This window comes from Somniosus microcephalus, chromosome 4 (genome assembly GCF_052327205.1).
Source record: "Somniosus microcephalus isolate GS21.2 chromosome 4, FLI_Smic_1.0, whole genome shotgun sequence".
In the NCBI taxonomy this organism is placed as follows: Eukaryota; Metazoa; Chordata; class Chondrichthyes; order Squaliformes; family Somniosidae; genus Somniosus; species Somniosus microcephalus.
This window is the reverse complement of record NC_140990.1, coordinates 13,613,917-13,685,045: the sequence shown is the minus strand read 5'-3', so window position 1 is coordinate 13,685,045 and position 71,129 is coordinate 13,613,917. Positions and strand designations below refer to the sequence as shown.

Sequence of the window (71,129 nt, the reverse complement as noted above, 5' to 3'; positions counted from 1 at the left end):
AGTGATCGGACCCCCCCGTGATCAGTGATCGGCCCCCCCACCGTGATCAGTGATCGGCCCCCCCCCGTGATCAGTGATCGGGACCCCCCCGTGATCAGTGATCGGACCCCCTCCGTGATCAGTGATCGGACACCACCGTGATCAGTGATCGGGACCCCCCTGTGATCAGTGATCGGACCCCCCCGTGATCAGCGACCGAACCCCCCCGTGATCAGTGAACGGACCCCCCCCCCGTGATCAGCGATCGGACCCCCCCGTGATCAGTGATCGGACCCCCCCCGTGATCAGTGATCGGACCCCCCCGTGATCAGTGATCGGACCCCCCCGTGATCAGTGATCGGACCCCCCCCCCGTGATCAGTGATCGGACCCCCCCCGTGATCAGTGATCGGACCCGCCCGTGATCAGTGACCGGACACCCCCCGTGATCAGTGATCGGACCCCCCCGTGATCAGTGATCAGACCCCCCCCCGTGATCAGTGATCGACCCCCCCGTGATCAGTGATCGGACCCCGCCGTGAGCAGCGATCGGACCCCCCCGTGATCAGCGATCGGACCCCCCCGTGATCAGCGATCGGACCCCCCGTGATCAGTGATCGGACCCCCCGTGATCAGTGATCGGACCCCCCCGTGATCAGCGATCGGACCCCCCCGTGATCAGCGATCGGACCCCCCCGTGATCAGTGATCGGACCCCCCCGTGATCAGTGATCGGACACCCCCATGATCAGTGACCGGACCCCCCCCCCCCCCGCCGTGATCAGCGATCGGACCCCCCCGTGATCAGCGATCGGACCCCCCGTGATCAGTGATCAGCACCCCCCGGGATTAATGTTCAGACCGCCCCCGTGATCAGTGATCGGACCCCCCCGTGATCAGTGATCAGACTGCCCCCGTGATCAGTGATCGGACCCCCCCGTGATCAGTGATCGGACCCCCCCGTGATCAGTGATCGGATCCCACCATGATCAGTGATCGGACCCCCGCCCCGTGATCAGTGATCGGACCCCCCGTGATCAGTGATCGGACCCCCCCGTGATCAGTGATCGGACACCCCCGTGATCAGTGATCGGACCCCCCCGTGATCAGTGATCAGACCGCCCCCGTGATCAGTGATCGGACCCCCCGTGATCAGTGATCGGACCCCGCCGTGATCAGCGATCGGACCCCCCCGTGATCAGCGATCGGACCCCCCGTGATCAGTGATAGGACCCCCCCGTGATCAGTGATCAGACTGCCCCCGTGATCAGTGATCGGACCCCCCCGTGATCAGTGATCGGACCCCCCCCTGTGATCAGTGATCGGACCCCCCCGTGATCAGTGATCGGAACCCACCATGATCAGTGATCGGACCCCCCCCGTGATCAGTGATCAGACCGCCCCCCGTGATCAGTGATCGGACCCCCCCGTGATCAGTGATCGGACACCCCCGTGATCAGTGATCGGTCCCCCCCCGTGATCAGTGATCGGACCCCCCCCGTGATCAGTGATCGGACCCCCCCCCCCCATGATCAGTGATCGGACCCCCCCGTGATCAGTGATCGGACCCCCCCCGTGATCAGTGATCGGACCCCCCCCGTGATCAGTGATCGGACCCCCCCCCCATGATCAGTGATCGGACCCCCCCATGATCTGTGATCGGACCCCCCCCCTTCATCAGTGATCGGACCCCCCCCGTGATCAGTGATCGGAACCCACCATGATCATTGATCGGACCCCCCCGTGATCAGTGATCAGACCGCCCCCGTGATCAGTGATCGGACCCCCCCGTGATCAGTGACCGGACCCCCCCCGTGATCAGTGATCGGACCCCCCGTGATCAGTGATCGGACACCCCCGTGATCAGTGATCGGACCCCCCCCGTGATCAGTGATCGGACCCCCCCCGTGATCAGTGATCGGACCCCCCCCGTGATCAGTGATCGGAACCCACCATGATCATTGATCGGACCCCCCCGTGATCAGTGATCGGACCCCCCCATGATCAGTGATCGGACCCCCCCCCCCATGATCAGTGATCGGACCCCCCCGTGATCAGTGATCGGACCCCCCCGTGATCAGTGATCGGACCCCCCCGTGATCAGTGATCGGACCCCCCCGTGATCAGTGATCGGACCCCCCCCCCGTGATCAGTGATCGGACCCCCCCCCCCATGATCAGTGATCAGACCCCCCCCGTGATCAGTGATCGGACCCCCCCCGTGATCAGTGATCAGCCCCCCCCGGGATTAATGATCAGACCGCCCCCGTGATCAGTGATCGGACCTCCCCGTGATCAGTGATCAGACCGCCCCCGTGATCAGTGATCGGACCCCCCCGTGATCAGTGATCGGACCCCCCCGTGATCAGTGATCGGACCCCCCCGTGATCAGTGATCGGAACCCACCATGATCAGTGATCGGACCCCCCCGTGATCAGTGATCGGACCCCCCCGTGATCAGTGATCGGATCCCCCCCCATGGTCAGTGATCGGACCCCCCCATGATCTGTGATCGGACCCCCCCCTTCATCAGTGATCGGAACCCCCCGTGATCAGCAATCGGACCCCCCCCGTGATCAGTGATCGGACCCCCCCCCGTGATCAGCGATCGGATCCCCCCCCCCGTGATCAGTGATCGGACCCCCCCGTGATCAGTGATCGGACCCCACCATGATCAGTGATTGGACCCCCCCCCGTGATCAGTGATCGACCCCCCCGTGATCATTGATCGGACCCCCCCGTGATCAGCGATCGGACCCCCCCCCCGTGATCAGCGATCGACCCCCCCGTGATCAGTGATCGGACCCCCCCCGTGATCAGTGATCGGACCCCCCCGTGATCAGTGATCGGACCCCACTGTGATCAGTGATCGGACCCCACCGTGATCAGCGATCGGACCCCCCCCGTGATCAGTGATCGGACCTCCTCTGTGATCAGTGATCGGACCCCCCCGTGATCAGTGATCGGACCCTCCCCTGTGATCAGTGATCGGACCCTCCCCTGTGATCAGTGATCGGACCCTCCCCTGTGATCAGTGATCGGACCCCCCCGTGATCAGTGATCGGACCCTCCCCTGTGATCAGTGATCGGACCCTCCCCTGTGATCAGTGATCGGACCCTCCCCTGTGATCAGTGATCGGACCCCCCCGTGATCAGTGATCGGACCCCCCGGGGATCAGACCCGCCCCCTCCACCTGGGATCGGGGATCTCAATGAGATCACCTCTCATGCTTCTAAACTCCAGAGAGTATCGGCCCATTCTACACAATCTCTCATCATAGGACAGCCCTTTCATCCCAGGAATCAATCTAGTGAATCTTCGTTGCACCGCCTCCAAGGCAAGTATATCCTTCCTTAGATAAGGAGACCCAAACTGTGCACAGTACTCCAGGTGTGGTCTCACCAAGGCCCTGTACAATTGGAGCAAGACTTCCTTACTCTTATACTCCAAACCCCCTTACAATAAAGACCAACTGTGACGCCCACACCCCATGAATGAATATATTTAAAAAAACAGGTTGGACTGGCTGAATGGCCTCCTGCTGTTCCGATTATAATATTTTCCCTGGGACATTCTGTCACAATTTACACCTCCTCTAGACCCATCCTGTGTTCCTTTACTTCTCCCATTACCATCCATTTTGCCTCACCTCATCATCCCCTTTGTCATTGAATCATTCCCCTTTCCCTGCCTCCGTACTTGCTTAACAATTGTCAGATCTCTGGCTTCTCCCAGTTCTGACAAAAGCTCATCGTCCTGAAACTTGAACTGTTTCCCTACTCTAACAACAAGGCCTTGCATTGATATAGCGCCTTTAACGTAGTAAACCATCCCAAGGGGTTTCACGGGAGGGTTAACATAGAAACATAGAAACATAGAAGATAGGAGCAGGACTAGGCCATTCGGCCCTTCGAGCCTGCTCCGCCATTCAATGAGATCATGGCTGATCATCCAAATTCAGTTCCCTGTCCCTGCCTTCTCCCCATATCCCTTGATCCCTTTAGCCTTAAGAAATATATCTAACTCTTTTTTGAATATATTTAATGAACTGGCCTCCACTGCCTTCTGTGGTAGAGAATTCCACAGGTTCACCACTCTCTGGGTGAAGAAATCCCTCCTCATTTCAGTCCTAAATGGCTTACCCCTTATCCTTAGACTATGACCCCTGGTTCTGGACTCCCCGGCCATCATAAACATCCTTCCTGCATCTAGTCTGTCCAGGCCTGACAGCATTTTATAGGTTTCGATGAGATCCCCTCTCAATCTTCTAAACTCCAGTGAGTATAATCCCAATCGACCCAATCTCTCCTCATACGTCATTCCTGCCATTCCAGGTATCAGCCTGGTGAATCTTCGCTGCACTCCCTCCATGGCAAGAACATCCTTCCTCAACAAACAAAATCTGACACCGATCCACATAAGGGAGGCATTAGGACACAGTCATAGAGTTATACAGCACAGAAAGAGGCCCTTCGGCCCATCATGTCCGCGCCGGCCATCAAGCCCGGTCTATTCTAATCCCATTTTCCAGCATTTGGTCCGTAGCCTTGTATGCTATGGCGTTTCAAGTGCTCATCTAAATGCTTCTTGAATGTTGTGAGGGTTCCTGCCTCTACCACCCTTTCCGGCAGTGAGTTCCAGATTCCAACCACCCTCTGGGTGAAAAAGTTCTTCCTCAAATCCCCTCTAAACCTCCTGCCCCTTACCTTGAAACTATGCCCCCTTGTTATTGACCCCTCTACTAAGGGGAAAAGTTCCTCTTTATCTACCCTATCTATGCCCCTCATCATTTTGTACACCTCAATCAGGTCCCCCCTCAGCCTTCTCTGCTCCAAGGAAAACAACCCCAGCCTGTCCAGTCTTTCTTCATAGCTGAGGCGCTCCATCCCAGGTAACATCCTGGTGAATCTCCTCTGCACCCTCTCCAATGCAATCACTTCCCTCCTATAGTGTGGCGACCAGAACTGCACACAGTATTCCAGCTGTGGCCTAACTAGCATTTTGTACAGCTCCATCATAACCTCCCTGCTCTTATATTCTATGCCTCGGCTAATGAAGGCAAGTATTCCATATGCCTTTTTAACCACCTTATCTACCTGTCCTGCTGCCTTCAGGGATCTATGTACATGCACACCAAGGTCCCTGATCCTCTGTCCTTCCTAGGGTCCAACCATTCATTGTGTATTCCCTTGCCTTGTTAGTCCTCCCAAAATGCATCACCTCACACTTTTCAGGGTTAAATTCCATTTGCCACAGTTCTGCCCATCTGACCAACCCATCTATATCGTCCTGTAGCCTGAGGCTTCCCTCCTCGCTATTTACCACTCTTAAGGAGAGTCTTAAAGGAAGAGAGAGAGGCGGAGAGGTTTAGGGAGGGAATTCCAGAGTTTAGGGCCCAGGCAGCTGAAGGCACGGCCGCCAATGGTGGAGCGATTAAAATCGGGGATGCGCAAGAGGCCAGAGTTGTAGCAGCGCAGAGATCTGGGAGGGGTTGTGGGGCTGGAGGAGGTTACAGAGATAGGGAGGGGCGAGGACCATGGAGGGATTTGAACACAAGGATGAGAATTTTGAAATCGAGACGTTGCCGGACCGGAAGCCAATGTAGGTCAGCGAGCACCGGGGGTGATGGGTGAACGGGACTTGGTGCCAGTTAGGAAAAGGGGCAGCATTGTGTCACCCGTGGCTCAGTGGGTAGCACTCGCGCCTCTGAGGCAGAAGGTTGTGGGCTCAAGTCCTACTCCAGAGACTTGAGCACAAAAATCTAGGCTGACATTCCCAGTGTAGTGCTGAGGGAGCACCGCACTGTCGGAGGGGCAGTACTGAGGGAGCACCGCACTGTCGGAGGGGCAGTACTGAGGGAGCACCGCACTGTCGGAGGGGCAGTACTGAGGGAGCGCTGCACTGTCGGAGGGGCTGTACTGAGGGAGCGCTGCACTGTCGGAGGGGCAGTACTGAGGGAGCGCTGCACTGTCAGAGGGGCAGTACTGAGGGAGCGCTGCACTGTCGGAGGGGCTGTACTGAGGGAGCGCCGCACTGTCGGAGGGGCAGTACTGAGGGAGCGCTGCACTGTCAGAGGGGCAGTACTGAGGGAGCGCTGCACTGTCGGAGGGGCAGTACTGAGGGAGCGCTGCACTGTCAGAGGGTCAGTACTGAGGGAGCGCTGCACTGTCAGAGGGGCAGTACTGAGGGAGCGCTGCACTGTCGGAGGGGCTGTACTGAGGGAGCGCCGCACTGTCGCAGGGGCAGTACTGAGGGAGCGCTGCACTGTCGGAGGGGCTGTACTGAGGGAGCGCTGCACTGTCGGAGGGGCAGTGCTGAGGGAGCACCGCACTGTCGGAGGGGCAGTACTGAGGGAGCGCTGCACTGTCGGAGGGGCTGTACTGAGGGAGCGCTGCACTGTCGGAGGGGCAGTACTGAGGGAGCGCTGCACTGTCGGAGGGGCAGTACTGAGGGTGCGCTGCACTGTCGGAGGGGCAGTACTGAGGGTGCGCTGCACTGTCGGAGGGGCAGTACTGAGGGAGCGCTGCACTGTCGGAGGGTCAGTACTGAGGGAGCGCTGCACTGTCGGAGGGGCAGTACTGAGGGTGCGCTGCACTGTCGGAGGGTCAGTACTGAGGGAGCGCTGCACTGTCGGAGGGTCAGTACTGAGGGAGCGCTGCACTGTCGGAGGGTCAGTACTGAGGGAGCGCTGCACTGTCGGAGGGTCAGTACTGAGGGAGCGCTGCACTGTCGGAGGGTCAGTACTGAGGGAGCGCTGCACTGTCGGAGGGTCAGTACTGAGGGAGCGCTGCACTGTCGGAGGGGCTGTACTGAGGGAGCGCTGCACTGTCGGAGGGGCTGTACTGAGGGAGCGCTGCACTGTCGGAGGGGCAGTACTGAGGGAGCGCTGCACTGTCGGAGGGGCTGTACTGAGGGAGCGCTGCACTGTCGGAGGGGCTGTACTGACGGAGCGCTGCACTGTCGGAGGGGCTGTACTGAGGGAGCGCTGCACTGTCGGAGGGGCTGTACTGAGGGAGCGCTGCACTGTCGGAGGGGCAGTACTGAGGGAGCGCTGCACTGTCGGAGGGGCAGTACTGAGGGAGCGCTGCACTGTCGGAGGGGCTGTACTGAGGGAGCGCTGCACTGTCGGAGGGTCAGTACTGAGGGAGCGCTGCACTGTCGGAGGGGCTGTACTGAGGGAGCGCCGCACTGTCGGAGGTGCAGTGCTGAGGGAGCGCTGCACTGTCGGAGGGGCGGTACTGAGGGAGCGCCGCACTGTCGGAGGGGCAGTACTGAGGGAGCGCTGCACTGTCGGAGGGTCAGTACTGAGGGAGCGCTGCACTGTCGGAGGGGCGGTACTGAGGGAGCGCTGCACTGTCGGAGGTGCAGTGCTGAGGGAGCGCTGCACTGTCGGAGGGGCGGTACTGAGGGAGCGCTGCACTGTCGGAGGTGCTGTACTGAGGGAGCGCCGCACTGTCGGAGGTGCAGTGCTGAGGGAGCGCTGCACTGTCGGAGGGGCGGTACTGAGGGAGCGCCGCACTGTCGGAGGGGCAGTACTGAGGGAGCGCTGCACTGTCGGAGGGTCAGTACTGAGGGAGCGCCGCACTGTCGGAGGGGCGGTACTGAGGGAGCGCCGCACTGTCAGAGGGGCAGTACTGAGGGAGCGCTGCACTGTCGGAGGGGCAGTACTGAGGGAGCGCCGCACTGTCGGAGGGGCGGTACTGAGGGAGCACCGCACTGTTGGAGGTGCAGTGCTGAGGGAGCGCTGCACTGTCGGAGGGGCGGTACTGAGGGAGTGCCGCACTGTCGGAGGGGCAGTACTGAGGGAGCGCTGCACTGTCGGAGGGTCAGTACTGAGGGAGCGCCGCACTGTCGGAGGGGCAGTACTGAGGGAGCGCTGCACTGTTGGAGGGTCAGTACTGAGGGAGCGCTGCACTGTCAGAGGGGCAGTACTGAGGGAGCGCTGCACTGTCGGAGGGGCAGTACTGAGGGAGTGCTGCACTGTCGGAGGGTCAGTACTGAGGGAGCGCTGCACTGTCGGTGGGGCAGTACTGAGGGAGCACCGCACTGTTGGAGGGTCAGTACTGAGGGAGCGCCGCACTGTCGGAGGGGCAGTACTGAGGGAGCGCCGCACTGTCGGAGGGGCAGTACTGAGGAAGCGCCGCACTGTCGGAGGGGCAGTACTGCGGGAGCGCCGCACTGTTGGAGGGGCAGTACTGAGGGAGCGCCGCACTGTCGGAGGGGCAGTACTGAGGGAGCGCCGCACTGTCGGAGGGGGCAGTGTTGAGGGAGCGCTACACTGTCAGAGGGTCAGTACTGAGGGAGCGCTGCACTGTTGGAGGGGGCAGTGCTGAGGGAGCGCCGCACTGTCGGAGGGACAGTACTGAGGGAGTGCTGCACTGTCGGAGGGGCAGTACTGAGGGAGCGCTGCACTGTCGGAGGGGCAGTACTGAGGGAGCGCTGCACTGTCGGAGGTACAGTACTGAGGAAGCGTTGCACTGTCGGAGGGGCAGTACTGAGGGAGTGCTGCACTGTCGGAGGGTCAGTACTAAGGGAGCGCCGCACTGTCGGAGGGACAGTACTGAGGGAGTGCTGCACTGTCGTTGGGCAGTACTGAGGGAGCGCTGCACTGTCGGAGGGGCAGTACTGAGGGAGCGCTGCACTGTCGGAGGGGCGGTACTGAGGGAGCGCCGCACTGTCGGAGGGGCAGTACTGAGGGAGCGCTGCACTGTCGGAGGGTCAGTACTGAGGGAGCGCTGCACTGTCGGAGGGGCGGTACTGAGGGAGCGCCGCACTGTCGGAGGGGCAGTACTGAGGGAGCGCTGCACTGTCGGAGGGTCAGTACTGAGGGAGCGCTGCACTGTCGGAGGGGCGGTACTGAGGGAGCGCCGCACTGTCGGAGGGGCGGTACTGAGGGAGCGCCGCACTGTCGGAGTGGCAGTACCGAGGGAGCGCTGCACTGTCGGAGGGGGCAGTGCTGAGGGAGCGCTGCACTGTCAGAGGGGGCAGTGTTGAGGGAGCACTGCACTGTCAGAGGGTCAGTACTGAGCAGGAGCTGCACTGTCGGAGGGACAGTACTGAGGGAGCGCTGCACTGTCGGAGGGGCAGTACTGAGGGAGCGCTGCATTGTCGGAGGGACAGTACTGAGGGAGCGCTGCACTGTCGGAGGGTCAGTACTGAGGGAGTGCTGCACTGTCGTTGGGGCAGTACTGAGGGAGCGCTGCACTGTCGGAGGGGCGGTACTGAGGGAGCGCTGCACTGTCGGAGGGGCAGTACTGAGGGAGTGCTGCACTGTCGTTGGGGCAGTACTGAGGGAGCGCTGCACTGTCGGAGGGGCAGTACTGAGGGAGTGCTGCACTGTCGGAGGGACAGTACTGAGGGAGTGCTGCACTGTCGGAGGGGCAGTACTGAGGGAGTGCCGCATTGTCGGAGGGGCAGTACTGAGGGAGCGCCGCACTGTCGGAGGGGCAGTACTGAGGGAGTGCTGCACTGTCGGAGGTACCATCCTTCGGGGTGAGCCGATAAACCGAGACCCCATCTGCCCTCCCAAGTGGGACGTAAAAGATGCAATACTTTGGAGATGAGCAGGGGGGGAGTTTTCCCCCGGTGTCCTGGGGCCAATATTTATCTTTCAATCAAAATCATGGAAAAAACCAGATGATCCAGTCATTATCACATTGCTGTTTGTGGGAGCTTGCTGTGCGCAAATTGGCTGTCGTGTTTCCTACATTACAACAGTGACTACACTTCAAAAGGTACTTTATTGGCTGCAAAACCTTTTGGGACGTCCTGAGATGGTGAAAGGTGCTATATAAATGCAAGTCTTTCTTTCAAGGGTATCGGATGAGCTCCACACAGTCGTTGGCCGGATCTGCTGAGTGTTTCTGGAACGCCCTCCCTAACAACACTGCGGGAGCACCTTTAGCTCACAGACTGCAGCGGTTCAAGATGGGCGATAAATGCTGGCCTTGCCAGCGGTGCCCACATCCCATGAAAGAATATTTTAAAAAACAGGCTGGAGGGGCTGAATGGCCTCCTGCTGTTCCGACTGTCTTATTTGCTCTCTTGTTTTCCAGTATCCGGGCCTTTGTTTCCTGTAGACTTGACTATTCCAACACACTCCTGGCCGGCCTCCCACACTCTAATGGCGCCGGAATTACCGCTGCGCGCGGAGCCACTTGCGCCAGCGGGAAATTCACTTTCAGCGCCGCAAGTGGAAGCCGGCCGCTAAACAAGGGTTTCGGCGCCCCGCTTGGGGCGCTGAAACTGAATATCGGCGCGCAAAGTGCCGCAGCGCCACCCGCTGCAGCATGGCAGGCTGCGGTACTGCAGGCCTTCCTCTCAGTCTTAAGGGGGAGGTGCCTGCAACAGCGCGATCCCCGCTCGTGAGTGCCGGCAAATGAGCCCGGCACCAAGGAGAAGTGCCGGGCTCTCGGGAAACAGCCGGCAATGCCGCCGGGGGGGGCAGTTGTAGGAGGCCGGGGAAGGAGGTGCGGGCAGGCGGCCGCCGAAAAAGCGGCCGGCCGCACCTCCACCTTAACTCGCCCCAGTACCGGCACAGGTAGGCCCCGTGTACCGGTCGCTGTTTGCGGCCGGCGTGGGCGAGGCGGCTGCAACCAAATATGGCCAGCGGGGCGATAGCGGGGCGCTGCGCACACCGATGACGTCATCGGTGGCGGCGCAGCGCTAATGGCTAACGCCGCCATTAGCGCCCCGCTAAATATCGCGGTAGGTTTGCACAGTGGCGCAAAAGCCCTCTTTGGGCGCAAACTGGTGGCGCAGGCCACTGAATTTCTAGGCCTAAGTTTCTCGGTTAAGGAAACGCTTCAAGGACACCCTCAAAGCCTCCTTGAAAAAGTGTAACATCCCCACTGACACCTGGGAATCCCTGGCCCAAGACCGCACAAAGTGGAGAAGAAGCATCCGGGAAGGCGCCGAACACCTCGAGCCTTTTCCCCGTGAACAAGCGGAAGCCAAGCGCAAGCAGCACAAGGAGCGCACATCAACCCAAGCACCCCACCCCCCAGCCCCTTGTGGGCACTCTGTGTCTCTGTATCGCTGGGACATGCCTCAGAGACATGGACCATGTACAGCAGGCACCTCACAGCACTGGAGAGGTACCACCAACGCTGCCTCCACAAGATCCTGCAAATCCATTGGCAGGATAGGCGCACCAACGTCAATGTTCTTGCTCAGGCCAACATCCCCAGCATCGAAGCTCTGACCATGCTCAATCAGCTCCGATGGACGGGTCACAGTGTCCGCATGCCCGATACGAGACTCCCAAAACAAGCACTCTACTCGGAGCTCCGGCACGGCAAGAGATCCCCAGGTGGGCAGAGGAAACCCTTCAAGGACACCCTCAAAGCCTCCTTGAAAAAGTGTAACATCCCCATCGACACCTGGGAATCCCTGGCCCAAGACCGCACAAAGAGGAGGAGAAGCATCCGGGAAGGCGCCGAACACCTCGAGTCTCTTCGCCGGGACCAAGCGGAAGCCAAGCGCAGGCAGCGCAAGGAGCGCACGTCAACCCAAGCACCCCACCCACCCGCCCCTTCAACCACCGTCTGCCCCACCTGTGACAGAGACTGTAGGTCCCGCATTGGACTCATCAGTCACCTGAGAACTCATTTATAATGTGGAAACAAGTCATCCTCGGTTCCGAGGGACTGCCTAAGAAGAAGACCCTCCGTAAACTTGAGGTCATCCAAAACTCAGCTGCCCGTGTCCTAACTGGCACCAAGTCCCATTCGCCCATCACCCCGGTGCTCGCTGAGCTACACTGGCTCCCGGTTCAGCAGCGCCTCGATTTAAAAATTCTCATCCTTGTTTTTAAATCTTTCCATGGTCTCGCCCCTCTCCCTATCTCTGTAATCTCCTCCAGCCCTATAACCCCCCGAGATATCTGCACTCCTCCAATTCTGGGCACTCAGTCCCTGATTTTAATTGCTCCACCATTGGCGGCCGTGCCTTCAGCTGCCTGGGCCCTAAACATAGAAACATAGAAGATAGGAGCAGGAGTAGGCCATTTGGCCCCTCGAGCCTGCTCCGCCATTTAATGAGATCATGGCTGATCATCCAAATTCAGTACCCGGTCCCTGCTTTCTCCCCATACCCCTTGATCCCTTTAGCCTTAAGAAATATATCCAACTCCTTCTTGAATATATTTAATGAATTGGCCTCTACTGCCTTCTGTGGTAGAGAATTCCACAGGTTCACCACTCTCTGGGTGAAGAAATTCCTCCTCATCTCAGTCCTAAATGGCTTACCCCTTATCCTTAGACTGTGTCCCCTGGTTCCGGACACCCCGACCATCGGGAACATCCTTCCTGCATCTAGTCTGTCCAGGCCTGTTAGAATTTTATAAGTTTCAATGAGATCCCCTCTCATTCTTCTAAACTCCAGCGAGTACAAGCCCAATCGACCCAATCTCTCCTCATACGTCATTCCTGCCATCCCAGGTATCAGTCTGGTGAATCTTCGCTGCACTCCCTCCATGGCAAGAACATCCTTCCTCAGATAAGACGACCAAAACTGCACACAATACTCTGGAATTCCCTCCCTAAACCTCTCCGCCTCTCTTTCCTCCTTTAAGACACTCCTTAAAACCCTACCCCTTTGACCAAGCTTTTGGTCACCTGCCCTAATTTCTCCTGATGTGGCTCGGTGTCAAATTCTGTCTGATTTACTCTCCTGTGAAGTGCCTTGGGACAGTTTACTACGCTAAAGACACTGTATAAATTGAAGTTGCTTTTTTTGTTAATGCCTTAACATTAGCGCGTGATCTCGTCAGGTCGAGAATCTTCCCTTAACGACCCGCAAAAAAGGTCTTTCTCAAGGGAAGGAGTCTCCCTTATTGATCAACCTCCCCTCAGGGGCAAAATGAACTCATTTACACCTAGGGAGAAGGACAGGATGAGATTTGCATTTCTATAGCACCCGAGCATCACCTCAGGACATCCTGCAACACTTAGCAGCTAAGAAAGACCTTTCAGGGAGGGAATTCCAGAGCTCGGGGCCCAGGCAGCGGAAAGCACGTCCGCCAATGGCGGAGCGATTAAAATCGGGGATGGGCAAGAGGCCAGAATTACATAGAAACATAGAAGATAGGAGCAGGAGTAGGCCATTCGGCCCCTCGAGCCTGCTCCGCCATTCAATGAGATCATGGCTGATCATCCAAATTCAGTACCTTGTCCCTGCCTTCTCCCCATATCCCTTGATCCCTTTAGCCTTAAGAAATATATCCAACTCCTTCTTGAATATATTTAATGAATTGGCCTCAACTGCCTTCTGTGGTAGAGAATTCCACAGGTTCACCACTCTCTGGGTGAAGAAATTCCTCCTCATCTCTGTCCTAAATGGCTTACCCCTTATCCTTAGACTGTGACCCCTGGTTCTGGACTCCCCGGCTATCGGGAACATCCTTCCTGCATCTAGTCTGTCCAGTCCTGTTAGAATTTTATAAGTTTCAATGAGATCCCCTTTCATTCTTCTAAACTCCAGCGAGTACAAGCCCAATCGACCCAATCTCTCCTCATACGTCATTCCTGCCATCCCAGGTATCAGCCTGGTGAATCTTCGCTGCACTCCCTCCATGGCAAGAACATCCTTCCTCAGATAAGGTGACCAAAACTGCACACAATATTCAAGGTGTGGTCTCACCAAGGCCCTGTACAACTGCAGCAAGACATCCTTGTTCCTGTACTCGAACCCTCTCGCTATGAAGGCCAGCATACCATTATCACATTGTCACATTGCTGTTTGTGGGGGCTTGCTGAGCACAAGTTGGCTGCCGCGTTTCCCACATTACAACAGCGACCACACTTCAAAAAGTACTGCATTGGCTGTAAAGCGCTTTGAGACGTCCGGTGGTCGTGAAGGGTGCTATATAAATGCAAATCTTTCTTTCTTCTTTTAAAACCCACCTTTTTGACCAAGCTTTTGGTCAGCTGCCCTAATATCTCCTTATATGTGGCTCGGTGTCAAATTTTGTCTGATAATCGCTCCTGTGCAGCGCCTTGGGAGGTTTTACTACGCTAAAGGCGCTATATAAATACAAGTTGTTGTTGTTGTTGTTTGTCATCAATCTTCAATCTGAATGTCCTCTGGCAACCTCCCTTGCCAATGGAAAAAGAAAGACTTGCATTTATATAGCGCCTTTCACGACCACCAGACGTCTCAAAGCGCTTTACAGCCAATGAAGTACTTTTGAAGTGGGGTCGTTGTTGTAATGTGGGAAACGTGGCAGCCAACTTGCGCACAGCAAGCTCCCACAAACAGCAATGTGATAAATGACCAGATAAACTGTTTTAGTGATGTTGATTGAGGAATATAAATATCGGGGCCAGGACATTGGCCCGCTCTTCTGCAAAATAGTGGCCGCGGGATCTTTTACGTCCACCTGAGAGGGCGGACGGGGCCTTGGTTTAATGTCTTAACATAGAAGATAGGAGCAGGAGTCGGCTATTCGGCCCCTCGAGCCTGCTCTGCCATTTAATGAGATCATGGCTGATCATCCAAATTCAGTTCCCTGTCCCTGCCTTCTCCCCATATCCCTTGATCCCTTTAGCCTTAAGAACTATATCTAACTCCTTCTTGAATATATTTAATGAATTGGCCTCCACTGCCCTCTGTGGCAGAGAATTCCACAGGTTCACCACTCTCTGGGTGAAGAAATTCCTCCTCATTTCAATCCTAAATGGCTTACCCCTTATCCTTAGACTGTGACCCCTGGTTCTGGACTCCCCGGCCATCGGGAACTTGTCCGAAAGACAGCACCTCCAACAGTGCAGCACTCCCTTAGAGTGTCAGCCTGGATTTCTGTGCTCAACTCTCTGGAGCGGGATATGAACCCACGACCTTCTGACTCAGAGGCGAGTGTGCTGCCCACTGAGCCACAGCTGACATTTAAAAAAAAAATTGTTTATGGGATATGTGGGCATCGCTGGCGAGGCCAGCATTTATTGCCCATCCCTAGTTGCCCTTGAGAAGGTGGTGGTGAGACACCTTCTTCAACCGCTGCAGTCCATGTAGTGAAGGTCCTCCCACAGTTAGATGGTTAGATGGGCAGAACAGTGGCAAATGGAATTTAACCCTGAAAAGTGTGAGGTGACGCATTTTGGGAGGACTAACAAGGCAAGGGAATACACAATGAATGGTAGGATCCTAGGAAGGATCAGAGGGTCCTTGGTGTGCATGTACATAGATCCCTGAAGGCAGCAGGACAGGTGGATAAGGTGGTTAAAAAGGCATATGGGATACTTGGTTTCATTAGCCGAGGCATAGAATATAAAAGCAGGGAGGTTATGATGGAGCTGTACAAAACACCTGGTAAGGCCACAGCTGGAATACTGTGTGCAGTTCTGGTCGCCACACTATAGGAAGGATATGATTGCATTGGAGAGGGTGCAGAGGAGATTTACCAGGATGTTACCTGGGTTGGAGAGCTTCAGCTATGAAGAGAGACTGGACAGGCTGGGGTTGTTTTCCTTAGAGCAGGGAAGGCTGAGGGGGGACCTGATTGAGGTGTACAAATTTATGAGGGCCATAGATAGGGTAGATAGAAAGGAACTTTACCCCTTAGTAGAGGGGTCAATAACCAGGGGACATAGTTTCAAGGTAAGGGGCAGGAGGTTTAGAGGGGATTTGAGGAAAAACTTTTTCACCCAGAGGGTGGTTGGAATCTGGAACTCACTGCCTGAAAGGGTGGCAGAGGCAGGAACCCTCACAACATTCAAGAAGCATTTAGATGAGCACTTGAAATGCCATAGCATACAAGGCTACGGACCAAGTGCTGGAAAATGGGATTAGAATAGACAGGGCTTGATAGAAACATAGCAACATAGAAGATAGGAGCAGGAGTAGGCCATTCGGCCCCTCGAGCCTGCTCCGCCATTCAATGAGATCATGGCTGATCATCCAAATTCAGTACCCTGTCCCTGCCTTCTCCCCATATCCCTTGATCCCTTTAGCCTTAAGAAATATATCCAACTCCTTCTTGAATATATTTAATGAATTGGCCTCCACTGCCTTCTGTTGTCGAGAATTCCACAGGTTCACCACTCTCTGGGTGAAGAAATTCCTCCTCATCTCTGTCCTAAATGGCTTACCCCTTATCCGTAGACGGTGACCCCTGGTTCTGGAATCCCCGGCCATCGGGAACATCCTTCCTGCATCTAGTCTGTCTAGTCCTTAGAATTTTATAAGTTTCAATGAGATCTCCTCTCATTCTTCTAAACTCCAGAGAGTATAAGCCCAATCGACCCAATCTCTCCTCATACGTCATTCCTGCCATCCCAGGTATCAGTCTGGTGAATCTTCACTGCACTCCCTCCATGGCAAGAACATCCTTCCTCAGATAAGGCGACCAAAACTGCACACAATACTCAAGATGTGGTCTCACCAAGGCCCTGTACAACTGCAGCAAGACATCCTTGTTCCTGTACTCAAATCCTCTCGCTATGAAGGCCAGCATACCATTTGCCTTCTTAACCACCTGCTGCACCTGCATGCTTACCTTCAGCGACTGGTGCACAAGGACACCCAGGTCTCGTTGCACTTCCCCTTTTCCCAATCTATTGTCATTCAGATAATAATCTGCCTGCCTGTTTTTGCCACCAAAGTGGATAACCTCACATTTGTCCACATTATACTGCATCTGCCCAATCACCCAAACTGTCCAAATCATACTGATGGCCAGCGTGGACACGATGGGCCAAAGGGCCTCTTTCTGTGCTGTATAACTCTATGACTATGACAGTGCTGTCAGGGAGTTCCAGGATTTTGACCCAGCGACAATGAAGGAACAGCCAATATACTTCCAAGCCAGGATGGTGTGTGACTTGGAGGGGAATTTGGAGGTGGTGGTGTTCCCATGCACCTGCTGCCCTTGTCCTTCTAGGCGGAAGAGGTTGCAGGTTTGGGAGGTGCTTCCGAAGAAGCCTTGGCGAGTTGCTGCAGTGCATCTTGTAGATAGTACACACTGCAGCCACGGTACGCCGGTGGTGGAGGGAGTGAATGTTTAAGGTGGTGGATGGGGTGCCAATCAAGCGGGCTGCTTTGTCCTGGATGGTGTCGAGCTTCTTGAGTGTTGTTGGAGCTGCACTCATCCAGGCAAGTGGAGAGTATTCCATCACACTCCTGTCTTGTGCCTTGTAGATGGTGGAAAGGTTTTGGGGAGTCAGGAGGTGAGACACTCGCCGCAGAATACCCAGCCTCTGACCCGCTCTTGTTGCCACAATTTAGACCAAACGCAGATTGGGTGACCGCTTTGCGGAACACCTCCGTTCAGTCCGTAAGGGGGACCCCGAGCTTCCGGTCGCCTGTCATTTTAATTCACCGCTCCATTCCCATTCGGACCTCACCGTCCGCGGCCTCGTGCATTGTTCCAATGAAGCTCAACGTAAACTCAAGGAACAGCAAATCATCTTTCGAGTAGGCACTTTGCAGCCTTCCGGACTCAACATCGAGTTCAACAATTTCAGATCATAACCTCGGCTCCTATTACATTTTTACTTATATTTTTTTCCACCCCTTTGTTTTGGGTTTTCCCCCCACCCTTTCCTTTTTTTTCTCTCTCCCACATGGCAGCTGTCTCCCATTCTGCCAGTACACTTCACACCTAATCCGAGCTGTCTTTTGTCTCCACTTGTCCTATCACCATCTCGTCTGGTTTTGAATACCTCTTAATGTCCCTTCACTTCTTTTGTTCTATCGCAGCCCTGCCTTCGATCTATTTTATCTCCTTAGCAAAATACTGCAGATGTTGGAAATCCGAAATAACAACAGAAAATGCTGGAAAAACTCAGCAGGTCAGGCAACATCCGTGGAGAGAAATTTGAGTTGACGTTTCGGGTTGGACCCTTCTTCAAAACTGGAAAGGAAAGAAACTAGATCGAAGGCAGGGCTGCGATCGGACAAAAGTGGCATAGCGGTTAGCACTGTTGCCTCACAGCGCCAGGGACCCGGGTTCAAATCCGGCCTCGGGCGACTGTCTGTGTGGAGTTTGCACATTCTCCCCGTGTTTGCGTGGGTTTCCTCCGGGTGCTCTGGTTTCCTCCCACAGTCCAAAGATGTGCGGGTTAGGTTGATTGGCTATGATAAATTGACCCTTAGTGTTAGGGGGATTAAATACGTGGGGTTACAGGGATCGGGTGGGATATGTGTCGGTGCAGGCTCGATGGGCCGAAATGACCTCTATCTGCACTGTGGGGTTTCTGTGATTCTGTGATTCTGTGAATAAAAGAAACAAAAGAAGTAAAAGAGATTAGAAGCTAGACGAGATGGTAATAGGCTTTTTGAATAGCCAGTTTGAAAAAGGGTTTTGACCCGAACGTGGACTCTTAATTTCTCTCCACGGATGTTGCCTGACCTGCTGAGTTTTTCCAGCATTTTCTGTTGTTATTTCTGACCTGCTCTTGTAGCCACAGTATTTATGTGGCTGGTCCAGTTAAGCTTCTGGTCAATGGTGACCCCCCAGGATGTTGATGGTGGGGGATAAGCAGTATCTCCCTGTCTGTCTCGTCTCACCGGAAATCCTTCCTGGGAATATTTGCGACGGCAGGGTGAGCGTTAGGACCCAGCAGAACATTAGCCTCCAGGCTCTTGTGTAAATAGCACTTTGTACGTGTAATTCAACACCATCAGCCAGCCTCGGAGAGAGACAGAAACAGAGAGAGAGAGAGAGAGAAAGAGAAAGAGAGACACGCGCAAGGAGCTTGAGGGGAAACAGAGAGAAGGAAGGTGAGAGAGAGGAGAGAAGACAAAACAACCTCCCTTTCTGAAGTAGAGAGGGGGGTGGGTGGGGGAGAACATCGAGTAAAATCCTGCAGCCCTTCCCCACAAACAACAAAAAAAAACTTTTCCAGGATCTTTGTGTGGATCAGAGAGGCGAACTAGCCCAGATGGACAGAAAGCGACTCGACTCAGCCTGGATCGAGCTGCTGGTTGCCTGAAAGGATGAATCCTGACAGCTGGGAGTGAAACCATCTCCAGGACATCAAGACTGGGACAAATTCTCCCCCCTCCCCACCCTCCCCTCCATCCTCTCATTATTCCACCCCCCAGCCTCCTTTTTATTGCTCCTCTGAGAGAGAGAGAGAGAGAGAGAGAGATCTCCACCCCAGGGGGGGAAACACAAGGACATTGAAATTCACATCGACGATTTCAAATCGTCAATTTCAACCCCAGGATCAGGGGGGGGGGGGGGGGGGGGCAGATCTCTGCCGGAATAGGGAGCGGCGATTGGACCTATTGAAAGGCCTGGGGGGGGGAAAACCAACAACAGGGGTAAAAAAGCCCCTTTTTGGAAAGATTTCTATTCATCAGCCCATTCCTGCTATTTCCACTCTCTTCCTCTTTGCTTATCAAAGCTCACCTGTCTCTTGCTGTTTCGAGGCAATTCCCCATCCACATCTCCTTTCTCATTCAAAGAAGAGGTTTTGTTTTAAGAAGGAAAGGTGGGCTGTTTGTTTGGTTATTTTTTTTTGGAAATGTATTAATTGTTTTCTATTATTTCCTGGATTTCTCTCTCTGGCACCTCCGTACACCAGTGGTGGGTGAGAGGCCGGGGGTGATTGGAGGGGAAAGTCTGACAAGGAACACATCCCATTCAACAGACAGGACTGCTAGTGATCCCCAAGGATCTCTCTCGCTCGCTCGCTCGCTCACTCTCATCCTCATTCTTTCTCTCACTCTCTCTGTCTCTCCAACTCTTGGTCTGTGTCTCTCTCTCTCATCCTCATTCTCTCTCATCCTCATTCGTTCTCTCGCTCTCTCTGTCTCTCTCTCTCGGTCTGTCTCTCTCTAACTCTCTGTATCTCTCTCTTTCGCTCATCCCCTTTCTCTTGATCCCTCTAACTCTCTGTGCATCTGTCTCTCTTTCTCTCAATCTCTTTCCCTGTGTTTCTGTCTCTCTAAATCTCTTGCTTTATCTTTCACTGTCTGTCTGAGTTTAACTTGCCTTGACCCTCTCTGTCTCTCCCTCATTGTCTCTCTTTCTCTGTCTCACTCTCTCTCTCGCCGTCTCTTTCTCTCTCTCTTTCTCTGGCTCAGTCTCTCTTTCTATCTATTCCTCCCTTTCACCCTTCGAGATTATTTCTCCCAAGCTCCCGCCCCAGACTACGACGGTGACCTGGGGCTGGACTCCAATCGCTGAGAGGAGATGGAGGCGGCTTAGGCCATCGTCTCTCGCACACCTCTCCCCGCCGTCCCTCCCCAGCCCTCGGCGTGACCTGGAAACTGCGGCAGCCATGAGCGTCTCGGTGAGTAACCAGTGATGGCGGTTGACAGCGGCGACAGCGAGGCAGAGTACGATCCCACGGGTGAGAGAGGGTCAGTACTGAGGGAGCGCTGCATTGTCGGAGGGTCAATACTGAGGAAGCGCCGCACTGTCAGAGGGGCAGTACTGAGGAAGCGCCGCACAGTCGGAGGGGCAGTACTGAGGGAGCGCTGTACTGTCAGAGGGGGCGGTACTGAGGGAGCACTGCACTGTCGGAGGGGGTGGTGCTGAGGGAGCGCTGCACCGTCGGTGGGGCAGTACTGAGGGAGCGCTTCACTGTTGGAGAGTCCGTACTGAGGGAGCGCTGCAATGTCGGAGGGGGCAGTACTGAGGGAGCACTGCACTGTCGGAGGGGCTGTACTGAGGGAGCGCTGCACTATCGCAGGGGCTGTACTGAGGGAGCGCTGCATTGTCGGAGGGGCACTACTGAGGGAGCGCCGCACTGTCGGAGGGGCAGTACTGAGGGAGCGCCGCACTGTCGGAGGGACAACACTGAGGGAGTGCCGCACTGTCGGAGGGTCAGTACTGAGGGAGCGCCACACTGCCGGAGAGGCAGTACTTAGGGAGGGCAGCACTGTCGGAGGGTCAGTACTGAGGGAGCGCTGCACTGTCGGAGGGTCAGTACTGAGGGAGCGCTGCACTGTCGGAGGGGCGGTACTGAGGGAGCACTGCACTGTCGGAGGTTCAGTACTGAAGGAGCGCTGCACTGTCGGAGGGGCGGGACTGAGGGAGCGCTGCACTGTCGGAGGGGCAGTACTGAGGAAGCGCTGCACTGTCGGAGGGGCAGTACTGAGGAAGTGCTGCACTGTCGGAGGGGCAGTACTGGTGGAGCACTGCACAGTCGGAGGGGCAGTACTGAGGGAACGCTGAACTGTCAGAGGGGGCGGTACTGAGGGAGAGCTGCACTGTCGGAAGGGGCGGTGCTGAGGGAGCGCTGCATTGTCGGTGGGGCAGTACTGAGGGGGCGCTTCAATGTCGGAGGGTCCATACTGAGGGAGCGCTGCACTGTCGGAGGGGGCAGTACTGAGGGAGCACTGCACTGTCGGAGGGGCTGTACTGAGGGAGTGCTGCACTGTCGGAGAGGCAGTGCTGAGGGAGCACTGCACTGTTGGAGGGTCAGTACTGAGGGAGCGCTGCACTGTCGGAGGGTCAGTACTGAGGGAGCGCTGCACTGTCGGAGGGGCAGTACTGAGGGAGCGCTGCACTGTCGGAGAGGCAGTGCTGAGGGAGCACTGCACTGTCGGAGGGGCTGTACTGAGGGAGTGCTGCACTGTCGGAGAGGCAGTGCTGAGGGAGCACTGCACTGTTGGAGGGTCAGTACTGAGGGAGCGCTGCACTGTCGGAGGGTCAGTACTGAGGGAGCGCTGCACTGTCGGAGGGGCAGTACTGAGGGAGCGCTGCACTGTCGGAGGGTCAGTACTGAGGGAGCGTTGCACTGTCGGAGGGGCAGTACTGAGGGAGCGCTGCTCTGTCGGAGGGGCTGTACTGAGGGAGCGCTGCACTGTCGGAGGGGCAGTACTGAGGGAGCGCTGCACTGTCGGAGGGGCTGTACTGAGGGAGCGCTGCACTGTCGGAGCGGCAGTACTGAGGGAGAGCTACGCTGTCGGAGGGGCAGTACTGAGGGAGCGCTGCACTGTCGGAGGGGCAGTACTGAGGGAGCGCTGCACTGTCGGAGAGGCAGTACTGAGGGAGCGCTGCACTGTCGGAGGGGCTGTACTGAGGGAGCGCTGCACTGTCGGAGCGGCAGTACTGAGGGAGAGCTACGCTGTCGGAGGGGCAGTACTGAGGGAGCGCTGCACTGTCGGAGGGGCAGTACTGAGGGAGCGCTGCACTGTTGGAGGGACAGTACTGAGGGAGCGCTGCACTGTCGGAGGGGCAGTACTGAGGGAGCGCTGCACTGTCGGAGGGGCTGTACTGAGGGAGCGCTGCACTGTCGGTGCGGCAGTACTGAGGGAGAGCTACGCTGTCGGAGGGGCAGTACTGAGGGAGCGCTGCACTGTCGGAGGGGCTGTACTGAGGGAGCGCTGCACTGTCGGAGCGGCAGTACTGAGGGAGAGCTACGCTGTCGGAGGGGCAGTACTGAGGGAGCGCTGCACTGTCGGAGGGGCAGTACTGAGGGAGCGCTGCACTGTCGGAGAGGCAGTACTGAGGGAGCGCTGCACTGTCGGAGGGGCTGTACTGAGGGAGCGCTGCACTGTCGGAGCGGCAGTACTGAGGGAGAGCTACGCTGTCGGAGGGGCAGTACTGAGGGAGCGCTGCACTGTCGGAGGGGCAGTACTGAGGGAGCGCTGCACTGTTGGAGGGACAGTACTGAGGGAGCGCTGCACTGTCGGAGGGGCAGTACTGAGGGAGCGCTGCACTGTCGGAGGGGCTGTACTGAGGGAGCGCTGCACTGTCGGTGCGGCAGTACTGAGGGAGAGCTACGCTGTCGGAGGGGCAGTACTGAGGGAGCGCTGCACTGTCGGAGGGGCTGTACTGAGGGAGCGCTGCACTGTCGGAGCGGCAGTACTGAGGGAGAGCTACGCTGTCGGAGGGGCAGTACTGAGGGAGCGCTGCACTGTCGGAGGGGCAGTACTGAGGGAGCGCTGCACTGTCGGAGAGGCAGTACTGAGGGAGCGCTGCACTGTCGGAGGGGCTGTACTGAGGGAGCGCTGCACTGTCGGAGCGGCAGTACTGAGGGAGAGCTACGCTGTCGGAGGGGCAGTACTGAGGGAGCGCTGCACTGTCGGAGGGGCAGTACTGAGGGAGCGCTGCACTGTTGGAGGGACAGTACTGAGGGAGCGCTGCACTGTCGGAGGGGCAGTACTGAGGGAGCGCTGCACTGTCGGAGGGGCTGTACTGAGGGAGCGCTGCACTGTCGGTGCGGCAGTACTGAGGGAGAGCTACGCTGTCGGAGGGGCAGTACTGAGGGAGCGCTGCACTGTCGGAGGGGCAGTACTGAGGGAGCGCTGCACTGTTGGAGTGTCGCTCCCTCAGTACTGACCCTCCAACAGTGCAGCGCTCCCTCAGTACTGACCCTCCGACAGTGCAGCGTTCCCTCAGTATTGATAACCGGGCAGTGTCGGGCCTGGATTAGAAAGCTCGAGTCTCTGGAGTGGGGCTCGAACCCACGATCTTCTGACCCAGAGCTCCCCGCTGAGCTGCAGCTGACAACTCCAGCGGCACTGACGCTAAGTTTAGCGTCCTGGGATCATAGATTTGTTTTTAAACCAGCAACCCGAGCCTCCGACCTGTGACCCCCTGCGGAATAACTCCCTCGGAATTTCAACGGGACAACTGGAGAAAGTCCTAAATAGATGTACAAGAATATTAGCGAACTTGAGAGGTTATACCTGTCAGGAAGGACTGAACTGAACAGGCTGGGGCCCTTTTCTCTAGAGGACTGAGGGGTGACCTGATGGAGGTCTTTAAAATGATGGAAGAGGTTCGATAGGGTAGACGTGGAGAAGATGTTTCCACTTGTGGGGGGAGACCCGAACTAGGGGGCCATCAATATAAGAGAGTCACTAATAAATCCAGTCGGGAATTCAGGCGAAACTTCTTTACCCAGAGAGTGGTGAGAATGTGGAACTCGCTACCACAGGGAGTGGTGGAGGCGAATAGTTTAGATACATTTAAGGGGAAGTTAGATAAACATGTGAGGGAGAAAGGAATAGAAGGAGATGTTGATGGGGTGAGATGAAGAGGGGGTGGGAGGCGGCTGGTGTGGAGCATAAACACCCGCATAGAAAGAAGGAACGTGTAGGAACGTCTAGTTCCTATCAAGAGACTGAGGTCGACTCAGGCGATCAAACAAACGATGTTTAATGTAAAACTAATTGAGTTTAACAAACAGTTGCAAGAGAACTACGAATACAGGTCTAGTCAGTTCGGAGGCTCCACGAGGACTGCTTGGGCGGTCCCGTGGCTGGCGTCATGACGTCATCACGTTTTTCCCGCCGGTGGGGGATCGCGTGATGAACGGCGTGATGTCATCACGTTTTTCCCGCCGGTGGGGGATCGCGTGATGAGCGGCGTGACGTCATCGCGTTTGCCCGCACTCTTAAAGGGACCGCGCTCCGTACATGCAAACAGTATATACAAAGATACAGACTCAGGCTGTAGCTAACATATTGTTAAAGGGAATTATATACATTTGATCGGAGTCCCTTAGCGGCTCCGCCACAAACGTGCATTTCTATAGCGCCTTTCACGACCTCAGGACGTCCCTAAGCGCGTTGCAGGCAACGAAGTACATTTTTTGAAGTGTAGCCGCTGTTGGAATGCAGGAAAGCCGATTTGCACACTGTAAGATCCCACAAACAACAATATGATAAATGGCCAGAACATTTTTTTTTTAAGTGATGTTGGGTTGAGCGATAAATATTGGGGCCCAGGAGACCGGGAAGAACTCCCCGCCCCCCCCCTCTCCCCCACCCTCCACCGCTCTTCTTCCAGTAGTGGCTGCGGGATCTTTTACGTCCCACCGGAGAGCACAAATGGGGTCCACGGTTGAATGTCTCATCCTGAAAGACGGCACCTCCGACAGTGCCGCGCTCCCTCAGTACTGCCCCCTCCGACAGTGCAGCGATCCCTCAGTACTGCCCCACAGACAGTGCAGCGCTCCCCCAGTACTGCCCCTCCGACAGTGCAGCGATCTCTCAGTACTGCCCCTCTGACAGTGCGGCGCTCCCTCACTACTGCCCCTCCAACAGTGCAGCGCTCCCTCAGTACTGACCCTCCGACAGTGCAGCGCTCCCCCAGTACTGCCCCTCCGACAGTGCAGCGCTCCCCCAGTACTGCCCCTCCGACAGTGCGGCGCTCCCTCACTACTGCCCCTCCGACAGTGCAGTGCTCCCTCAGTACTGACCCTCCGACAGTGCAGCGCTGCCCCAGTACTGCCCCTCCGACAGTGCAGCGATCCCTCAGTACTGCCCCTCCGACAGTGCAGATCTCCCTCAGTACTGACCCTCCGAATGTGCAGATCTCCCTCAGTACTGCCCCCTCCGACAGTGCAGCACTCCCCCAGTACTGCCCCTCCGACAGTGCAGCGATCCCTCAGTACTGCCCCTCCGACAGTGCAGCGATCCCTCAGTACTGCCCCTCCGACAGTGCAGCACTCCCCCAGTACTGCCCCTCCGACAGTGCAGCGATCCCTCAGTACTGCCCCTCCGACAGTGCAGCACTCCCCCAGTACTGCCCCTCCGACAGTGCAGCGATCCCTCAGTACTGACCCTCCGACTGTGCAGCGCTCCCTCAGTACTGCCCCTCCGACAGTGCAGCGCTCCCTCAGTACTGCCCCTCCGACAGTGCAGCACTCCCTCAGTACTGCCCCTCCGACAGTGCAGCGATCCCTCAGTACTGCCCCTCCGACAGTGCAGCGATCCCTCAGTACTGACCCTCCGACAGTGCAGCGCTCCCTCAGTACTGCCCCTCCGACAGTGCAGCACTCCCTCAGTACTGCCCCTCCGACAGTGCAGCGATCCCTCAGTACTGCCCCTCCGACAGTGCAGCGATCCCTCAGTACTGACCCTCCGACAGTGCAGCGCTCCCTCAGTACTGCCCCCTCCGACAGTGCCGATCTCCCTCGGTAGTGCCCCTCTGACAGTGCAGCGCTCCCTCAGTACTGCCCCTCCGACAGTGCAGCGATCCCTCAGTACTGCCCCTCCGACAGTGCAGCACTCCCTCAGTACTGCCCCTCCGACAGTGCCGATCTCCCTCGGTACTGCCCCTCTGACAGTGCAGCACTCCCCCAGTACTGACCCACCGACAGTGCAGTGCTCCCCCAGTACTGCCCCTCCGACAGTGCAGCGATCCCTCAGTACTGCCCCTCCGACAGTGCAGATCTCCCTCAGTACTGACCCTCCAACAGTGCAGCACTCCCTCAGTACTGACCCTCCAACAGTGCAGCGCTCCCCCAGTACTGCCCCCTCCGACAGTGCAGTGCTCCCTCAGTCCTGCCCCTCCGACAGTGCAGCGCTCCCTCAGTACAGCCCCTCTGACAGTGCAGCGCTCCCTCAGTACTGCCACTCCGACAGTGCAGCGCTCCCTCAGTACTGCCCCTCTGACAGTGCAGCGCTCCCTCAGTCCTGCCCCTCCGACAGTGCAGCGCTCCCTCAGTACAGCCCCTCTGACAGTGCAGCGCTCCCTCAGTACTGCCCCTCCGACAGTGCAGCGCTCCCTCAGTACTGCCCCCTCCGACGGTGCAGCGCTCCCTCAGTACTGCCCCCTCCGACGGTGCAGCGCTCCCTCAGTACTGCCCCCTCCGACGGTGCAGCGCTCCCTTAGTTACTGCCAACTGGGGGAGTGTCCGGCCTGGATTATTAGGGCTCAAGTCTCTGGCAAGTGGGGCTCGCTCCCACAACCCTCTGACTCCAAGGTGAGAGAGAGAACGAGTGAGGAGGGGGGGAGGAAGCAGGAGGTTGCGGGGGTGGGTGGGGGGCAGATGGTCACAATCAGGAAGTCAAGGTAGGCAGAACCAAAAGGAGCACGGGCCTAGGAGACTAGCACCGTCTGTGGCTGGAAACCTGCCTCCTGCCCTGTGTGGAGTGGCAAAACCCAGGTTCCCGAGGGCGCAGCGGGGATAGGGGGTGGGGGGGGGCGGGGTGGCAGTGGAGGCCTCAGTTTGCCACAGTACTGGGGGAGCTGGTGAAGGGACACTGGGGATTTATTTTATTCAGGGCACTCCCAGCCGCCTGTGGGCAAACAGCTGTCGCCTTGAGACTTCCTACATGGAGCTGCTGTCCGTTTGAGAGCGCCCAGGGCTCCTAGCATCAGTCAGGGCTTGTCAATGAAACCTAGGCCCCAGTAGGCCTCAGGAGGCTGGGAAGCTCCACCCCATCTTTTTTTTAATTAAACACAGCCTGTTTCCTGTACAGGGCCTCAAGCCAGCTGGAGGAGAGCAGGTTTGATCCCAGAGGGGGTGAAAGGTCAGTTTTTGACCCCACTGGCCCCTTCAACTCCCTCTTTCTGGGGGCTGGATTTGACCCCCCGGTCATCGGGGGTGAAAGGTCAGGGACTGCCCGTACTGGGCTCATCCAGAGGGTATTGGGGTAGGGGAGGTATGGGGAAGGGGGCTATTGGGGGAAGGGAGGTATTGGAAGAGGGGGAGGGGGGGGATCGAGGAATCTCGGCCTAGCTGGTGCCTCACCTTGTCCTCTCTCTCTCTCCCCCGCAGACACTCCTAGCCAAGGCTCTGTACGATAACATGGCAGAGAGCGCTGACGAGCTGTCCTTCCGACGCGGGGAGATCCTGATGGTGGTGGAGCGCGACACAGCCGGCCTGGGGGGCTGGTGGCTCTGCTCCCTGCACGGCCGGCGAGGCATCGTCCCTGGCAACCGGCTGAAGCTTCTGGAAGGCGGCCCCAGGGAGGGCCGGGGAGCCCCCGCACTCCTCTCGGCCAACGAAGAGCTGGGAGTCTACCAAGTGCCCCCGTCGCTGGAGGGGTCAAAGATCTACCAGGTGCCCCCATCGCTGGAGGGGTCAAAGATCTACCGGGTGCCCCCGCCATCCGGGGAGTCAGAGGTCTATCAGGTGCCCCCCTCGCTCGAGAGGTCAAAGGTCAAGCAGGTGTCCCCCTCGCTCGAGGGGTCAAAGGTCTATCGTGTGCCCCCGTTGCTCGAGGGGTCGGAAGTCTACCAGGTGCCCCCATCTTTGGAGGGGTCAAAGATCTACCAGGTGCCCCCATTATCGGAGGGGTCAAAGGCCTATTGCGAGCCCCCATCGCTCGAGGGATCAGAAGTCTACCAAGTGCCCCCGTCACTGGAGGGGTCAAAGGTTTATCGGGTGCCCCCGTCGCATGAGGGGCCAGAGGTCAACCGGGCTCCTTCCTCAGCCAACAGAAGCCACTCAGAAACCGTGACCCATGAGAGAAAGGTAAGAAGATCAGGCTGGGGACCCAATGGGTTTGCGGGGGTGGGGTGGGGGAAAGGGGAGCCTTCAACCTCAGAAATGTTACAGCACAGAAACAGGCCATTCGGCCCAATACGTCTATGCTCCTCCCCTCCATCTTCATCTCACCCCATCAACATAATTCCTTTCTCACTCATGTGTTTATCTAGCTTCCCTTTAAATGCATCTAGGCATCCACTTTGTCACCACTCTCTGGGCAAAGAAGTTCTCCTGAATTCCCTATTGGATTTATTATTGACTATCTTATATTTATGGCCCCTAGTTCCTGTCTCGCCCACAAGTGGAAACACCTTCTCTACGCCTACCCTATCAAACCCTTCTGTACTCTTAATGACCTCTCCATCAGGTCATCCCTCAGTCTTCCCTTTTCTAGAGAGAAGAGCCCCAGCCCGTTCAAACTTTCCTGATAGGTATAACCCCTCAGTTCTGGGATCATCCTTGTACATCACTTTTTGCATCTTCTCCAGTGCCTCTATATCCTTTTTTATAATATGGAGACCAGAACTGTGCACAGTGCTCCAAGTGTGATATGGAGATTAGAACTGTGCACAGTGCTCCAAGTGTGAAATGGAGACGAGAACTGTGCACAGTGCTCCAAGTGTGATATGGAGACCAGAACTGTGCACAGTGCTCCAAGTGTGATATGGAGACCTGTGATATGGAGACCAGAACTGTACACAGTGCTCCAAGTGTGATATGGAGACCAGAACTGTGCACAGTGTTCCAAGTGTGATATGGAGACCAGAACTGTGCACAGTGCTCCAAGTGTGATATGGAGACCAGAACTGTGCACAGTGCTCCAAGTGTGATGTGGAGACCAGAACTGTGCACAGTGCTCCAAGTGTGATATGGAGACCAGAACTGTGCACAGTGCTCCAAGTGTGATATGGAGACCAGAACTGTGCACAGTGCTCCAAGTGTGATATGGAGACCAGAACTGTGCACAGTGCTCCCAGTGTGATATGGAGACCAGAACTGTGCAGAGTGCTCCAAGTGTGATATGGAGACCAGAACTGTACACAGTGCTCCAAGTGTGATATGGAGACCAGAACTGTGCACAGTGCTCCAAGTGTGATATGGAGACCAGAACTGTACACAGTGCTCCAAGTGTGATATGGAGACCAGAACTGTGCACAGTGCTCCAAGTGTGATATGGAGACCAGAACTGTGCACAGTGCCCCAAGTGTGATATGGAGACTAGAACTGTGCACAGTGCTCCAAGTGTGATATGGAGATCAGAACTGTGCACAGTGCTCCAAGTGTGATATGGAGACCAGAACTGTGTACAGTGCTCCAAGTGTGATATGGAGACCAGAACTGTGCACAGTGCTCCAAGTGTGATATGGAGACCAAAACTGTACACAGTGCTCAAAGTGTGATATGGAGACCAGAACTGTGCACAGTGCTCCAAGTGTGATATGGAGACCTGAACTGTGCACAGTGCACAGTGTGTTATGGAGACCAGGATTGTGCACAGTGCTCCAAGTGTGATATGGAGAGCAGAACTGTACACAGTGCTCCAAGTGTGATATGGAGACCAGAACTGTGCACAGTGCTCCAAGTGTGATATGGAGACCAGAACTGTGCACAGTGCTCCAAGTGTGATATGGAGACCAGAACTGCGCACAGTGCTCCAAGTGTGATATGGAGACCAGAACTGTGCACAGTGCTCCAAGTGTGACATGGAGACCAGAACTGTGCACAGTGCTCCCAGTGTGATATGGAGACCAGAACTGTGCACAGTGCTCCAAGTGTGATATGGAGACCAGAACTGTGCACAGTGCTCCAAGTGTGATATGGAGACCAGAACTGTGCACAGTGCTCCAAGTGTGATATGGAGACCAGAACTGTACACAGTGCTCCAAGTGTGATATGGAGACTAGAACTGTGTACAGTGCTCCAAGTGTGATATGGAGACCAGAACTGTGCACAGTGCTCCAAGTGTGATATGGAGACCAGAACTGTGCACAGTGCTCCAAGTATGATGTGGAGACCAGAACTGTGCACAGTGCTCCAAGTGTGATGTGGAGACCAGAACTGTGCACAGTGCTCCAAGTGTGATATGGAGACCAGAACTGTGTACAGTGCTCCAAGTGTGATATGGAGACCAGAACTGTGCACAGTGCTCCAAGTGTGATGTGGAGACCAGAACTGTAGACAGTGCTCCTGGTGTGATAGGGAGACCAGAACTGTTCACAGTGCTTCAAGTGTGATATGGAGACCAGAACTGTGCACAGTGCTCCAAGTGTGATATGGAGACCAGAACTGTGCACAGTGCTCCCAGTGTGATATGGAGACCAGAACTGTGCACAGTGCTCCTAGTGTGATATGGAGACCAGAACTGTGCACACTGGTCCCAGTGTGATATGGAGACCAGAACTGTGTACAGTGCTCCAAGTGTGATATGGAGACCAGAACTGTGCACAGTGCTCCCAGTGTGATATGGAGACCAGAACTGTACACAGTGCTCCAAGTGTGATATGGAGACCAGAACTGTGCACAGTGCGCCAAGTGTGATATGGAGATCAGAACTGTGCACAGTGCTCCCAGTGTGATATGGAGACCAGAACTGTGCACAGTGCTCCTAGTGTGATATGGAGACCAGAACTGTGCACACTGGTCCCAGTGTGATATGGAGACCAGAACTGTGTACAGTGCTCCAAGTGTGATATGGAGACCAGAACTGTGCACAGTGCTCCCAGTGTGATATGGAGACCAGAACTGTACACAGTGCTCCAAGTGTGATATGGAGACCAGAACTGTGCACAGTGCGCCAAGTGTGATATGGAGATCAGAACTGTGCACAGTGCTCCAAGTGTGATATGGAGACCACAACTGTGCACAGTGCTCCTAGTGTGATATGGAGACCAGAACTGTGCACACTGGTCCCAGTGTGATATGGAGACCAGAACTGTGTACAGTGCTCCAAGTGTGATATGGAGACCAGAACTGTGCACAGTGCTCCCAGTGTGATATGGAGACCAGAACTGTACACAGTGCTCCAAGTGTGATATGGAGACCAGAACTGTGCACAGTGCGCCAAGTGTGATATGGAGATCAGAACTGTGCACAGTGCTCCAAGTGTGATATGGAGACCAGAACTGTGCACAGTGCTCCAAGTGTGATATGGAGACCAGAACTGTGCACAGTGCTCCAAGTGTGATATGGAGACCAGAACTGTGTACAGTGCTCCAAGTGTGATATGGAGACCAGAACTGTGCACAGTGCTCCCAGTGTGATATGGAGACCAGAACTGTGCACAGTGCTCCAAGTGTGATATGGAGACCAGAACTGTGCACAGTGCGCCAAGTGTGATATGGAGATCAGAACTGTGCACAGTGCTCCAAGTGTGATATGGAGACCAGAACTGTGCACAGTGCTCCAAGTGTGATATGGAGACCAGAACTGTGCACAGTGCTCCAAGTGTGATATGGAGACCAGAACTGTGTACAGTGCTCCAAGTGTGATATGGAGACCAGAACTGTGCACAGTGCTTTAAGTGTGATATGGAGACCAGAACTGTGCACAGTGCTCCAAGTGTGATATGGAGACCAGAACTGTGCACAATGCTTTAAGTGTGGTCTAACCAAGGTTTGCGACAAGTTAAACCTGAGAGGGCCTTGGAAGCAGATTCAATAGTAACTTTCAAAAGGGGAATTGGATAAATAGTTGAGAAGAGAAAAATGTGTAGGGCGATGGGGGAAGAAAAGTAGGTGGGCAGTGGAACTAATTGGATAGCAATTTCAGCAGCTCTGGCTCGCTGGGCTGAATGGCCTTCTTTGCTGTGATTCTTGCATACTACGGCCCTATGCCTGCCTTGTAACTTTATCTCGCTGTGTTAGTAATTTTGGGCGCGGTGAATGATGTGACCGAGTGCCCGGGGGGGACCTGCGTGTAATACCTCATGTGAAATTCCTGCCTCAACCACACGTGATTATATTGGGAAAGGTTTGCTGCTTAGAATTCTGCAGACCGCAGGCTGTTATTGATAGGCTGCTGTGTTCAGCTGATGGGACAAGTCTTCACATGCCTGGGAGTGTTTGATGGAACAGTGTAGAGGGAACTTTACTCTGTACCTAATCCGTGCTGTACCTGCCCTGGGTGTGTTTGATGGGACAGTGTCGAGGGAGCTTTACTCTGTATCTAACCCATGCTGTACCTGCCCTGGGAGTGTTTGATGGGACAGTGTAGAGGGAGCTTTACTCTGTATCTAACCCATGCTGTACCTGCCCTGGGAGTGTTTGATGGGACAGTGTCGAGGGAGCTTTACTCTGTATCTAACCCATGCTGTACCTGCCCTGGGAGTGTTTGATGGGACAGTGTAGAGGGAGCTTTACTCTGTATCTAACCCATGCTGTACCTGCCCTGGGAGTGTTTGATGGGACAGTGTCGAGGGAGCTTTACTCTGTATCTAACCCATGCTGTACCTGCCCTGGGAGTGTTTGATGGGACAGTGTAGAGGGAGCTTTACTCTGTATCTAACCCGTGCTGTACCTGCCCTGGGAGTGTTTGATGGGACAGTGTAGAGGGAGCTGTACTCTGTATCTAACCCATGCTGTACCTGCCCTGGGAGTGTTTGATGGGACAGTGTCGAGGGAGCTTTACTCTGTATCTAACCCATGCTGTACCTGCCCTGGGAGTGTTTGATGGGACAGTGTAGAGGGAGCTTTACTCTGTATCTAACCCGTGCTGTACCTGCCCTGGGAGTGTTTGATGGGACAGTGTAGAGGGAGCTTTACTCTGTATCTATCCTGTGCTGTATCTGCCTTGGGAGTGTTTGATGGGACAGTGTAGAGGGAGCTTTACTCTGTATCTAACCCGTGCTATACCTGCCCTGGGAGCGTTTGATGGGACAGTGTAGAGGGAGGTTTACTCTGTATCTAACCCGTGCTGTACCTGCCCTGGGAGTGTTTGACAGGACAGTGTAGAGGGAGCTTTACTCTGCATCTAACCCGTGCTGTACCTGCCCTGGGAGTGTTTGATGGGACAGTGTAGAGGGAGCTTTACTTTGTATCTAACCCGTGCTGTACCTGCCCTAGGAGTGTTTGATGGGATAGTGTAGAGGGAGCTTTACTCTGTAACCCGTGCTGTACCTGCCCTGGGAGTGTTTGATGAGACAGTGTAGAGGGAGCTTTACTTTGTATCTAACCCGTGCTGTACCTACCCTGGGAGTGTTTGATGGTACAGTGTAGAGGGAGCTTTACTCTGTATCTATCCTGTGCTGTATCTGCCTTGGGAGTGTTTGATGGGACAGTGTAGAGGGAGCTTTACTCTGTATCTAACCCGTGCTGTACCTACCCTGGGAGTGTTTGATGGGACAGTGTAGAGGGAGCTTTACTCTGTATCTATCCTGTGCTGTATATGTCTTGGGAGTGTTTGATGGGACAGTGTAGAGGGAGCTTTACTCTGTATCTAACCCGTGCTGTACCTGCCCTGGGAGTGTTTGATGGGACAGTGTAGAGGGAGCTTTACTCTGTATCTAACCCGTGCTGTACCTGCCCTGGGAGTGTTTGATGAGACAGTGTAGAGGGAGCTTTACTTTGTTTCTAACCCGTGCTGTACCTACCCTGGGAGTGTTTGATGGGACAGTGTAGAGGGAGCTTTACTCTGTATCTATCCTGTGCTGTATCTGCCTTGGGAGTGTTTGATGGGACAGTGTAGAGGGAGCTTTACTCTGTATCTAACCCGTGCTGTACCTGCCCTGGGAGCGTTTGATGGGACAGTGTAGAGGGAGCTTTACTCTGTATCTAACCCGTGCTGTACCTGCCCTGGGAGTGTTTGATGGGACAGTGTAGAGGGAGCTTTACTTTGTATCTAACTCGTGCTGTAACTACCCTGGGAGTGTTTGATGGGACAGTGTAGAGGGAGTTTTACTCTGTATCTATCCTGTGCTGTATCTGCCTTGGGAGTGTTTGATGGGACAGTGTAGAGGGAGCTTTACTCTGTATCTAACCCGTGCTGTACCTGCCCTGGGAGTGTTTGATGGGACAGTGTAGAGGGAGCTTTACTCTGTATCTAACCCGTGCTGTACCTGCCCTGGGAGTGTTTGATGAGACAGTGTAGAGGGTGCTTTACTTTGTATCTAACCCGTGCTCTACCTACCCTGGGAGTGTTTGATGGGACAGTGTAGAGGGAGCTTTACTCTGTATCTATCCTGTGCTGTATCTGCCTTGGGAGTGTTTGATGGGACAGTGTAGAGGGAGCTTTACTCTGTATCTGACCCGTGCTGTACCTGCCCTGGGAGCGTTTGATGGGACAGTGTAGAGGGAGCTTTACTCCGTATCTAACCCGTGCTGTACCTGCCCTGGGAGTGTTTGACAGGACAGTGTAGAGGGAGCTTTACTCTGTATCTAACCCGTGCTGTACCTGCCCTGGGAGTGTTTGATGGGACAGTGTAGAGGGAGCATTACTTTGTATCTAACCCGTGCTGTACCTACCCTGGGAGTGTTTGATGGGACAGTGTAGAGGGAGCTTTACTCTGTATCTAACCCGTGCTGTACCTACCCTGGGAGTGTTTGATGGGACAGTGTAGAGGGAGCTTTACTCTGTATCTGTCCTGTGCTGTATCTGCCTTGGGAGTGTTTGATGGGACAGTGTAGAGGGAGCTTTACTCTGTATCTAACCCGTGCTGTACCTGCCCTGGGAGTGTTTGATGGGACAGTGTAGAGGGAGCTTTACTCTGTATCTAACCCGTGCTGTACCTGCCCTGGGAGTGTTTGATGGGACAGTGTAGAGGGAGCATTACTTTGTATCTAACCCGTGCTGTACCTACCCTGGGAGTGTTTGATGGGACAGTGTAGAGGGAGCTTTACTCTGTATCTAACCCGTGCTGTACCTACCCTGGGAGTGTTTGATGGGACAGTGTAGAGGGAGCTTTACTCTGTATCTGTCCTGTGCTGTATCTGCCTTGGGAGTGTTTGATGGGACAGTGTAGAGGGAGCTTTACTCTGTATCTAACCCGTGCTGTACCTGCCCTGGGAGTGTTTGATGGGACAGTGTAGAGGGAGCTTTACTTTGTATCTAACCCGTGCTGTACCTACCCTGGGAGTGTTTGATGGGACAGTGTAGAGGGAGCTTTACTCTGTATCTATCCTGTGCTGTATCTGCCTTGGGAGTGTTTGATGGGACAGTGTAGAGGGAGCTTTACTCTGCATCTAACCCGTGCTGTACCTGCCCTGGGAGTGTTTGATGGGACTGTGTAGAGGGAGCTTTACTCTGTATCTAACCCGTGCTGTACCTGCCCTGGGAGTGTTTGACAGGACAATGTAGAGGGAGCTTTACTCTGTATCTAACCCGTGCTGTACCTACCCTGGGAGTGTTTGACAGGACAATGTAGAGGGAGCTTTACTCTGTATCTAACCCGTGCTGTACCTGCCCTGGGAGTGTTTGATGGGACAGTGTAGAGGGAGCTTTACTCTGTATCTAACCCGTGCTGTACCTGCCCTGGGAGTGTTTGATGGGACAGTGTAGAGGGAGCTTTACTCTGTATCTAACCCATGCTGTACCTGCCCTGGGAGTGTTTGATGGGGCAGTGTAGAGGGAGCTTTACTCTGTATCTAACCCATGCTGTACCTGCCCTGGGAGTGTTTGATGGGACAGTGTAGAGGGAGCTTTACCCTGTATCTAACCCGTGCTGTACCTGCCCTGGGAGTGTTTGACAGGACAGTGTAGAGGGAGCTTTACTCTGTATCTAACCCGTGCTGTACCTGCCCTGGGAGTGTTTGATGGGACAGTGTAGAGGGAGCTTTACTTTGTATCTAACCCGTGCTGTACCTACCCTGGGAGTGTTTGATGGGACAGTGTAGAGGGAGCTTTACTCTGTATCTAACCCGTGCTGTACCTACCCTGGGAGTGTTTGATGGGACAGTGTAGAGGGAGCTTTACTCTGTATCTATCTTGTGCTGTATCTGCCTTGGGAGTGTTTGATGGGACAGTGTAGAGGGAGCTTTACTCTGTATCTAACCCGTGCTGTACCTGCCCTGGGAGTGTTTGATGGGACAGTGTAGAGGGAGCTTTCCTCTGTATCTAACCCGTGCTGTACCTGCCCTGGGAGTGTTTGATGAGACAGTGTAGAGGGAGCTTTACTTTGTATCTAACCCGTGCTGTACCTACCCTGGGAGTGTTTGATGGGACAGTGTAGAGGGAGCTTTACTCTGTATCTATCCTGTGCTGTATCTGCCTTGGGAGTGTTTGATGGGACAGTGTAGAGGGAGCTTTACTCTGTATCTAACCCGTGCTGTACCTACCCTGGGAGTGTTTGATGGGACAGTGTAGAGGGAGCTTTACTCTGTATGTATCCTGTGCTGTATCTGCCTTGGGAGTGTTTGATGGGACAGTGTAGAGGGAGCTTTACTCTGTATCTAACCCGTGCTGTACCTGCCCTGGGAGTGTTTGATGGGACAGTGTAGAGGGAGCTTTACTCTGTATCTAACCCGTGCTGTACCTGCCCTGGGAGTGTTTGATGAGACAGTGTAGAGGGAGCTTTACTTTGTATCTAACCCGTGCTGTACCTACCCAGCGAGTGTTTGATGGGACAGTGTAGAGGTAGCTTTACTCTGTATCTATCCTGTGCTGTATCTGCCTTGGGAGTGTTTGATGGGACAGTGTAGAGGGAGCTTTACTCTGTATCTGACCCGTGCTGTACCTGCCCTGGGAGCGTTTGATGGGACAGTGTAGAGGGAGCTTTACTCTGTATCTAACCCGTGCTGTACCTGCCCTGGGAGTGTTTGACAGGACAGCGTAGAGGGAGCTTTGCTCTGTATCTAACCCGTGCTGTACCTGCCCTGGGAGTGTTTGATGGGACAGTGTAGAGGGAGCTTTACTTTGTATCTAACCCGTGCTGTACCTACCCTGGGAGTGTTTGATGGGACAGTGTAGAGGGAGCTTTACTCTGTATCTAACCCGTGCTGTACCTACCCTGGGAGTGTTTGATGGGACAGTGTAGAGGGAGCTTTACTCTGTATCTAACCCGTGCTGTACCTACCCTGGGAGTGTTTGATGGGACAGTGTAGAGGGAGCTTTACTCTGTATCTATCCTGTGCTGTATCTGCCTTGGGAGTGTTTGATGGGACAGTGTAGAGGGAGCTTTACTCTGTATCTAACCCGTGCTGTATCTGCCCTGGGAGTGTTTGATGGGACAGTGTCGAGGGAGCTTTACTCTGTATCTAACCCATGCTGTACCTGCCCTGGGAGTGTTTGATGGGACAGTGTAGAGGGAGCTTTACTCTGTATCTAACCCATGCTGTACCTGCCCTGGGAGTGTTTGATGGGACAGTGTCGAGGGAGCTTTACTCTGTATCTAACCCATGCTGTACCTGCCCTGGGAGTGTTTGATGGGACAGTGTAGAGGGAGCTTTACTCTGTATCTAACCCATGCTGTACCTGCCCTGGGAGTGTTTGATGGGACAGTGTCGAGGGAGCTTTACTCTGTATCTAACCCATGCTGCACCTGCCCTGGGAGTGTTTGATGGGACAGTGTAGAGGGAGCTTTACTCTGTATCTAACCCGTGCTGTACCTGCCCTGGGAGTGTTTGATGGGACAGTGTAGAGGGAGCTGTACTCTGTATCTAACCCATGCTGTACCTGCCCTGGGAGTGTTTGATGGGACAGTGTCGAGGGAGCTTTACTCTGTATCTAACCCATGCTGTACCTGCCCAGGGAGTGTTTGATGGGACAGTGTAGAGGGAGCTTTACTCTGTATCTAACCCGTGCTGTACCTGCCCTGGGAGTGTTTGATGGGACAGTGTAGAGGGAGCTTTACTCTGTATCTATCCTGTGCTGTATCTGCCTTGGGAGTGTTTGATGGGACAGTGTAGAGGGAGCTTTACTCTGTATCTAACCCGTGCTATACCTGCCCTGGGAGCGTTTGATGGGACAGTGTAGAGGGAGGTTTACTCTGTATCTAACCCGTGCTGTACCTGCCCTGGGAGTGTTTGACAGGACAGTGTAGAGGGAGCTTTACTCTGTATCTATCCTGTGCTGTATCTGCCTTGGGAGTGTTTGATGGGACAGTGTAGAGGGAGCTTTACTCTGTATCTGACCCGTGCTGTACCTGCCCTGGGAGCGTTTGATGGGACAGTGTAGAGGGAGCTTTACTCTGTATCTAACCCGTGCTGTACCTGCCCTGGGAGTGTTTGACAGGACAGTGTAGAGGGAGCTTTGCTCTGTATCTAACCCGTGCTGTACCTGCCCTGGGAGTGTTTGATGGGACAGTGTAGAGGGAGCTTTACTTTGTATCTAACCCGTGCTGTACCTACCCTGGGAGTGTTTGATGGGACAGTGTAGAGGGAGCTTTACTCTGTATCTAACCCGTGCTGTACCTACCCTGGGAGTGTTTGATGGGACAGTTTAGAGGGAGCTTTACTCTGTATCTATCCTGTGCTGTATCTGCCTTGGGAGTGTTTGATGGGACAGTGTAGAGGGAGCTTTACTCTGTATCTAACCCGTGCTGTACCTGCCCTGGGAGTGTTTGATGGGACAGTGTAGAGGGAGCTTTACTTTGTATCTAACCCGTGCTGTACCTACCCTGGGAGTGTTTGATGGGACAGTGTAGAGGGAGCTTTACTCTGTATCTATCCTGTGCTGTATCTGCCTTGGGAGTGTTTGATGGGACAGTGTAGAGGGAGCTTTACTCTGTATCTAACCCGTGCTGTACCTGCCCTGGGAGTGTTTGATGGGACAGTGTCGAGGGAGCTTTACTCTGTATCTAACCCATGCTGTACCTGCCCTGGGAGTGTTTGATGGGACAGTGTAGAGGGAGCTTTACTCTGTATCTAACCCATGCTGTACCTGCCCTGGGAGTGTTTGATGGGACAGTGTCGAGGGAGCTTTACTCTGTATCTAACCCATGCTGTACCTGCCCTGGGAGTGTTTGATGGGACAGTGTAGAGGGAGCTTTACTCTGTATCTAACCCATGCTGTACCTGCCCTGGGAGTGTTTGATGGGACAGTGTCGAGGGAGCTTTACTCTGTATCTAACCCATGCTGTACCTGCCCTGGGAGTGTTTGATGGGACAGTGTAGAGGGAGCTTTACTCTGTATCTAACCCGTGCTGTACCTGCCCTGGGAGTGTTTGATGGGACAGTGTAGAGGGAGCTGTACTCTGTATCTAACCCATGCTGTACCTGCCCTGGGAGTGTTTGATGGGACAGTGTCGAGGGAGCTTTACTCTGTATCTAACCCATGCTGTACCTGCCCTGGGAGTGTTTGATGGGACAGTGTAGAGGGAGCTTTACTCTGTATCTAACCCGTGCTGTACCTGCCCTGGGAGTGTTTGATGGGACAGTGTAGAGGGAGCTTTACTCTGTATCTATCCTGTGCTGTATCTGCCTTGGGAGTGTTTGATGGGACAGTGTAGAGGGAGCTTTACTCTGTATCTAACCCGTGCTATACCTGCCCTGGGAGCGTTTGATGGGACAGTGTAGAGGGAGGTTTACTCTGTATCTAACCCGTGCTGTACCTGCCCTGGGAGTGTTTGACAGGACAGTGTAGAGGGAGCTTTGCTCTGTATCTAACCCGTGCTGTACCTGCCCTGGGAGTGTTTGATGGGACAGTGTAGAGGGAGCTTTACTTTGTATCTAACCCGTGCTGTACCTACCCTGGGAGTGTTTGATGGGACAGTGTAGAGGGAGCTTTACTCTGTATCTAACCCGTGCTGTACCTACCCTGGGAGTGTTTGATGGGACAGTGTAGAGGGAGCTTTACTCTGTATCTATCCTGTGCTGTATCTGCCTTGGGAGTGTTTGATGGGACAGTGTAGAGGGAGCTTTACTCTGTATCTAACCCGTGCTGTACCTGCCCTGGGAGTGTTTGATGGGACAGTGTAGAGGGAGCTTTACTTTGTATCTAACCCGTGCTGTACCTACCCTGGGAGTGTTTGATGGGACAGTGTAGAGGGAGCTTTACTCTGTATCTATCCTGTGCTGTATCTGCCTTGGGAGTGTTTGATGGGACAGTGTAGAGGCAGCTTTACTCTGTATCTAACCCGTGCTGTACCTGCCCTGGGAGTGTTTGATGGGACAGTGTAGAGGGAGCTTTACTCTGTATCTAACCCATGCTGTACCTGCCCTGGGAGTGTTTGATGGGACAGTGTCGAGGGAGCTTTACTCTGTATCTAACCCATGCTGTACCTGCCCTGGGAGTGTTTGATGGGACAGTGTAGAGGGAGCTTTACTCTGTATCTAACCCATGCTGTACCTGCCCTGGGAGTGTTTGATGGGACAGTGTCGAGGGAGCTTTACTCTGTATCTAACCCATGCTGTACCTGCCCTGGGAGTGTTTGATGGGACAGTGTAGAGGGAGCTTTACTCTGTATCTAACCCGTGCTGTACCTGCCCTGGGAGTGTTTGATGGGACAGTGTAGAGGGAGCTGTACTCTGTATCTAACCCATGCTGTACCTGCCCTGGGAGTGTTTGATGGGACAGTGTCGAGGGAGCTTTACTCTGTATCTAACCCACGCTGTACCTGCCCTGGGAGTGTTTGATGGGACAGTGTAGAGGGAGCTTTACTCTGTATCTAACCCGTGCTGTACCTGCCCTGGGAGTGTTTGATGGGACAGTGTAGAGGGAGCTTTACTCTGTATCTATCCTGTGCTGTATCTGCCTTGGGAGTGTTTGATGGGACAGTGTAGAGGGAGCTTTACTCTGTATCTAACCCGTGCTATACCTGCCCTGGGAGCGTTTGATGGGACAGTGTAGAGGGAGGTTTACTCTGTATCTAACCCGTGCTGTACCTGCCCTGGGAGTGTTTGACAGGACAGTGTAGAGGGAGCTTTACTCTGCATCTAACCCGTGCTGTACCTGCCCTGGGAGTGTTTGATGGGACAGTGTAGAGGGAGCTTTACTTTGTATCTAACCCGTGCTGTACCTGCCCTAGGAGTGTTTGATGGGATAGTGTAGAGGGAGCTTTACTCTGTATCTAACCCGTGCTGTACCTGCCCTGGGAGTGTTTGATGAGACAGTGTAGAGGGAGCTTTACTTTGTATCTAACCCGTGCTGTACCTACCCTGGGAGTGTTTGATGGTACAGTGTAGAGGGAGCTTTACTCTGTATCTATCCTGTGCTGTATCTGCCTTGGGAGTGTTTGATGGGACAGTGTAGAGGGAGCTTTACTCTGTATCTAACCCGTGCTGTACCTACCCTGGGAGTGTTTGATGGGACAGTGTAGAGGGAGCTTTACTCTGTATCTATCCTGTGCTGTATATGTCTTGGGAGTGTTTGATGGGACAGTGTAGAGGGAGCTTTACTCTGTATCTAACCCGTGCTGTACCTGCCCTGGGAGTGTTTGATGGGACAGTGTAGAGGGAGCTTTACTCTGTATCTAACCCGTGCTGTACCTGCCCTGGGAGTGTTTGATGAGACAGTGTAGAGGGAGCTTTACTTTGTTTCTAACCCGTGCTGTACCTGCCCTGGGAGTGTTTGATGGGACAGTGTAGAGGGAGCTTTACTCTGTATCTATCCTGTGCTGTATCTGCCTTGGGAGTGTTTGATGGGACAGTGTAGAGGGAGCTTTACTGTGTATCTAACCCGTGCTGTACCTGCCCTGGGAGCGTTTGATGGGACAGTGTAGAGGGAGCTTTACTCTGTATCTAACCCGTGCTGTACCTGCCCTGGGAGTGTTTGATGGGACAGTGTAGAGGGAGCTTTACTTTGTATCTAACTCGTGCTGTACCTACCCTGGGAGTGTTTGATGGGACAGTGTAGAGGGAGTTTTACTCTGTATCTATCCTGTGCTGTATCTGCCTTGGGAGTGTTTGATGGGACATTGTAGAGGGAGCTTTACTCTGTATCTAACCCGTGCTGTACCTGCCCTGGGAGTGTTTGATGGGACAGTGTAGAGGGTGCTTTACTTTGTATCTAACCCGTGCTCTACCTACCCTGGGAGTGTTTGATGGGACAGTGTAGAGGGAGCTTTACTCTGTATCTGTCCTGTGCTGTATCTGCCTTGGGAGTGTTTGATGGGACAGTGTAGAGGGAGCTTTACTCTGTATCTAACCCGTGCTGTACCTGCCCTGGGAGTGTTTGATGGGACAGTGTAGAGGGAGCTTTACTCTGTATCTAACCCGTGCTGTACCTGCCCTGGGAGTGTTTGATGAGACAGTGTAGAGGGAGCTTTACTTTGTATCTAACCCGTGCTGTACCTACCCTGGGAGTGTTTGATGGGACAGTGTAGAGGGAGCTTTACTCTGTATCTATCCTGTGCTGTATCTGCCTTGGGAGTGTTTGATGGGACAGTGTAGAGGGAGCTTTACTCTGCATCTAACCCGTGCTGTACCTGCCCTGGGAGTGTTTGATGGGACTGTGTAGAGGGAGCTTTACTCTGTATCTAACCCGTGCTGTACCTGCCCTGGGAGTGTTTGACAGGACAATGTAGAGGGAGCTTTACTCTGTATCTAACCCGTGCTGTACCTACCCTGGGAGTGTTTGATGGGACAGTGTAGAGGGAGCTTTACTCTGTATCTAACCCGTGCTGTACCTGCCCTGGGAGTGTTTGATGGGACAGTGTAGAGGGAGCTTTACTCTGTATCTAACCCGTGCTGTACCTGCCCTGGGAGTGTTTGATGGGACAGTGTAGAGGGAGCTTTACTCTGTATCTAACCCATGCTGTACCTGCCCTGGGAGTGTTTGATGGGGCAGTGTAGAGGGAGCTTTACTCTGTATCTAACCCATGCTGTACCTGCCCTGGGAGTGTTTGATGGGACAGTGTAGAGGGAGCTTTACCCTGTATCTAACCCGTGCTGTACCTGCCCTGGGAGTGTTTGACAGGACAGTGTAGAGGGAGCTTTACTTTGTATCTAACCCGTGCTGTACCTACCCTGGGAGTGTTTGATGGGACAGTGTAGAGGGAGCTTTACTCTGTATCTAACCCGTGCTGTACCTACCCTGGGAGTGTTTGATGGGACAGTGTAGAGGGAGCTTTACTCTGTATCTATCTTGTGCTGTATCTGTCTTGGGAGTGTTTGATGGGACAGTGTAGAGGGAGCTTTACTCTGCATCTAACCCGTGCTGTACCTGCCCTGGGAGTGTTTGATGGGACAGTGTAGAGGGAGCTTTACTCTGTATCTAACCCGTGCTGTACCTGCCCTGGGAGTGTTTGATGAGACAGTGTAGAGGGAGCTTTACTTTGTATCTAACCCGTGCTGTACCTACCCTGGGAGTGTTTGATGGGACAGTGTAGAGGGAGCTTTACTCTGTATCTATCCTGTGCTGTATCTGCCTTGGGAGTGTTTGATGGGACAGTGTAGAGGGAGCTTTACTCTGTATCTAACCCGTGCTGTACCTACCCTGGGAGTGTTTGATGGGACAGTGTAGAGGGAGCTTTACTCTGTATGTATCCTGTGCTGTATCTGCCTTGAGAGTGTTTGATGGGACAGTGTAGAGGGAGCTTTACTCTGTATCTAACCCGTGCTGTACCTGCCCTGGGAGTGTTTGATGGGACAGTGTAGAGGGAGCTTTACTCTGTATCTAACCCGTGCTGTACCTGCCCTGGGAGTGTTTGATGAGACAGTGTAGAGGGAGCTTTACTTTGTATCTAACCCGTGCTGTACCTACCCTGGGAGTGTTTGATGGGACAGTGTAGAGGTAGCTTTACTCTGTATCTATCCTGTGCTGTATCTGCCTTGGGAGTGTTTGATGGGACAGTGTAGAGGGAGCTTTACTCTGTATCTGACCCGTGCTGTACCTGCCCTGGGAGCGTTTGATGGGACAGTGTAGAGGGAGCTTTACTCTGTATCTAACCCGTGCTGTACCTGCCCTGGGAGTGTTTGACAGGACAGTGTAGAGGGAGCTTTGCTCTGTATCTAACCCGTGCTGTACCTGCCCTGGGAGTGTTTGATGGGACAGTGTAGAGGGAGCTTTACTTTGTATCTAACCCGTGCTGTACCTACCCTGGGAGTGTTTGATGGGACAGTGTAGAGGGAGCTTTACTCTGTATCTAACCCGTGCTGTACCTACCCTGGGAGTGTTTGATGGGACAGTGTAGAGGGAGCTTTACTCTGTATCTATCCTGTGCTGTATCTGCCTTGGGAGTGTTTGATGGGACAGTGTAGAGGGAGCTTTACTCTGTATCTAACCCGTGCTGTACCTGCCCTGGGAGTGTTTGATGGGACAGTGTAGAGGGAGCTTTACTTTGTATCTAACCCGTGCTGTACCTACCCTGGGAGTGTTTGATGGGACAGTGTAGAGGGAGCTTTACTCTGTATCTATCCTGTGCTGTATCTGCCTTGGGAGTGTTTGATGGGACAGTGTAGAGGGAGCTTTACTCTGTATCTAACCCGTGCTGTACCTGCCCTGGGAGTGTTTGATGGGACAGTGTAGAGGGAGCTTTACTCTGTATCTAACCCGTGCTGTACCTGCCCTGGGAGTGTTTGACAGGACAGTGTAGAGGGAGCTTTACTCTGTATCTAACCCGTGCTGTACCTGCCCTGGGAGTGTTTGATGGGACAGTGTAGAGGGAGCTTTACTTTGTATCTAACCCGTGCTGTACCTGCCCTGGGAGTGTTTGATGGGACAGTTTAGAGGGAGCTTTACTCTGTATCTAACCCGTGCTGTACCTGCCCTGGGAGTGTTTGATGGGACTGTGTAGAGGGAGCTTTACTCTGTATCTAACCCGCGCTGTACCTGCCCTGGGGGTGTTTGATGGGACAGTGTAGAGGGAGCTTTACTCTGTATGTAACCCGTGCTGTACCTGCCCTGGGAGTGTTTGATGGGACAGTGTAGAGGGAGCTTTACTCTGTATCTAACCCATGCTGTACCTGCCCTGGGAGTGTTTGATGGGGCAGTGTAGAGGGAGCTTTACTCTGTATCTAACCCATGTTGTACCTGCCCTGGGAGTGTTTGATGGGACAGTGTAGAGGATGATTTACTCTGTATCTAACCCATGCTGTACCTGCCCTGGGAGTGTTTGATGGGGCAGTGTAGAGGAAGCTTTACTCTGTATCTAACCCGTGCTGTACCTACCCTGGGAGTGTTTGATGGGACAGTGTAGAGGGAGCTTTACTCTGTATCTAACCCGTGCTGTACCTACCCTGGGAGTGTTTGATGGGGCAGTGTAGAGGAAGCTTCACTCTGTATCTAACCCATGCTGTACCTGCCCTGGGAGTGTTTGATGGGACAGTGAAGCGTCACCATTTTTTTCCGATTTTCTCCGCACAGGTTTCCGACGTTCCGGATCGGGAGATGGAATCCAGATCGGACTCGCGGCTGAGTGCGGATGAGAATGAGTACACCGTTCCCGACTCGGAGATTTACAAGATGCCGACTGTCAGGGGAATCTCCGAGAGCAGTGCTGAGGAGGTACAGCAAGATGTGGGACTCGGTTATACCCCATCGGAGCAACACAGCTTCCTCTCACTGACCCTGGGCTCCTCGTCTCTCGTGGTAGAGTCCTGGGCACCCCGTTTCCAAGTGGGTCTAATGGTAGAGTCCTGGGCGCCCCCTCAGAGTGGGTCTAGTGGCAGAGTCCTGGGCACCCCCTTTCCGAGTGGGTTTAGTGGTAGATTCCTGGGCGCCCCCTGAGAGTGGGTCGAGTGGTAGAGTCCTGGGCTCCCCCTTTCCGAGTGGGTCTAGTGGTAGAGTCCGGAGCGTACCCTCAGAGTGGGTCTAGTAGTAGAGTGCGGAGCTTCCCCTCAGAGTGGGTCTAGTGGTAGAGTCCGGAGCTTCCCCTCAATGTGGGTCTAGTGGTAGAGTCCTGGACGCCCCCTCAATGTGGGTTTAGTGGTAGAGTCCTGGACGCCCCCTCAATGTGGGTCTAGTGGTAGAGTCCTGGACGCCCCCTCAATGTGGGTCTAGTGGTAGAGTCCTAGACGCCCCCTCAATGTGGGTCTAGTGGTAAAGTCTGGAGCTCCCCGTAGAGTCCTGGGCTCCCCCTTTCTGAGTGGGTCTAGTGGTAGAATCCTGGGTGCCCCCTCAGAGTGGGTCTAGTGGTAGAGTCCTGGGCTCCCCTTTCAGTGTGGGTCTAGTGGTAGAGTCCTGGGCTCCCCTTTCAGTGTGGGTCTAGTGGTAGAGTCCTGGGCTCCCCTTTCAGTGTGGGTCTAGTGGTAGAGTCCTGGGCGGCTCCTCAGTGTGGGTCTAGTGGTAGAGTCCTGGGCTCCCCCTTAGAACATAAGAAATAGGAGCAGGAATAGGCCACTTGGCCCCTCGAGCCTGCTCCGCCATTCAATAGGATCATGGCTGATCTTGGGCTCAAAGCCACATCCCTGCACGCTCCCCATAACCCTTCACTCCCTTATCTTGCAAAAATAGCATGGTTCGAGTGGTAGAGTCCTGGGCTCCGCAATCAGAGGGGTCGATGGGTCTTATGGTAGAGTCATGGGCTCCCCAATCAGAGGGGTCGATGGGTCTAATGGTAGAGTCCTGGGCTCTCCAATCAGAGGGGTCGATGGTCTAATGGTAGAGTCCTGGGCTCTCCAATCGGAGGGGTCAATGGGTCTAATGGTAGAGTTCTGGGCTCTCCAATCAGAGGGGTCGATGGGTCTAATGGTAGAGTCCTGGGCTCTCCAATCGGCGGGGTCGATGGGTCTAATGGTAGAGTCCTGGGCTCTCCAATCGGAGGGGTCGATGGGTCTAATGGTAGAGTCCTGGGCTCTCCAATCGGAGGGGTCGATGGGTCTAATGGTAAAGTCCTGGGCTCTCCAATCGGAGGGGTCGATGGGTCTAACGGTAGAGTCCTGGGCTCTCCAATCGGAGTGGTCGATGGGTCTAATGGTAGAATCCTGGGATCTCCAATTGGAGGGGTCGATGGGTCTAATGGTAGAGTCCTGGGCTCTCCAATCGGAGGGGTCGATGGGTCTAATGGTAGAATCCTGGGCTCTCCAATCGGAGGGGTCGATGGGTCTAATGGTGGAGTCCTGGGCTCTCCAATCAGAGGGCTGCCTTACTGCTCTAAAGCCATGTGCCCCCACCCTGAAGCCAATCGGGTCCACCTGTAATGCTGCTCCCTTATCGCCATCCCATCCCCTCTTTCCACAGGTTTACAACACGCCCACGATTGCTGGATGGGAGCCAGACCACCCTCCCCTCCGGGACATCCCGCCCGTACCCCATCGCTACGACGACACGGATGGAGAGAATCCCACAGGAGAGCAAGAGGTCAGAGACGGAACTAGCCCCCCCCCCAATCCGACACCTCACTGGGACCTCCCAACACCCCCCCCAATCCATGACACCCCAATAGAACCAACCAACCTCAGCCCACCCCCATCCCCAACACCCCAATGTGACCTCCCACCACCCCAAACACCCCAATGGGACCTCCCACTACCCCCAACACCCCAACGGGACCTCCCACTACCCCCAACACCCCAACGGGACCTCCCACCACCCCCAACACCCCGACGGGACCTCCCACTACCTCCAACACCCCGACGGGACCTCCCACTACCCCCAACAGGACATCCCACTACCCCCAACACCCCAATGGGACCTCCCACTACCCCCAACACCCCGACGGGACATCCCAACACCCCGACGGGACCTCCCACTACCCCCAACACCCCAATGGGACCTCCCACTACCCCCAACACCCCAACAGGACCTCCCACTACCCCCAACACCCCAACGGGACCTCCCCCTATCCCCAACACCCCAATGGGACGTCCCACTACCCCAACACGCCAATGGGACCTCCCAACACCCCAATGGGACCTCCCACCACCCCCAACACCCCGATGGGACCTCCCACTACCCCCAACACCCCGATGGGACCTCCCAACACCCCGATGGGACCTCGCACTACCCCCAACACCCCGACGGGACCTCCCACTACCCCCAACACCCCAACAGGAATGCCCACTACTCCCAACACCCCGATGTGACCTCCCACTACCCCCAACACCCCAACGGGACCTCCCACTATCCCCAACACCCCGATGGGACCTCCCACTACCCACAACACCCCGATGGGACCTCCCACTACCCCCAACACCCCGACGGGACCGCCCACTACCCCCAACACCCCAATGGGACCTCCCACTACCCCCAACACCCCAATGAGACCTCCCACTACCCCCAACACCCCGATGGGACCTCCCACTACCCCCAACACCCCAAAGGGACCTCCCACTACCCCCAACACCCCGATGGGACCTCCCACTACCCCCAACACCCCAACGGGACCTCCCACTACCCCCAACACCCCGACGGGACCTCCCACTACCCCCAACACCCCAACAGGACATCCCACTACCCCCAACACCCCAATGGGACCTCCCACTACCCCCAACACCCCGACGGGACATCCCAACACCCCGACGGGACCTCCCACTACCCCCAACACCCCAATGGGACCTCCCACTACCCCCAACACCCCAACAGGACCTCCCACTACCCCCAACACCCCAACGGGACCTCCCCCTATCCCCAACACCCCAATGGGACGTCCCACTACCCCAACACGCCAATGGGACCTCCCAACACCCCAATGGGACCTCCCACCACCCCCAACACCCCGATGGGACCTCCCACTACCCCCAACACCCCGATGGGACCTCCCAACACCCCGATGGGACCTCGCACTACCCCCAACACCCCGACGGGACCTCCCACTACCCCCAACACCCCAACAGGAATGCCCACTACTCCCAACACCCCGATGTGACCTCCCACTACCCCCAACACCCCAACGGGACCTCCCACTATCCCCAACACCCCGATGGGACCTCCCACTACCCACAACACCCCGATGGGACCTCCCACTACCCCCAACACCCCGACGGGACCGCCCACTACCCCCAACACCCCAATGGGACCTCCCACTACCCCCAACACCCCAATGAGACCTCCCACTACCCCCAACACCCCGATGGGACCTCCCACTACCCCCAACACCCCAAAGGGACCTCCCACTACCCCCAACACCCCGATGGGACCTCCCACTACCCCCAACACCCCAACGGGACCTCCCACTACCCCCAACACCCCGACGGGACCTCCCACTACCCCCAACAGCCCAATGGGACCTCCCACTACCCCCAACACCCCAAAGGGACCTCCCACTACCCCCAACACCCCAACGGGACCTCCCACTACCCCCAACACCCCAATGGAACCTCCCACTACCCCCAACACCCCAAAGGGACCTCCCACTACCCCCAACACCCCGATGGGACCTCCCACTACCCCCAACACCCCAACGGGACCTCCCACTACCCCCAACACCCCGATGGGACCTCCCACAACCCCCAACACCCCAATGGGACCACCCACTACCCCCAACACCCCAATGGGACCTCCCACCACCCCCAACACCCCAATGGGACCTCCCACCACCGCCCCCCCTATCGCCGATGGGACCACCCACCATCATCCCACTCCCCATCCAGAGAAGAAAGAAAAAATTGCATTTCTATAGCGCCTTTCACCACTTCAGGACATCCCAAAGCGCTTTACAGCCAATGAAGTACTTTTTGAAGTGGAGTCACTGTTGTAATGTAGGAAACGCAGCAGCCAATTTGCGCACAGCAAGCTCCCACAAACAGCAATGTGATAAATGACCAGATAACTTGTTTTTTTATTCATAAAGTTGGTTGAGGGATAAATCTTGGTTCCCAGAACACCAGGGAGGACCTCCCCCTGCTCTACTTCCAATACTGGCCGTGGGATCTTTTACTTCGCACCTGAGACAGCAGACGGGGCCTCAGTTTAATGTCTCATCCCGAAGGACGGCACCTCTGACAGTGCAGTACTCCCTCAGTACTGCCCCTCGACAGTGCAGTACTCCCTCAGTACTGACCCTCCGACAGTGCAGTGCTCCCTCAGTACTGTCCCTCCGACAGTGCAGCCCTCCCACAGTACTGCCCCTCCGACAGTGCGGCACTCCCTCAGTACTGTCCCTCCGACAGTGCAGTACTCCCTCAGTACTGCCCCTCCGACAGTGCGGCGCTCCCTCAGTACTGCCCCTCCGACAGTGCAGCGCTCCCTCAGTTACAGGCAAATGGAGTGTTTGATGGGTGGCAGTGTCAAGGGAGCACTAATTCGCATTTAACCCATTCCATCTGCAGGTCTACAGCGTCCCGTCTTCGGTCGGGAAGGAGGCGCCCAGGAGCGACGAGACATACGATGTCCCAGCAAGCTTGACCCGGAAGGTGGCCAAAGTCTCGCCGTCGGTGGCCCGGGACCCATCGTTGGCCGAGGACCTCTACGATTGGCCGCGGGAGCCGGCAGGGATGAGCACGGCGCCATCCCCGGCCGAGCGGCTGAGCGGACTGCGCCTCTCGGTGCTGGGGGGCTCCTCCCGGCTGATGGAGGCCGTTAGCCGGGGCCTTGGGGGCCGCCAGTGGGCCGAGGCAGAGAGCAGCGGGGTGCGGTCGGCCGCCAGGAGCCTGGGCTGCTCGCTGAGGGAGTTCCTGGCCTGCTGCCGGGGCTGGGACCCCCCGAGGCCAGGCCTCGGGCCTCACCTGGAAGGCCTGGAAGAGGCCTTGGGCCTGCTGGGCGAACTGGGCCGCAGGCTAGAGGCCTGGGAGCGGGGGGATGCCGGGGCCGGCAGGAACCTCTCCGGCCTGCAGGACCTCAGCCAATTCACGGCCGTCACCGGGCGGATCGCCGGTCACGTGGAGGGCCTGGCCTCCCTGCTCCTCGGGGAGGCTCAGGCCCAGCCCCAGGCTGAGGCCCAGCCCCCTCTCCCCCTCCTCGGGGAGGCTCAGCCCAACTCGCGGAGGCCCCTGCCTCCCCTGCCCGAGCCCGGGGGCAAGGCCGGGATCCAGACCAGGCCTCTCCCGCCCACGCCGGCCTATGTCCGGGGGGAGCCTGGTGACGGCGCCAACGTGTACGAGGGAGTGCAGCTGACGGAGGAGCACGAGTACGTCCGATTACAGGTGGGTGCTGAGGTCGCGGGGCGGGAGGTCGAGGGGCAGGAGGGTGGGGCGAAGTCAAGGGGAAGGAAAGTGAAGGGAGGTCAAGGTGTGGGAGATCAAGTAGCGGGAGAGTAACGAGGTCAAGGCCTCACTGTGACTGGATTTGGTCTCGGCCAGTCAGGGTTGTGTAGGCCTCACTGTGACTGGATTTGGTCTCGGCCAGTCAGGGTTGTGTAGGCCTCACTGTGACTGGATTTGGTCTCGGCCTGTCAGGGTTGTGTATGCCTCAATGTGCCTGGGAATAGTCCTGGCCTGGCAGGGTTGTGTAGGCCTCAGTGTGACTGTGGAATTGGTTCTGGCTTTTGCAAGCCTCCTAAAGCTGAATAGTCATCTCTGCTTCCTTTGCCCTCGCAGGGGAAGGAGATTCCTGACGTTTGTCAGAAGGAAGTGTCGAGTACCGGGAAGGTCACGGAGATCACAGAGCAACTCAAAGAGAACCAGGTAAGAACCAAAAGACAACCTGTTCGCTCATGGCTCTGTGTGTGTGTCCTTGATCTTTCTGTGTCTGTCTCTGCTTTCACTGTCCGTCTCTCAATCCTCATCTTTCTGTTCCTGTTCCTCCGCTCTCTCTCTCTGTCTCTCTCTTTCTCTCTCTCTGTCTCTTTCTCTGTCTCTCTCTCTCTGTCTCTTTCTCTGTCTCTCTCCCTCTCTCTCTCCCTGTCTCTCTCCCTGTCTCTCTCCCTCTCTCTCTCCCTGTCTCTCTCCCTCTCTCTCTCCCTCTCTCTCTCTCCCTCTCTCGCTCCCTCTCTCTCTCCCTCTCTCTCCCTGTCTCTCTCTCCCTCTCTCTCCCTGTCTCTCTCTCTGTCTCTCTCTCTCTGTCTCTCTCTCTGTCTCTGTCTCTCTCTCTCTCTGTCTTTCTGTCTCTCTCCCTCTCTCTGTCTCTCTCTCTGTTTCTCTGTCTCTGTCTCTCTCTGTCTCTCTCTCTGTCTCTCTCCCTGTCTCTGTCTCTCTCTCTCTGTCTCTCTCTCTCTGTCTCTCTCCCTGTCTCTCCCTGTCTCTCTCCCTCTCTCTGTCTCTCTCTCTGTCTCTCTCTCTCTGTCTCTCTCTCTGTCTCTCTCTCTGTCTCTCTCCCTGTCTCTGTCTCTCTCTCTGTCTCTCTCTCTCTGTCTCTCTGTCTCTGTCTCTCTGTCTCTCACTCTCTGTGTCTCTGTCTCTCTCTCTGTCTCTCTCTCTGTCAAATTCAAATTCAAATTCAAATCGCTTTATTGGCATGATAAGGTACATCTTATGTTGCCAAAGCATCAAAATACATTTATGGTTGAGCACATAAACGCAGTTCTATTCATACAGTGTACAAACAGGTATATCCCTGAGTGTATAAATATACATTCGCCCTGTCTATATATACTCTTTTCTTAGTTTACTGGTTGTCCCTCTGTTCATGGCAAGCTGTAACATAGTGTGCCGCCAGTGTTACACAGCTTCTCTCCTCCCCCAGTAGGAATGGGGGTTTTTGGTTGTCATTCAGATTTCTGAATTCAGGGCATATTTGTGAGAATTTTTGGTAGAAATTCTCCCTGATGCCCTGATATTTTCCACAGGCTGTGAGGAAGTGCATCTCTGTCTCCACTACTCCCTGACTGCAGTGAGAGCATATCCTGTCTTCTCTTGGCAGCCTGGTCTGCCTGTGTCTGCCTTTTTCGATCGCTAGGCTATGTTCGCTAAGTCTGTACCTTGTCAAGGTTCTTCTCAGTTTGTTATCCTTTACCATGGTCAGGTAATCAGCTATGTTGTATTGTCTGTTTAGGGCCAAGTAGCAATTGAGTTTGCTTTGGGTTTTTGTTGTTTCTGCCCAATACGTCAGATATTTTTCCTTTTGCTTAGCGACGATTGTGTTGGGTCGAATTCTTTGTGTTCTCTGTCTCTCTGTCGCTCTCTCTCTCTGTCTCTGTCTGTCTCTCTCTGTCTTTCTGTCTCTCTCCCTCTCTCTGTCTCTCTCTCTCTCTCTCTCCCCGTGTCTCTCTCTCTCTCTCTGTCTCTCTGTCTCTGTCTCTCTCTGTCTCTCTCCCTGTCTCTCTCTCTCTCTCTCTCTCTCTCTGTCTCTCTCTCTCTCTCTCTGTCTCTCTCTCTATGTCTCTGTCTCGCTCTCTCTGTCTCTCTCTTTCACTCTCTCTAATCCCACACTAACACTCTCTCCCCCTCCTCTCTCTCCCCCCTCCCCCCTTACAGGTCGGAGCTCCCCCGGACCCCGTACACGACCCGCTGCCCGCCACCGACCGCCGCCTCATCGCCTTCTACGCCCAGCAGAGCGACGCCCATTTCGCCACGCTGCTGGGGGCCATCGACGCCCTCTTCTCTTGCCTGCACGCCAGCCAGCCGCCCCGGGCCTTCGTGGGCCACGGCCGCTACGTCATCGTCAGCGCCCACAAGCTGGTCTTCATTGGGGACGCCCTGTCCCGCCAGGCCCGGGCCCCGGGGGTCAGGGCCGAGGTGGGCCGCTCGGGGGCCTTGCTGTGCCAGGCCCTGAAGGCGGCGGTCCTGGCCACCAAGGGGGCCGCTCTCCGGTACCCGGCCCTGCCCGCCGTCCAGGACATGGTGGACAAGGTGACCGAGCTGTCCCATCATGCACTGCGCTTCACCCGCTTGCTGGGTCACATGAGCCTCCGCTGACCATGAGCGAATGACGGAACCGCAAGGGGTGGGTGCGGAGGAGGGAAGCTAACTTGCCAGGCCCTCGGCCTAAACCACTACACCCCCACCGCCCCAACACTCAGGGACATTGTCCCCATGCACGGGGCACCACCCTCTGACCCAATCCCAAATTCCTGATCCCAATTCTTCATTGCCAATTCCAATCCCTGTTCCCAATCCCAACTCCCTGACCAAACATCCCAGATTCCCAATCCCAAATCTGAATCCCAGATTCCTGATCCCAATTCTTCATTGCCAATTCCAATCCCTGTTCCCAATCCCAACTCCCTGACCAAACATCCCAGATTCCCAATCCCAAATCTGAATCCCAGATTCCTGATCCCAATTCTTCATTGCCAATTCCAATCCCTGTTTCTAATCCCAAATCCCTGACCAAACATCCCAGAACCTAATCCCAGATTCCCAATCCCAAATCTGAACCCCAGATTCCTGATCCCAATTGTCGATTGATAATTCCAATCTGATTCCCAATCACTTGATCCCAAATCCCAGATCAGAATCCTTGATCCCAATCAGATCTCAATCTCCGATTCCCAATCCCTGTCCCCCAAGGGCGGGCCCCAATGTAATTCCCAGTCACTGGGGCGGGGGGCTGCTGAGGAAGGGGGAGCGGGGATCTGGGGTCGTGTTGCGGAGCGACGGCGGTGGGCGGATCGAGGCTCCCGATGGCCAGGCCAGCGGAGAAGCCGGAGCCAATCCACGCCCGACCCGGGGCTGGGCCGACACAGGACATAGAGAGAGAGAGAGAGAGAGAGGCCAGTGTTTGAAATAAAGAGACTTTATTCACCGAGCTGAACCTTTTGTCATTCCTTCACCTCGTCCCACTCGCTTTCCATGGGAGCCTGGAATCCGCTATCGGAGAGGGAATGCCGTGCGTTCCCAGATTCCTCCAGGGCAGTCAATTGCTCCAGGGGATGATGGACTTCAGTGATCTGGAGAGACTGGAGAAGCTGGGATTGTTCTTGGAGCAGAGAAGGTTAAGAGGAGATTTACTAGAATGGTACCAGGGGATGAGGGACTTCAGTTAATGTGGAGAGACTGGAGAAGCTGGGATTGTTCTCCTTAGAGCAGAGACGGTTAAGAGGTGATTTACTTGAGGTGTTTAAAATTAGGAGAGATTTTAGATAGAATTTACAGCACAGAAAGGAATTGGCTTAAGGACAGAAAACTGCGAGTTGTGGTAAATGGCTGTTTTTCAGACTGGAGGATGGTAGACAGTGGTGTTCCCCAAGGGTCAGTGCTGGGGCCACTGCTTTTTTTGATATATATAAATGACCTGGATATTGGAATACAGAGTAGAATTTCTAAATTTGCCGATGACACCAAACTTGGGGGTGTGACAAACCGTGAGGATGATACCAATCGACTGCAACATGACATAGAAAGGCTAGCAGAATGGGCAGACAAGTGGCAGATGGAGTTTAATACAGAGAAGTGTGAGGTGATGCATTTTGGCAGAAGGAACAGGGAGAGGCAATATACACTTAATGGCACAGTTTTAAAGCGTGTGCAGGGACAGAGGGACCTGGGAGTTAATGTGCATAGGTCCCTGAAGGTGGCAGGACATATTGAGAGAGTGGTTAGCAAAGCATATGTGATCTTGGGCTTCATAAATAGAGGTATTGAGTACAAAAGTAGAGAAGTTATGTTGAACCTTTATAAAGTGCTGGTTAGGCCACAACTGGAGTATTGTGTCCAGTTCTGGTCACCACGCTTTAGGAAGGATGTGAAGGCCCTTGAGAGGGTGCAGAGGAGATTTACCAGAATGGTTCCGGGGATGGGGGATCTTAGCTCCAAGGACAGGTTGCAGAAGCTGGATTTGTTTTCATTAGAACAAAGGAGGTTGCGGGGCTGATTTGACAGAGGTGTACAAGATTATGACGGGCCTGGATAGGCTAGACGGGGAAAGGCTGTTCCCACTAGTACAAGGACTAGGGGACACAGATTTAAGGTTTTGGGCAAGAGATACGGGGGGGATGTGAGGAAAATATTTTTTACGCAGCGAGTGGTGAGGACCTGGAACTCGCTGCCAACGGAAGTGGTGGAAGCGGAGACACTCGATGTTTACAAGGAGTGACTGGGTAGGTGACATGAATCAGTCATTCATGAAAGAAAGACTTATGAAATAATACTGAGCGGCCTGCAGGTGGCGCTGCCCAGGGAGAGTATAAACACTCGGGCACGGGCCCAGCTTGCGCAGGACATTCTTAACAGGAACTAGTGAAGGACACAACTAGACCACCATGTTGTAAAACAGTTGATTAAAGCTTTGTTTAATGCTTAGACCAAGTGCCTAGTAGTTTTCTTACGTCAATAGGCAATTGAGGGAAATAAACTTGTAGGGCTGCGGGGATAGAGCGGGGGAATGGGACTGACTGGGTTGCTCTACAGAGAGCCGACACGGACTCGATGGGCCAAATGGCCTCCTTCTGTGCCATTATGACTCTATGATTTAGCCCAACAGGTCCATGCCAGTGTTTATGCTCCACCCGCGCCTCCTCCCACGCCTCTTCAGCATATCACAGAATCACAGAGCTTCCTGTAAAATGCAACTATACTATTCACCTCAACCACTCCCTGTGACAGCGAGTTCCACATTCTCACCACTCTCTGGGTAAAGAAATTTCTTCTGAATTCCCTCTTGGATTTCTTGGTGACGATCTTATATTGAAACGTATAAAATCCTTTGAAACGTATAAAATTCTGACCGGGCTAGACAGACTGGATGCAGGGAGGATGTTTCCCCTGCCTGGGGGGTCTAGAACGAGGGGTCACAGTCTCAAGATACGGGGTAGGACATTTAGGACTGAGATGAGGAGAAATGTCTTCACTCAGAGGGTGGTGAACCTGTGGAATTCTCTACCACAGAAGACTGTGGAGGCCAAGTCACTGAACATATTTAAGGAGGAGATAGATAGATTTCTAGACACAAAAGGTATCAAGGGGTATGGGGAGTGAGCGGGAATATGGTATTGAGATAGAGGATCAGCCATGATCATATTGAATGGCGGAGCGGGCTCGAAGGGCCGAATGGCCTACTCCTGCTCTTTCTATGTTTCTAATTAGATGAAGCGGGTCTGGTGACGTCATTGGATGATGCGTCAACAGCCGGTTTCCTTAAAGGGACCATGGCCAACTTTCTTTTGACATTTGTGGTGTTGTAGGAATTGACGAATTCCTACGAATAACAGATCGACACAGGAGAGCAATTAAACAGGTCTTTACTCAAAGGAGATGCCACAGCGACTCCTGCTCCTATTTTTCTATATTTCTATTGATGGCCCCTCGTTCTGGTTTCAGCCGCAAGTGGAAGCATTTTCTCTACCATATAAAAACCCCTTCAAAATTTGATAGCGTATTGATGGAGTAGACAGGGAGAAACTGTTTCCAGTGGCAGGAGGGTCGGTAACCAGACAACACAGATTTACACTAATTGGATAAGGAACCAGAGGGGGAAATGAGGATTGTTTTTAGGCAGCGAGTTGTTGTAATCTGGAATGCGCTGCCTGAAAGGGCGGTGGAAGCAGAGTCAATAATAACTTTCAAAAGGGGAATTGGATAAATACTTGATGGGAGAAAACTGCCCCTCCGACAGTGCAGTGCTCCCTCAGTACTGCCCCTCCGACAGTGCAGTGCTTCCTCAGTACTGCCCCTCCGACAGTGCAGCGCTCCCTCAGTACTGACCCTCCGACAGTGCAGTGCTCCCTCAGTACTGACCCTCCGACAGTGCAGCTCTCCCTCAGTACTGACCCTCCGACAGTGCAGCGCTCCCTCAGTACTGACCCTCCGACAGTGCAGCGCTCCCTCAGTACTGACCCTCCGACAGTGCAGCGCTCCCTCAGTACTGACCCTGACAGTGCAGCGCTCCCTCAGTACTGCCCCTCTGACAGTGCAGCACTCCCTCAGTACTGACCCTCCGACAGTGCAGCGCTCCCTCAGTACTGACCCTCTGACAGTGCAGCTCTCCCACAGTACTGACCCTCCGACAGTGCAGCGCTCCCTCAGTACTGACCCTCCGACAGTGCAGTGCTCCCTCAGTACTGCACCTCCAACAGTGCCACGCTCCCTCAATACTGCCCCTCCGACAGTGCAACGCTCCTTCAGTACTGCCCCTCTGACAGTGCAGCACTCCCTCAGTACTGTCCCCGACAGTGCAGCGCTCCCTCAGTACTGCCCCTCCGACAGTGCAGCGCTCCCTCAGTACTGACCCTCCGACAGTGCAGCGCTCCCTCAGTACTGACCCTCCGACAGTGCAGCGCTCCCTCAGTACTGACCCTTTGACAGTGCAGCTCTCCCTCAGTACTGACCCTCCGACAGTGCAGCGCTCCCTCAGTACTGTCCCTCCGACAGTGCAGCGTTCCCTCAGTACTGACCCTGACAGTGCAGCGCTCCCTCAGTACTGACCCTCCGACAGTGCAGTGCTCCCTCAGTACTGCCCCTCCGACAGTGCAGCGCTCCCTCAGTACTGCCCCTCCGACAGTGCAGCTCTCCCTCAGTACTGACCCTCCGACAGTGCAGCGCTCCCTCAGTACTGACCCTGACAGTGCAGCGCTCCCTCAGTACTGACCCTCCGACAGTGCAGCGCTCCCTCAGTACTGACCCTCCGACAGTGCAGCTCTCCCACAGTACTGACCCTCCGACAGCGCAGCGCTCCCTCAGTACTGCCCCTCCGACAGTGCAGCGCTCCCTCAGTACTGCCCCTCCGACAGTGTGGCACTCCCTCAGTACTGACCCTCCGACAGTGCAGCTCTCCCACAGTACTGACCCTCCGACAGTGCGGCGCTCCCTCAGTACTGCCCGTCTGACAGTGCAGCGCTCCCTCAGTACTGACCCTCCGACAGTGCAGCTCTCCCACAGTACTGACCCTCCGACAGTGCAGCGCTCCCTCAGTACTGACCCTCCGACAGTGCAGCGCTCCCTCAGTACTGACCCTCCGACAGTGCAGCGCTCCCTCAGTACTGACCCTCCGACAGTGCAGCGCTCCCTCTGTACTGGCACTGGGGAGGCTCGGCCCTGGGATTAATCTACAGATTTGTTTAAAATGTCAAATTCTGAAACTGCCTCGGTGGGATTTGAACTTGCATTGTCTGGCTTATCAGTCCAGGCCGCTGGATTACTCAACCAGTAACATAAGCACTGCACTCCCGTACCACTTTATATGACTCTTCAATAACAAGGAGTCTCTGTTCGAAAAAATTCAGCTGCCAGCCACCTGTTCAGACATGCATGGTTTCTCCAGCTAACTATTACATTATTTGAAATTGCTGGTGTGTGAGTGTTCTCTGTGAAATATCGACATGTGCGAACTTGCCCCATCAATTATGCTGCCCTCTCCCTCTCGATTGTGGGTGAGCTCGAATTCCCAGCTCCAGCAAGTGAGACAGAGGTAAGCTGCCCCTCCCCCGCTCCGCCTGGGGGTGCGTGAATTGATGGAGAGACAAGAGTCCGTGTGTGAGACAGAGAGAGAGAGACAGAGAGAGAGACAGAGAGAGAGAGACAGAGAGAGAGACAGAGAGAGAGACACAGAGAGAGAGAGACAGAGAGAGACAGAGAGAGAGAGACAGAGAGAGAGAGAGAGACAGAGAGAGAGACAGAGAGAGAGAGACAGAGAGAGAGAGACAGAGAGAGAGAGAGAGAGACAGAGAGCGAGAGACAGAGAGAGAGACACAGAGAGAGAGACACAGACAGAGAGAGACAGACAGACACAGAGAGAGAGAGAGAGAGGGAGAGAGACAGAGAGAGAGAGAGCCACAGAGAGAGAGACACAGACAGAGAGACAGAGAGACACCAGCCATCGCAAATCGGAACAACCTTGACTGTGAAATAAATAAAAGCGGTATGGAGGTAGTGCAACTCTGCCGAGCCTTAGGCCTGTACATAGTTAACGGTAGGTTCAGAGGGGACTCCTTAGGGAGACTCACATATTCCTCAACTCTTGGGTCTAGTGTGGTGGATTATACAATCACTGACCTGGACCCCTGTGATATCAACGCATTCACTGTCAGGCAGCAATCCCCCCTCTCAGACCATAACCAAATAAATGTGTACCTTAAACTTTCTGCCCAAACTACAGACACAAAAAAGGAACCCAGTAAGCTCCATAAAATAAACCAGACATACAAATGGGCCCCAGACAGTGGAGATAAATTCATCACAGCACTAAATTCACCTGATCTCACAAGTAAAATATCAAAATTTAAAGAAAATCTATATGAGATCACCAGAGATGGTATAAACATGGCCATAGATGATATAAATATGATCTTCCATGAGGCAGCTGTAAAAGCCGACCTTGTGAAACAGAAGAGGAAACGTTACAAAAGACAAAAAAATGAGAAATGGTTCGATCACGAATGCAAAAATGCCAGAAAAGACCTGAGAAAAATATCAAACCAAAAGCATCACCAACCAAACAATCCAGACCTACGTATTAGATACAATGAGACCCTCAAAAGATATAAACACACCATTAGGAACAAAACACAAAATTATACCCACAAAAGACTCGAAGAAATTGAAAACTCCATTAATCAAAATCAATTCTGGGATATGTGGAATAACCTGAGTACAACACAATTGCAAGCATTACCAATCCAAGATGGCGACATCTGGAGAACACATTTTGAAAACCTCTACAAAGACATCCCAATAAAGGAAACAAACCCAAGTCAACATCATGTCACAGAAAAACTCCACACATTAGAAGCAACAATTAAAGACAACCAAAACCTTCTAGACTCCCCAATCACTTGGAAAGAACTGGCCACAAAAACAAAATCTCTCCACCTAAAGAAAGCCTGTGGTCCAGACAACATCAAAAATGAAATGCTCAAGTTCAGCAATATGGAGATGCAGGGTGCTGTACTCAAGTTATTCAACATCATATTACGTTCAGGCTGTTTTCCCGATATCTGGTGCCAAGGACTCATCTCTCCCATATATAAAAGTGGAAACAAATCAGACCCAAATAACTACCGTGGCATCTGTGTCAACAGTTGTCTAGGGAAGTTATTCTGCAGTATTCTAAATAGTAGATTGCTGGATTTTCTTAACAAACATAATATCCTTAGAAAAAATCAAATAGGCTTTCTTCCAAAACACCGCACCACCGACCATATCTCTACCCTTCACACTCTCATTGAAAAACATATACACCAAACAAAATATGGGAAAATATTCGCTTGTTTCATTGACTTCAAGAAAGCTTTTGACTCTATCTGGCACGAAGGGCTCTATTACAAACTTCTTCAGTGTGGAATAGGGGGCAAAGTCTATGACCTTATTAAATCGATGTATCTGAAAAATAAATGCGGTGTCAAAATTGGAGACAAACGCACCGGTTTCTTCACCCAGAGAAGAGGCGTCCGGCAGGGCTGCAATTTGAGCCCGACCCTGTTCAACATATACATAAATGAGTTAGCAGACATGCTGGAGCAAAGCGAGTCACCGGGTCTCTGTCTCCTAGATGGGGAAGTGAAATCCCTGTTCTATGCGGATGACCTGGTTCTGCTGTCTCCCACAGAACAAGGATTACAGCAACAATTAGGCCTACTCGACAAATACTGCCAAAATTGGGCCCTGACAGTAAATCTAAAGAAAACCAACATCATGATTTTTCAAAAAAGGCCCAGGTGTCAGGAAAACAAATACCAGTTTACTCTCAGTGATACCATCATAGGACACACTATGAGCTACACTTACCTTGGTCTAACCATCACAGCATCAGGGAGCTTCAGCATAGCAGTGAATGCACTAAAAGAAAAAGCCCGAAGAGCCCTATATGCAATAAAAAGAAAATTCTACAACATCCAAATTCCAATCAAAATCTGGCTCAAAATATTTGACAGCATAATCCTGCCCATTGCGCTGTACGGTAGTGAAGTATGGGGCCCACTCAATCACCATAGCTACACTAAATGGGAAAAACACACAATAGAAGCCCTACATGCAGAATTTTGCCGAAGCATTCTTCGCACCCAAAGGAAAACACCAACAAATGCATGTAGAGCTGAACTAGGCAGATACCCACTGATAATAAACATCCAAAAACAAGCACTAAACTTTCTAAATCACCTCAAATCTAGTTCCCCAGACACCCTTCATTTTAAAGCCCTCCAGACCCAAGAGCTGAATCCAGAAATGAGTCCCCTGAGTCAGCTGCTACTGAAATTAAGTACTCCTACTCAGCCGGACCCTGACCAGTCCCAGACCAACACTGCCCTCCAAACACCAATCCGAGTGAACCAAATCATTAAACAATGCAAAGAAACCTACCTGGAACATTGGAACAAAATAACCAAAAGCCAAAGCAGATTAGAATGTTACCGGGCCCTAAAAAGAGAATATAAACTGGCAGACTATCTCTCGACCATCAGAGACACAAAACAGAGACAGACCCTCACCAGGTACAGACTAAGCGACCACCAACTGGCAATTGAAAAAGGAAGATACAAGAAATCCTGGCAGCCTAGAGAGAATAGAATATGTGATCACTGTCTGGCCGGCGAGGTTGAGACAGAGATGCACTTCCTCCTAAAATGCAAAAAATTCAACAAAACAAGAAACATATATTTTGACAAGCTCAGCCAAACAACCCCAGATTTCAAAGAATTGGATGACCTGTCAAAATTAAGATTAGCCCTGGGAGAAGGAGACAGACCATACCTTGGTGCCCAATATGTAACAACATGTCACAACCTGAGGAACAGTGATCGACTAACGAGCACACCCATAGCATATATAAACATTAAGAATGTTTAAATTAATACCGAATGTACCCAACGACTGTTTAAAAATTAATACTGAATGTACCCAACGAGGGTCAACGACTGTTTACATTAATATTGTTTAAATTAATATTGTCTGTACCCAACGAAGGTCAAAATTGTTTGACACCTACAGAATGTTGGAAAACTACTTTTTGTTATGTAAGCTTTGGCAATATGGTTCCCTGTAAACTTTCATGCCAATAAAGCATTTGAATTGAATTGAATTGAATTGAATTGAGAGACACACAGAGAGAGAGAGAGACAGAGAGAGAGAGAGAGAGAGACAGAGAGAGACAGAGAGAGACAGAGAGAGAGACAGAGAGAGAGAGAGAGACAGAGAGAGAGAGACAGACAGAGAGAGAGACACAGAGAGAGAGAGAGAGAGAGACAGAGAGAGAGAGACAGAGACAGAGACAGAGAGAGAGACAGGGCGAGACAGAGAGACAGACAGAGAGAGACAGACAGAGAGAAAGACACAGACACAGAGAGAGAGAGAGACAGACAGAGAGAGAGACAGAGAGAGAGAGACAGGGCGAGACACAGAGAGAGAGAGAGAGAGAGACAGGGCGAGACAGACATAGAGAGAGACAGACAGAGAGAGACAGACAGAGAGAAAGACACAGAGAGAGAGAGACAGACACAGACACAGAGAGAGAGAGAGAGACAGAGAGAGAGAGACAGACAGGGCGAGAGAGAGACAGGGCGAGACAGAGAGACAGACAAAGAGAGAGACAGACAGAGAGAGACAGAGAGAAAGACACAGAGACAGAGAGCGAGAGACAGTAAGAGAGACAGACAGGGCGAGACAGAGAGAGAGAGAGACAGACAGACAGAGAGAGACAGAGCGAGTGACAGGGCTACAGAGGGAGAAAGAGAGAGATGGGGGAGAGAGAGAGAGACAGAAAAGAGGGAGAGACAGACAGACAGAAAGAGAGAGAGGGAGACAGACACAGACAGAGCGAGACAGAGAAAGAGACACAGAGTGAGACAGAGAAAGAGAGACGGGGCGACAGAGAGAGGGAAAGAGAGAGATGGGGAGAGAGAGAGACAGAAAGAGAAAGTGAGACCGAAGAGGGAGAAACAGAAAGACAGAGAGACAGACAGAGTAAGAGACACAGACAAGGCGAGACAGACAGAGAGAGAGAGAGGGACAGAGTGAGTGACAGGGTGACAGAGAGGGGGAAAGAGAGAGATGGGGAGAGAGAGCGACAGACAGACAGAGAGCCCTAAGAGGGCGCTAATGGGGCGGAAAGCAACTAGCGCCCGGGCGCGGTGATGTTTGCGCCGCTCGTGAAATTGACCATTTTGCGGCGGCGCTAAACACTACCGCCACGATCTCCTGCGCCCGCAGTTCGTGACGTCTGTTGAGCGTGCAACGCCCCGGACCGGATATTGAGTGGCACCCCCTGTCTTCCGCTAGCAACGACAGGTTGAGGGGAGCGTTTTGCAGTCAGGAAGGGATTAGGGGAGCGCTATTTAAAGGCGGCCGCTTCCTGCCTTTGTTTGTCGGCAACATTTTTGCACCACACATTCTGAGAGAGAGAGAGAGAGAGAGAGAGAGACTTCTAGAGAGATTCAATGCTGTGTGAAGGAGTTTTGGATACTGAGCAGCACTTTGCAAGTTCATTTTGATTTGACCTTCCTTGTATCGATTTAGAAGAGATTTGGGGGCTGCACTCTGAGCTCTTTCCCTGGGCCTCGCCATTGTTCTTTCCAGCAGATTTGATGTCCAGGTCTCTCCAGGCCAAGATTCAAGGCTGCAATGAGCAGGGTGTGGATGGAGAGCCAGATCGACCCTCCCCTTTAAGAACTGGCCGGCGCCAGTGTGTCTGTGTTCCATTGCTGACTGACATCACCTGAGCTTCGCCAGCGCTCTGAGGTAGCGCCTCGCTCCTCGGTGTTAGCGCCTTAAGAGAGGTGTGTAGCGCCTGATTTAGCGCTCCAATCACCTCCAGGGGCGAGAGAAGCCAAGTTTGCCGTCGGAGGCGATAATTAGCGCCAGGCGCTAAACTTTGCGCCCAGCCGATAATGGCACCCCAAACGGGGCGATACCGAATTTCTCCCCCAGGGAGACAGAGACACAGGCAGAGCGAGACAGAGAAAGGGACGCAAACAGAGCGAGACAGAAAGAGAGGCAGGGCGACAGAGAGAGGGAAAGAGAGAGATGGGGAGAGAGAGGCAGAAAGAGAAAGTGAGACAGAAGAGGGAGAGACAGAGAGAAAGAGACAGAGACAGCGAGAGTAAGAGAGACACAGACAGAGCGAGACAGAGAAAGAGACACAGACAGAGCGAGACAGGGTGATAGAGAGAGGGAACGAGATGGGGAGAGAGACAGAAAAACAAAGTGAGACAGAAGAGGGAGAGACAGAGCGAGTAAGAGAGACACAGACAGCGAGACAAAGAGAGACAGACAGAGACACATAGTGAGACAGAGAGAGAGCGAGAGACAGGGCGACAGAGAGAGGGAAAGAGAGATAGAAAGAGAAAGTGAGACAGAAGAGTGAGAGAGAGGGAGAGACAGAAAGACAGAGAGAGTGAGAGAGAGAACCAGAAAGAGCGAGAGAGAAAGAGACAGACAGAAAAAGGAAGACCTAGCGAGAGAGATAGAGACAGTGGGACAGACAGGGAGACAGAAAGAGAGAGAGGGACAGTGAGAGAGACAGAGAGACACAGAAAGCGAGACAGAGGCACAGAGAGAGATGCAGAAAGTGAGACAGAGAGAGACAGACACAGAGAAAGAGAGAGATAGAGAAAGAGAGACAGGGAGAGATAACTAGACGGGGAGAGACATGCAGCGGAAGAGACAGAGAGAAAGACAGACAGAGAGAAAGAGGGAGCAGGAGAGACTGAGGTAGAAAGAGCAGGAGCGGAAGAGACAGCGAGAGAGAGAGAGACAGAGAGCGAAAGGAGCTATCTGCCCGCCTCTCAATTCACGTGTTCTCACCAACAGCAGACAAAGCGACCGACAGAGAGAGAGCGACAGAGAAAAAGAGAGAGAGACAGAGACAGGGTTAGTATTAAGGGATGTGGGCCAAAGGCGGGTCTATGGGGTTAAGTCACAGATCAACCATGATCTCACTGAATGGCGGAACAGGCTCGAGGGGCTGAATGGCCTCTTCCTGTTCCGATGTTCCTAAAATCAGTGCTCACTCTCTCTCTCCACTGAACACAGGTTCACTTTTAAAGCAATATATTTTCGATATATGTTATTTAATTAATTGGCAAATAATAAGAACATAAGAACATAAGAAGTAGGAGCAGGAGTCAATAGGATCATGGCTGATCCAAATCTAGACTCACGTCCACTTCCCTGCCCGCTCCCCGTAACCCCTAATTCCCTTATCTGCTAGGAAACTGTCTATCTCTGTTTTAAATGTATTTAATGTCGCAGCTTCCACAGCTATCTGAGGTAGCAAATTCCTTAGATTTACTACCCTCTGAGTGAAGAAGTTTCTCCTCATCTCAGTTTTGAAAGGGCAGCCCCTTATTCTTAGATTATGCCCCCTAGTTCTAGTCTCACCCATCAGCGGAAACATCCTCACCGCATCCGGCGGGGGAGCGATTTGTTATGGTCTGGAATGCACTGCCTGAAAGGGCGATGGAGGCAGATTCAACAGAAACTTTCAAAAGGGGAATTGGGTAACTACTTGAAGAAGAAAAGGGCCCAGTGGGTCCCAGCCACTCTCGCCCAGAGTCAGAAGGCTGTGGGTTTGAGCCCCATTCCAGAGACCCGAAACCCATAATCCAGGGCCGACACTCCCGGTACCAGTTCTGAGGGAGCGCTGCACTGTCGGAGGGGCAGTACTGAGGGAGCGCTGCTGCTTCTTCTTCTTAGGCAGTCCCTCGGAACCGAGGATGACTTGCTTCCACATTAAAAATGAGTTCTCAGGTGACTGATGAGTCCAATGCGGGACCTACAGTCTCTGTCACAGGTGGGGCAGACGGTGGTTGAAGGGGCGGGTGGGTGGGGTGCTTGGGTTGACGTGCGCTCCTTGCGCTGTTTGCGCTTGGCTTCCGCTTGCTCCCGGCGAAGAGGCTCAAGGTGTTCGGCGCCTTCCCGGATGCTTCTCCTGCACTTTGTGCAGTCTTGGGCCAGGGATTCCCAGGTGTCGGTGGGGTTGTTACACTTTTTCAAGGCGGCTTTGAGGATGTCCTTGAAGGGTTTCCTCTGCCCACCTGGGGCTCTCTTGCCGTGCCGGAGCTCTGAGTAGAGCGCTTGTTCTGGGAGTCTCGTATCGGGCATGTGGACAATGTGACCCGTCCATCGGAGCTGATTGAGCATGGTCAAAGCTTCGATGCTGGGGATGTTGGCCTGAGCAAGAACACCGACGTTGGTGCACCTATCCTGCCAATGGATTTGCAGGATCTTGCGGAGGCAGCGCTGGTGGTACCTCTCCAGTGCTTTGAGGTGCCTGCTGTACATGGTCCATGTCTCTGAGGCATACAGGAGGGTGGGTATCACTGCTGCCCTGTAGACCATGAGCTTAGTGCCGGGTTTGAGGTCCTGGTCTTCAAACACTCTCTTCCTCAGGCGACCGAAGGCTGCACTGGCACACTGAAGACGATGTTGGACTTCGTCGTCGACATCTGCCCTTGTTGACAGTGGGCTCCCGAGGTATGGAAAGTGGTCCACGTTGTCCAAGGCCTTGTCGTGGATTTTGATAATCGAGGGGGCAGCACTGTTTGGTGGGGGCAGGTTGGTAGAGGACCTTTTTCTTACGGATGTTTCGTGTAAGGCCCATGCTCTCGTATGCTTCGGTGAAGGTGTTTACGATGGTTTGGAGTTCGACCTCCGAGTGAGCGCAGACGCAAGCATCGTCTGCATACTGTAATTCGACGACAGAGGATGGGATGACCTTGGATCGGGACTGGAGGCGACGGAGGTTGAACAGTTTCCCGTTTGTTCTGTAAATTAGCTCCACTCCAGTGGGGAGCTTACTGAGGGTGTGATGGAGCATTGCAGCAAGGAAGATTGAGGAGAGCGTTGGTGCGATGACATAGCCTTGCTTGACCCCGGTTTGTACGTGAATTGGGTCTGTGGTGGAACCGTTGGTCAGGATCATGGCTTGTATGTCGTCGTGAAGTAGGCGTCGTCGTGTCGTCGCTGCACTGTCGGAGGGTCAGTACTGAGGGAGCGCTGCACTGTCGGAGGGGCAGTACTGAGGGAGGGCTGCACTGTCGGGGGGCAGTGCTGAGGGAGTGCTGCACTGTTGAATGGGGCAGTACTGACGGAGTGCTGCACTGTCGGAGAGGCAGTACTGAGGGAGCACTGCACTGTCGGAGGGTCAGTACTGAGGGAGTGCTGCACTTTTGAATGGGGCAGTACTGATGGAGTGCTGCACTGTCGGAGGGGCAGTACTGTGGGAGCGCTGCACTGTCGGAGGGGCAGTACTGACGGAGGGCTGCACTGTCCGAGGGGCAGTACTGAGAGAACACTGCACTGTCGGAGGGGCAGTACTGAGGGAGCGCTGCACTGTCGGAGGGGCAGTACTGAGGGAACGCTGCACTGTCGGAGGGTCAGTACTGAGGGAGCGCTGCACTGTCGGAGGGGCAGTACTGAGGGAACGCTGCACTGTCGGAGGGTCAGTACTGATGGAGTGCTGCACTGTCGGAGGGGCAGTACTGTGGGAGCGCTGCACTGTCGGAGGGGCAGTACTGAGAGAACACTGCACTGTCGGAGGGGCAGTACTGAGGGAGCGCTGCACTGTCGGAGGGGCAGTACTGAGAGAACACTGCACTGTCGGAGGGGCAGTACTGAGAGAACACTGCACTGTCGGAGGGGCAGTACTGAGAGAACACTGCACTGTCGGAGGAGTCAGTACTGAGGGAGCACTACACTGTCGGAGGGGCAGTACTGAGGGAGCACTGCACTGTCGGAGGGGCAGTACTGAGGGAGTGCTGCACTGTCGGAGGGTCAGTACTGAGGTAGCGCTGCCCTGTCGGAGGGGCAGTACTGAGGGAGCGCTGCACTGTCAGAGGGTCAGTACTGAGGGAGCGCTGCACTGTCGGAGAGGCAGTACTGAGGGAGCGCTGCACTGTCGGAGGGTCAGTACTGAGGGAGCGCTGCACTGTCGGAGGGTCAGTACTGAGGGAGTGCTGCACTGTCAGAGGGGCAGTACTGAGGGAGCGCTGCACTGTCGGAGGGTCAGTACTGAGGGAGTGCTGCACTGTCGGAGGGGCAGTACTGAGGGAGCGCTGCACCGTCGGAGGGTCAGTACTGAGGGAGCGCTGCACTGTCGGAGGGGCAGTACTGAGGGAGCACTGCACTGTCGGAGGGGCAGTACTGAGGGAGCGCTGCACTGTCGGAGGGGCAGTACTGAGGGAGCGCTGCACTGTCGAAGGAGCAGTACTGAGGGAGCGCTGCACTGTCGGAGGGGCAGTACTGAGGGAGTATCGCACTGTCGGAGGTGCCGTCTTTCTGGATGAGACTTTAAACCGAGGACTCGTCTGCGATCTCGGGTGGCACGTAAAAGATCCCACGGCCACTATTGGAAGAAGAGCGGGTGGTGGGGGTTGGGTAGTATTAAATCCGTGTGTTAATGGAGACACGGAATGCAGAAGTTGGTTTAACAAGTCTTTACTGAATGGAGACAATCGGGAACTGAAACTACAGAAGGCTGCTAGCGCCGTTTTATACAGGGGTGGTCACTGCCGGTACTGCAGTCTGAGACCAGTTATTCCCTTAAAGGTACATACACAACAATTCCTCCCCTTTTAGATAAACAGTACATAACATTCATTTAACAACCAAATAATAACTAATTACAATCACAATTACGGTTGCTAGATACAATGGTTGAGGTTAAGCAATTATAAGTTCAGTCTTTGAGGAGGCTTCCTGATTCTGTCTGGATAACGCCTCTTTGGGGTATCAGGTTCTTCTGGCAAGGTTGAGTCGGGATCAATGTCGTTGTTTGGTTCATCTGCTTCCAATATCACCGATTCTGCGGTAGATGCAATTGGTACTTCGGTTTCATCGCCAGGTGTATCAGATCGTGGTGTGGAGTTGACGTTTTCCCGTGACTCTAGAATCTGGTCAGCATGGCGTCTTACAATGCTCTCTCCAACGTCCATGGTATACATGAGAGGTCCTTGCCGTGTACAAATCGTTCCTGGCTGCCATTTCTCTGTGCGGTAGTCCCGGGCCAAAACTGGTTGACCTATCTTAAAACTCCTGGTTGGTCTTTCATTCATATTCTGAAACTGCCTGTTCTCCACATCTCTTCTGATGTTCGGCTTAACCAAATCCAAGTGGCATCGTAGTCTTCGATTGAAGAACATCATGGCAGGAGTTTGGTTGGTAACCGCATGTGTCACATTCCGGTAGGCAAACAAGAAGTTGTCCACCTTGTGTTGTAGGGGTATATCTTCATTACACATTGCCTTGATAGCCTTCTTGAATGTTTGAACAAACCTCTCGGCCAATCCATTAGTGGCTGGATGATATGGGCAGATGTGTAATGCTTAACACCATTGTTCTTTAAGAACCTCCGGAACTCTTCAGACACAAACTGTGGTCCATTGTCAGAGCAAATCTGTTCAGGTAGCCCATTCCTGGCGAATATGGTTCGTAAGACTGTAATAGTTAGTTCTGTGGTGGTTGAGGACATTTTTATTACCTCTGTCCACTTTGAATGTGCATCCACCGCAATTAAAAACATCGAGTCCATGAAGGGACCAGCAAAATCAATGTGCACCCTTTGCCATGGAGATGAGGGCCACTCCCATGGATGTAGGGGGGCTTGTGGTGGGGCGTTTTGGACCTTCTGGCATCCTGTACAGCTCTTGGTCATCTCTTCGATTTCTCTATCGATTCCCGGCCACCACACAAACGCTCTAGCTAAGTTCTTCATTTTTACCCCTCCCAGATGGCCCTCATGAAGCTCATTGAGCACTCTATCCTTCAATTTGGGTGGAATTACTACTCTGGATCCACACATCAAGGTTCCTCTGCACACTGACAGCTGTTCTCGTCTTGGCGAGAATGCTGGCAGCAGTGGTTCGCCATGTGCTGGCCATCCCTTCACCGTTAAATCATAGACCCGGGATAGTGTCGGGTCATTTCGTGTTTCCTTTTCTATGTTTGCATTCGCCACAGGGAGACATTCGACTATGGTCGAGTGGAATATCTCCATTGGATCCACTGCAAGTTCTTCTTCTTCCACCGTCGGCAACGGTAGACGTGACAATCCATCAGCATTCCCATGCTGTTTCGTTCCTTTGTACTCGATGTCATATTGGTGTGCCCCTAGGAAAAGGGACCACCTCTGTAGCCGTTGTGCTGTCATTATTGGTACGCCCTTCTGAGGGTTGAAAATGGAGACAAGAGGTAGATGATCAGTTAGTAGAGTAAATTTCTGACCGTGCAGGTAGTGATTGAACTTCTTCACCCCCCACACTAGGCTGAGGACCTGTCTGTCAATCTGGGCGTAGTTACGCTCGGCTGAAGTTAACGAGCGTGACGCAAAAGCTATCGGCCTCTCAGAACCATCAAGGAATTTATGTGACAGTACCACCCCAATGCCGTAGGGAGACGCATCACACGCCAGTCTTATCGGTAGTGATGGGTTGTAGTGAGCCAATACTTCTCTTGAAGTGATTAGGTCCTTACTCTTCTGAAAGGCCCACTTACATTCATCGCTCCATTTCCATGCTACTCCCGTTCGTAGTAGGGCGTTCAGTGGATGCAGAATTGTGGACAAATTCGGCAAAAACTTATGGTAGTAATTCACCAATC

General features: G+C 53.9%; 1 protein-coding gene across 1 annotated transcript; it reads left to right on the top strand.

Moving 5' to 3' along the window:
* Window positions 1–18,601: 18,601 nt before the first annotated feature.
* Window positions 18,602–54,414, top strand: LOC147118325 (breast cancer anti-estrogen resistance protein 1-like). The gene is made up of 7 exons (XM_085984391.1): window positions 18,602–20,217; window positions 27,391–28,089; window positions 45,277–45,417; window positions 47,092–47,211; window positions 50,121–50,933; window positions 51,327–51,413; window positions 53,142–54,414. The coding sequence occupies exons 1-7, from the start codon at window positions 20,206–20,208 to the stop codon at window positions 53,580–53,582; spliced, it is 2,313 nt and encodes a 770-aa protein (XP_085840517.1). The 5' UTR covers window positions 18,602–20,205; the 3' UTR covers window positions 53,583–54,414.
* Window positions 54,415–71,129: the final 16,715 nt, after the last annotated feature.

Bases quoted from the DNA above. Each gene is read 5' to 3' on its own strand.
- LOC147118325 (XM_085984391.1), top strand. The intron at 50,934-51,326 runs GTGGGTGCTGAG...TTGCCCTCGCAG, and splicing joins ACGAGTACGTCCGATTACAG to GGGAAGGAGATTCCTGACGT. The intron at 51,414-53,141 runs GTAAGAACCAAA...CCCCCCTTACAG, and splicing joins AGCAACTCAAAGAGAACCAG to GTCGGAGCTCCCCCGGACCC.